The sequence below is a fragment of the Phragmites australis genome, chromosome 6 (genome assembly GCF_958298935.1).
Source record: "Phragmites australis chromosome 6, lpPhrAust1.1, whole genome shotgun sequence".
In the NCBI taxonomy this organism is placed as follows: domain Eukaryota; kingdom Viridiplantae; phylum Streptophyta; class Magnoliopsida; order Poales; family Poaceae; genus Phragmites; species Phragmites australis.
In genome coordinates this window covers 13,717,700-13,778,647 of record NC_084926.1, presented here as the reverse complement: position 1 = coordinate 13,778,647, position 60,948 = coordinate 13,717,700, and the positions used below count along the sequence as shown (strand labels likewise).

At 43.3% G+C, this 60,948-nt stretch overlaps 3 protein-coding genes across 4 annotated transcripts; 1 reads left to right on the top strand and 2 right to left on the bottom strand.

Annotated features, from left to right (window-relative positions):
* The first annotated feature begins 17,155 nt into the window (after positions 1–17,155).
* LOC133921787 (S-adenosylmethionine decarboxylase proenzyme-like) lies at positions 17,156–18,775 on the top strand. Its single transcript, XM_062366814.1, has one exon. The coding sequence runs from the start codon at positions 17,318–17,320 to the stop codon at positions 18,455–18,457; it is 1,140 nt and encodes a 379-aa protein (XP_062222798.1). The 5' UTR covers positions 17,156–17,317; the 3' UTR covers positions 18,458–18,775.
* A 3,484-nt stretch (positions 18,776–22,259) lies between these two features.
* On the bottom strand, positions 22,260–31,658 carry LOC133921786 (histone-lysine N-methyltransferase ASHR3-like). 2 transcript variants are annotated; one of them, XM_062366813.1, is made up of 12 exons: positions 31,097–31,658; positions 29,725–29,871; positions 29,072–29,233; positions 28,017–28,043; positions 27,097–27,214; positions 26,861–26,960; positions 25,739–25,832; positions 24,792–24,870; positions 23,950–24,121; positions 23,797–23,877; positions 23,085–23,198; positions 22,685–22,825 (listed from the first exon to the last, which is right to left on the bottom strand). In XM_062366813.1, exons 1-11 carry the CDS (start codon positions 31,520–31,522, stop codon positions 23,123–23,125), a joined length of 1,482 nt encoding a protein of 493 aa, XP_062222797.1. In that variant the 5' UTR covers positions 31,523–31,658; the 3' UTR covers positions 22,685–22,825; positions 23,085–23,122. The 2 variants fall into 2 exon arrangements, with proteins under 2 accessions (XP_062222796.1, XP_062222797.1); XM_062366812.1 differs by lacking the exon at positions 23,085–23,198 and having other exon boundaries at positions 22,260–22,825; positions 31,097–31,654.
* Positions 31,659–56,674: 25,016 nt separating this feature from the next.
* On the bottom strand, positions 56,675–60,356 carry LOC133921785 (enhancer of rudimentary homolog). Its single transcript, XM_062366811.1, has 4 exons — positions 60,178–60,356; positions 57,795–57,888; positions 57,086–57,206; positions 56,675–56,981 (listed from the first exon to the last, which is right to left on the bottom strand). Exons 1-4 carry the CDS (start codon positions 60,178–60,180, stop codon positions 56,888–56,890), a joined length of 312 nt encoding a protein of 103 aa, XP_062222795.1. The 5' UTR covers positions 60,181–60,356; the 3' UTR covers positions 56,675–56,887.
* Between the last annotated feature and the right edge of the window lie 592 nt (positions 60,357–60,948).

Genomic DNA, 60,948 nt, shown 5'->3' with positions numbered 1-60,948 from the left:
ATAATCTCCGAATCTTTCCGTTACTGCTTAAATCATGAAGTCCTTAGAGCCAACATACTCTTCCCCGACAAGACTGAATCTCGGGATGCAATGCTTTTAGGGGGGGGGGGGGGGTTCATGTCCCAAATCCATAATCATGTGATTAAGCCTAATTATGCATCATTAGCATCGTGCCTAAAATTGAGCAATTTATTTTTGCATACTAGAGCACTTTGTTTGGACTCAATCGGTTGAGAGAAAGAATTTCGGGAGAGAAAAGAATCAAATTTGTTTTGAAAATGTCTTATCTCTGTATCAAATGGGCCCCACATGTGTTGGCTAACCACTCCCTCACCCACTCCCCTCACACTCTGTCCCTCCTCGTGCGCCCACTCCCTCCTAACTAGCAAAGGCAGTAGGAAGCTCCTCTTCCTCTCACTCCCTCTCGAGCTCTCTCACTCTTCACTCGGACTCCTCTCTCTTGAAGCAAAGCCGAGGTACGCATGTGGTATCCATGTGATCATAGGCTCTTAAGATTCCCATCCATCCAATTCATTTGCGTTTTCTCAGAAGATTTGAGCCATTCTTAACATTTCTTGGTGTTCTTGGTTGAAGCGCGAGAAACTATAGATGTCTTCCTCTTCCTGAGCGATTCCTTCGTTTCCTTCGTCACCCAACGGTCACAAACCTCCATAAGCATTGTGAGTAAGTCCCTTTGGCTTGCCTCGGCAAGAATGTGTGAATTGGTTAGTCGATTTTGGATTTGAAGCTACGGTTGAAAATGTCTCAAGTTCTTGAGCTCGAGAGAAATTTAGAAGGACTTGGGGGAGATTTGATTTAGGAATCATATTGCTAGGGTGGCGAGTGAATTCTAGACTCTATGAAATATCTCAAACATGTTTCACTTTTGTTTGGTAAGGCCTGGAAAGCAATTCAATCAAGTTCTCCCCATGAAAATTGCTCTCTGCAGCAACCCGGATAATCCGGATTTCACTTGGAGGTTCCGGGTAGCACGGGGGAAAACCCCCATTGAATTTTGTTTAAAAACCATGATGGTTTAGGGTGCAATTTAAGTCTAGAACCTTTTGTATAGTGCTTATCCATGTTTAGATGGGATAGATTTGGTATGCGAGTTGAATCGGCTGAAGAAAATACATTAGAGCTCAACTCGACTGGAACCCGGAGGTTCTGGGTTAAATTGAGAGATTGTAACTGAGCGCGCTAACTCGGAGCCTCACCTGGATAATCAGCCTAACCCGGAGATTTTGGGTATAGCCTGAAGGTTCCGGGTTAATTTGATTTAGATTTAGTTGAAAACCCCCGTCTAGAGTACAACCCGGAGGTTTCGAAACCCGGATGTTCCGAGTTCAACCTGGAATCTCCGGTCTCCCGTTAGCTTTTCGAAGTTGTTTAGATCACAAAGTTTGCTATTATTTCACATGTTTTGCACTTTTAGCTTATTGTTGTGCATATTATAGCATACGTTGTTCCATTTTATTCATACTACTCATTGCATGTATTTTTCTTTAGTAAACGAGGATCCAGAGCGTGATGCGGGTGTGATTGAAGGTGACACTGAGCCACATGGGTTCTGTGAATTCTATGTGGATAGCATCAGATAACCGTCTGAGCAGCAAGGCAAACATCTAAGCATATTTCTCCTATTAATTTGGACCATATGTGTCTAATGTGATAAAATATGATTTATGTATGTTACATATATTATTGAGTCAATGTCCGGTCTTATATGGATAGAACCTATGTTGATGTGTTACACCCCTGTCTTCAGTTTTTGATGATCCATATCCTTATAACCGGGTTTAACTTGTTATTGTCTAAATTAAAGGTCAATCGAAATACTTAATCATATATAGGTTCTTCGGTAGAAGTCGAGCGGTGGTTCAACCCCGTTGTGTATCGATTGATAAGTATATTTGTTTGAGACATCATGTTCTTATTTTAGATTGAAAATATATATTTAAATAATTTTATTTTATCCTATAAACTTCAAATCTTATATGAATCTCGAAATTAAAATTCTATCAAATATATATTTAAATCACTTTATTTTATTTATAAACTTTAAATCTTATATAGATTAAGACTCTGTCAAATAAGATCTAAAATTTCGCGGAAACTTTAATTAAAATTGTACCGGTAGTTAACCTCCATATCATGGGTTTCAAAATATCAGTGGTTGGCAAGACAGTGAATCACATTAACTTTTTCCTGTCCTGAAATTTGGTTGCGGGCCGGTGCAGTGGAGCGTTTTTCTTTTTCCAGAAAAAGAGAGAACGAGCAGCAGTGCAGGGAGCATTGTTTAACCGGACGCCTGCTTCCTCCCCTTTTGCCCCCTCCCCGGCTATAACTCCTCGATCCAGCACCGCCCTCTCTCGCGCTATATAAAGGGAGGCCAGCCCCTCTTCTCCACCGTGCTTGCCACACCCGTGCCCTCTACTACCCTACTCTGGCCACCAAAATGCCTAACTCCAACCACCATTGCTGCTTCCTCATGGTCTGCTGCCCAAGCTTCTCGGGTGTTGGTGATCCTTCCTCGGCTGCCTCCATGGGGCTCCTCTGGATAACCAGGAAGACGAAGCAGCTGAAGCGCGGTAAGTGCTGCGGTGCTGTTCTGTGATGGCGCTATCCTTGCCGAGCTTCTTTCACCATATCCTCATCATCCTTCTCTTCATGATTGTCCATCCTTTTTTGTTTCTCCTTTTCTTCTTATGAAAAGTTAAATAGGTATCTTCTTGACCTTGCAAGACTTTTCACTAGAAGATGATTTTCTATTTCTCCTTAAATTTCATCTTATACCTATCTCGTATCATCTCGCGCCTATCAATCCTCTTATCTCTTTCATCCGTGTCTATCCCTCTTGAGCTTGTAACACTTGCAGCTAGCTAGCTACTTTCGCATGAGCTTTTACTATTTCTGTGTTATGCGTTACCTTTAAGCATCTACTTTCGCATGAACTTTGCTATTCGGTTTAATCGAAGTTCAGTTTCTGTTGTATTCCACGTGTCATGCATTGCCTTTTGCTTCGTGATTTGTGTGTGCCTCTTCTACTGATGATGTCTTCTTGATCCAACGGGGTAGCTTAGGAGAAGATAACAAATCGAGGCATATATAGCCCAGCTGAGTTTAACTTGTGCTGTTAGTTTATGCGACCATGATAAAATGCAAAACAGCCCGTAAGTACTCTCTCTCTCTCTCTCTATCTCCCGTGTGCGTGAGAGAGCAGAAACCATGAAACTAAGAAAAAAAGACCGACGAATAATGCCGCAGGCCGGCGTTCAAACGGAGCAGAAAAAATGTCACGCTCCCCGGCCAGTTGGGCACACATCATGTGCTACACGTATACTGCGTCCAACGGGAGTGGAACGTAGGTGTCGCCCTCAGAACGCACGCAGACCTCGATCCATCTCGTTTACCGTCCCCAGCTACACGCCCCGAACTAATCCGGCCGCGCGATGAGCCAGCGAACCGGCACGGAACTACGCAACGCAGGCACGTACGTGCGTGGCCGGGACATTACTCCACGATTCGGCCGCACTAAGTAACGCATGCGCGCGCATGCTCCCGAGGCCCGGCCGGCGGGCCACGCGCTGTACGTGTGTGCGTGCGCATGCAACCTCCGTCCTCGCCTCGCCTTGCCATGCAATAACTCGCTCTGAATGCGCCGGATGCTTCAAGCAGTGGCGCGCGCCACTGCACGAACGACGACCGCCGGCCGGCCGTATTCCGAGCTGCTCGGCGTTACTGACTCCGGAGCGCGCGATGGCCCATGCGGCTAGCGAGCGAGCGGATGACCGATACATGGCGCGGTGTGCAGCTGCCGCAAACGGCATAGGCATGGCTGTGCGCTGCGGTGCTGACTGCTCACCGCCTCGATCGGCAGCATGGCGCGGCATGGAGGCATGGAGCTAGCCTACAGCAGGAATTGAATGACCCCTGTGCAATGGCAGCAGGGATGATTGCGGCAAAACGAGCCTTTTGTATGAGACTGCTGAGTGCTCGCCGCCCAGTTGGGATTGAACCCGGCCAGCAGCGTTAGATGGAACTTCACGTCAAGAATGGGGTCAGATGTATTTTCGAACGGTTAGTTTACAAGAAAAATCGGGTCTAAAAATCAAATAGTTATACAGTTAATTAGAGGTAAAACTAACAAAAACCACTGAACAACGTGGCCACGGAAACAACTAAAAGAACAGCTCGCACATCACATAAACCTACCTCAGTAAGATAGATCGTGTTGTAGGTCATCGTTGCCATACTCACCACTTAATCGGCATAACAGCTTCGATTTTCTACTACAGATCACAACTATACTTCTGAACCATCTAAACATGGGCGGACCCACCATGATGCATGGGTATTCAATTGAATACCCAACTTTTTTGCAAAAAAAATAATTATATAGCACATATACTACGTATATATATCTTTGCTGCTTCAATTCATCAGACCACTCAGCAAATTGTAAACTAATTGTTTTAGTAAACTAATAAAAGTGATTTCACTAATTTTGGGGTGTTATGGATTAGTTATGAATTAATCTATCTGCAACATATTTACTCAATCCTGCACGTTACAATAACTATTTTAAGATTTCATGTATTTTTACACGATAGAGGATCATGTAAGAAGACTAAAAAATTTTGTTTCATAATTTTTGGATTAGTAAATAATTAACTATGCATTTAACTCGAATTAATAAATAAGTTGCACGTTTTCTTTTTTTTCAAACTTACTCTCCATGTAATATGATGTAAAGTATATTATTTTTGAAAACAAATTTCACAAAAGGTCTTATAATTGTCTCTAGTTTTTTTTTTAGAATTTTTTGTGATTTTTTTAAATTTTTTAAATTTTTGGACGTGTTTCTGCAACAAAATCAAACTTTTGGGGGTTTTTTTTTGCAACAAAATAATTTTTGGAGGGGAAAGTTAAAATCCAAATGACTTTAGGGGGGTTTGCATTTTTCCCTAACTAAAAAGAGCCCACATAGCAACAAATATCAGGTATTTATGATCTTTATGTTGTGACTGCCCAGTTCGGCAATCAGCAGTTGAGCGTAAATTTTTTGTGCAAGTTAAGGATAGTGACATCATTAAACGCTTCCAAGCCATAAAGGAACACAAAGTTAAATTGTAATTTTGTTTAAATGCTTTGTAATTTCTTTTAATTAGTTGAAACTTCTCTACTATGAACAATTTATACTTTAAAATTTACGCTACTATGGACTTCTCGTATTTTGGATTAAACATTTTTTTTAATACTGAATACCCAATCGCTAAATCCTGGATTCGCCACTGCATCTAAATGTGATCAAGTCACCGCCGAACTGACCAACGCGAACCTGAACTATTGGCTACCCTAACGTGATAGTAGACTTCCATGTCGGGCGGCTCTAAAGCAAGAGATCTCCAAGGCCTCCGAGGCAATGGGGTCAGATGTAAATGCAAGCCAAACGTTCCTGGATGGATATGACAGCACAACTATGTATTATCAGATGGCGGAACTTAAAACTCTGTATTAACTATTCAACAATAGTACATCGCCGAATGCTGACCATGAAGACCGAATGTTTCACACAATCACGCAACACAGACAAAGCAACAAAAGCGTCGGTATCATACACAGTTCTCCAGCGATGAACAGCAGGTTGCATTGGATTTCAAACAATTGGAGCATCTATGGCCAGTAAATGCAGCTCGACAGACAGCAAGTAAAGACCACACAGGAAGTTCACCTGGCGATTGACCCCTTGGCAAAACAGCTGCGTGCCTGTTGTTTTCAGGGCACATCAAAAATTTACTTCAAGGAATAACTTTTCACTGTATCATTCAGCACGGCACAGCTGAACAAACAGGACAGTCAGAAAACTCAGGCAGCAAAGGGCAGCGTTAGATTGAAAGACTACGGTCCTATTTTTCTTAGATTATAAAAGTTAGATTGTAATTAAAATTTAAAAGCTGAAACAAACAGTTGGATTGTAAAAGTTGGATTATGATCACAATCTAAAAGCTAAAACAAACAACTGGTTAGAAAGCTGGATTATTACAATCCAACACCTATATTGTAACACTCCAGCAATCCACCTTCCACCAGATTGTAACAATCCACAATACAGCTTTTACAATTCAGATTTTACAATCCAGCTTCTTACAATCCACAATATACAAATTATTTTTCACAATCTTCAGCTGAAACAAACAAACCTTAAGCTTACAGATACTCTCTAGCCATACAACTTAGCCTAAAGTGAACCTCCAAAATTGACAGCTTTTAAAGACGTCAATGCAGAAGAGGCAGAAGCACAAGGCTAACATTCACGCACTGGTAAAATATAACATCAAGATCCGACGCAAAAGTGAACTGATTATGATCCGAGAAGAACAATCTAAACTCAATGAATAATCATCATAATTTCCCATTGACATTTGCTATACTTCTCCCAAGCAGGTCTATACACTTTCTTGCAGATGATTCTTCCCAAAAACTTGGACCTCAGCAGGGTAAAACCTTTGTTTTCAAAATCTCACCCGGGGAAAGGTACAGCCACATTCATTGGCAATATGTAATCATTGTCCTACCCTGATTCCTAGCAATTACTACAATTCTAGCACATATTGATGACACAAAAGGTGCAGCACAGGACGGAACAATTGCAAGCACCAAAGAATGCAAGTTCCAATTCAGACGTTTATACGAATAAAATGAGGTCCACATGAGGCGGCATGTGAAGTAGCTGTAGCCAATTATTAGACCAACATACAGAAAGCATCACTAAAAATTCATAGTGACTGTTTGAAGAGCAAGGGACAAAGGCATTGACGAACTTGAAAGCAGAATTGCAGAATGGAACAGTGCAACTTGCCAGAGGGGTGACTAGTCCAAGGGGAGGTCTGAAGCAGTAGATCTAGAGAGGTCCTGGAAACGTCCCATTCTCCCTCTGCTTGTTCTATTTCTCAACCTGATTCGGCAAACAGTTAACTGATGATGATATAATAGAAAACAAATATAACAATTCTAATTAACAACAGTATGCAATAATTTAGTAAATACAAGATAGTATTCTGGTTTACAGGGCTATAACGTAGAAGGAACCATTCGAAAATTAATGCTGTAAACGCTTGATCAGAGCTAATATAGCATGTTTGAAGCATTCTAATATTTAGTCATGTCTATATCACTTAATCTGGATTCCTAATATGGGCACTATTAGAGTATTTAGTAAGGAGGCATCTTAACTAATGGGCTCATAAGGGATGTGGGGTCTGGCAGAGGATATTTTCTGAATCCTAGCTCATCAGGTGACCATCTCTTTGCTCGTACGACTAGCGTAAGGATTGCACGACTAGCCTCCTTGCAATATAATATAGTCTCATGACCAGTCCTTTCTGGTCGCAGGATACCCATACCTAACCTGTATAATCATATTTATTGATATTTACTAAAGTGTTTTCCTTCTCGAAGCATCTCATCCAGCGAACAAAGTCGTGGCCAGTGCAGATAGATAATACCCTGTCCCATAGCATTAATTGCTATGAAGTGGGGGTGTTACGGACTGACTTACGCCATGCGACGGATGGGACAAGATATGTAGAATGACCAGACAAGTTGATGATTTTGTAGTTAGACTCGTGAAGCGTAGGGACGGGATGGCTTGGCAGACAAACTTGTAGCGCACAGCGATGGAACAGGCCGAGCGACCGAGGGAGGCAGGTGCGGCGGTGTTCCACGGATGAGACGGGCATGCAGAGCTCTCACGACAAGTTGGGTTCACCCGGTTCTCCATGATGATGATCCAAAAGTAGAATATCTGGCTAGGCATAGATCCAGTTGTAAATTCTCATTCTCTCTAGTATATAAAGAGAGGATGACCCGGTTTGTAAAAGGACGAAAAAAAGTTGTGAAAACTTATCTGTAACTAGTTCACAAACTCTAATAATAAAATATATAGAATATAAGGTTGTTATCATTGGAGAGGTTTGAACCTGAATAACTCTTGTATTCTTTAGTTCATCACAAGCACACGCACATCACAAGTGTTATTCACGCGACTACCTACCGGTATATCCCGGAATCATTATCAAAGATTAACCCTCGACAGACACACTATAATTGATTCAGCATGGTCTCATGGTGGAGCAAATCTATGGTAGCTTCTAAAAGCCAGTTAACATATTTGAAGCACCTAGGCCTGTTCAAATACCAGGCCGGCATGGGCTTGGAAAAGCCCGACATGAAAACCAAAAGCCTGAGCCCGACACTGGTCCGAGTGTCTAGGCGTGAGCCCATCCCAATAGCAAGTTATTTTGGGATGGGTTTGGTTTTTTATTAATTTTTTTAGGCCAATTTTTAAGCTCAAGCCCAGCCCGAAAAACCTATGGGTTGGGAAGTTAAGCCCATGCACTAGCTGGGTCAGACCTGGTTGGGCTTTTTCGGGCCGGGCTGCCTATGAGTAGGTCTAGATGCACCAATTGAAGGCTGGCCAGCAGCAACATAAAGAGTTTAGGTACTTCAGTTGCAGAATGAGTATACCCTCCTTCGTGAACTAAATCTGGAGGTAAATATACATTTAACTCACACAAATATTTTCATTCTCTCTCACCAGGAAACTGTAGATGTTGTGCTATTATGACACTCGACCAAGGCACCGACAACAACTAATTCCACTTTTATTGTTCCAACATTCATTGTCTCCTTGATGCAAGGAAGCAAAGTTAGAATCCTCAAAAATAAAGAAGAGCACCATTTTTGCCCGAGACAAACAGCAACTGTTCATCACCAAGGACACAGACCCTCAGAATGGATCCTTCAAGAACTGCACATATCATAAGTTCTTGCGTGTATCTTTAACTGGCAAAGAACAAAGCAAGAGGAGGGACAAAGTCGATAGTAAAGCACGTCAAGGTAAATTTGTAAACACCTCATGATGTGCATTCGATGGTAAAGTGTCATGGTAAATGTCTAAACATCTCCTCATATGCATTCGATAGTAAAAACAAGTCAAGGTAAATGCGTAAACACCTCTTTGTGATGTGAATTTGCATGCACATGCCACTATTTTCATGTGCAAGCACATTCAATGACTACAAGTAGTACGTATATCCTAGCCAATGGACACTAAAGGCTATAGTCGCTGAGAGGGGAGAATATTATTCAAAAGCTAGTTCATGAAGAGACGGTGATGACTAACAAAATTCGGATTGACTAAAACACTGACAGGGTCACCACGCTGAACGCAGACAACCAACTACACAAGCAAACTAGTTGAATAGGGTTTTATACAAAGATTAATTAAAGACAAGTACATTGACATAGTTAGATCAACCACAAAGGGCAAATTAATAGACTCGTTGTAGCATCTTGCTAAGTTCATGCCTTGAAAATCCAAAAGAAACCACCAAAAAATGGTGGTGACAGATCCAATAGCCATTCTCCTGGAGCATAGTTAACAATAGCAGCTAGTAACAAAATCACTCACCCATCTCTGGGGCAAAGAGACCTATAGTATTTGATAAATTTGTCACAATCACCAGCATCATCCCCTTTGGCATTCAAACACCTGAATTTCATGAAAGTTGGAGTAGTTAATAAAAAAATATGAGCATGCATGTTGCATAGAAAAGTGAAACACAAAATGATGACAAATTATGAAGACACTACTGTTACACAAACTATACGGTTATACCTGTGGCTCAATGTAGCAAGTAAAACAATGCCTGGTTTGGTTTGTTGTAGGGAAGCGGAAGTCAGCAGGTACTGTTTTATTTCAATCTGTCACAAAATAGGAAATAAATGAACTTGTGAGACAAGATAACACCAACAGAGCACTTCTGTGGAGGCTGACGTAAGAAAATAGAAGCAAAGAAAGAAGTGTTTATGTATCATGTATGACAATTGACAGTAAATGATAAAGGATGGACATGAACAAACATAGTGAAATACAAGACTTGTAAGATAAGCCTATTTGGATAGCCAAACTGAAATACCAGATTAGCTCCATAACAACAACTGGATTTCGCTAAGCATGGCCATATAGAGAATATTAGTTTTCCATTTATGCGAAGTGGGCAGGTGCTAAAAGATGAAATGGATACTACAAGTGCCAATCATGATGAAACTAAATCATTCTTAATTACGCATGACAATATCCCACAACCATCCAAAACAACTTCAGAGTTAGAGAACACAGATAGCAATATGTAATACCATATATCCGCAAACACTAGATGAGCCATGGATGAATCCCAAAAAACGAAGTTCCATGATATCACGAATAACAAACAGTAACCAATTGAGGAAATATCATTACTTAATTTTGACATCTACCAAGTAGAAGATTGGATTGTGAAAAGGACGTGCACGCTATGTTTGTCAATCGATTGAAGTGACGATTGGCGATGGGAAGCTGGCATTCTTATGGACGGACAACTAGCTTGACGACACTTCCATCCAGTCGCTAGTGCTAGACCTCTATCGCATTGTTAACTCCAGGGTTGTTCATCGCTATACCGTACATCAAAAGCTACAAAAAATATAGTAGACTTGGGGCATTACCAGCACCCTGTCCGTCCGAGCCATTGCACAATACCTTGAGGTTGTAAGGATAATCCTTGTTTGTTATGCAATAGTAACACAATTACAGTAGCAGAAGTATCTCGGTTGTTGTAGAAACAGTACACCGGCTGCTACAACAATCGGCATACTATAACTACAGTAGGCCGATTGCTAGACTATAAATATGGGGGGACCCAACGTGTGCTCCCAGATGGAAGCTCGGGATTAGAGGCTGCCAGTAGCTATAGGCTTTTGGATGTTGGAATAAACATAGAAGTTGCTGGCAGCAAGAAAAACACCGAAAGTGCTTCGTCGGATGGAAGCACCAAATGTGCTTCATCTAATGTAATCTATTAGAAGCTATAGACTTTTGGGTGTTTGAATAAACATCAGAAGCTATTGGCAGCGTGAAAAATTCATGTGTTTAGTGTGTGCTCACGTGTGTTCTATCAACCCACCTCTGGTAGAATCAGAGTGCAACAATTGGTATCAGAGCAGACCCTTGCGGTTACACGAGCTTGTGCGGGCTAGGGGCACGAGCATAGGGTGCATGGCGCGTGTAGGCCTTGAGTGGTCACATGACACGACATAAGTGCTGGCGGATGTATGGTTGTGTGGTAAGAGGGAACGTTCCTGGTTATTTGCCCAAATATGGGTATGTTCGACCAGAGGCAAGGTTGATCAATCCCAGCGATGTAGGCTCCTACGAGTAGGTGCGGCTCTGAGTCCCAGGTGGTACTTCAACCACTAACGCTCCCCTCGTCGCTGCTACAATGATTGTGACACTGAAACATCAATGGTCGCGATGTGGTCGTCCAATGTGTGGTCAAGGAGGTTGGCGGTGCATCGTACCCCCATCCTCATATGGAAAAACTACACCAACTGGAGTCTGCTCATGAAGATCATGCTGCAGGATTGCTGTCTCTGGGATGCAATGGAGTTTGGCGATGCGGATTTCCAGGAAGACCGCATGGTACTAGAGGCTATTCTCTGAGCTATGCCCCAGGTGATGATCGACACGCTCGTTGTCAAAACAAGTGCTAAGTAGGCTTGGGACGCCATCACATCGATGCGCGTCGACGACAATTGCGCTCGCAAAGCCTCGGCGTAACAACTACAGAAGGAATTCAAGGCAATTTCGTTTCATGGCGGTGGAGGATCATCCTTCCGGTCTCATCACCAACCTCACTCATGCTAAAGGAAGTGATTGGAAGGCTAAAGGCGGTGGAGGATCGTCCCTCTAGCCTTGTCACCAACCTCGCTCACGCTGGAGGAAGTGACTAGAAGGCTAAAGACGGTGGAGGATCGTCCCTTCGGTCTCGTCACCAACCCAGCCACGCTCGAAGAAATGATGGAAGAACAGAAGATGATAGAAAGATAAATGCGAGTAGTCCCCAATAGATTTTCGCAAATTGCTCTATCCATTGAGACTCTTCTCGATCTCTCGTCGCTCATGCTAGAGGAAGTGACTGAGAGGCTAAAGGCGATGGATGATCGTCTCGATCCGTAAGAATCCACTACCATCGGTGGAAAGCTCCTCCTCACTGAGGAGCAATGGTTCGCTGGCTTGGAGTGAAAGCAGGGCCAAGGGTCCTCGGGTAGCGGAAATGCTCATCGTCGTGCGCAGGCACCATAGAAGAAGGGGGGGGGGGGGACAGCTCAAATAGCAAGGAGGTCACGCGCGATCTCTCCCATGACAAGTGCCGCAATTGCAGGCACTTTGGCCCATGGTGAGGATGAAGAAGATGACCCTGCGCTCTTGATGGAACAGGTATGTGCTCTTAGTGATGTGCAGGAGCCTCCGCCGAGCCACGACCACCTCAACGAGCTGCGCGCACAAGTCCACCTTGATGCCAGCGACGACGACGATGACCACCTAGAGGGCTGGTACTTCAACACTGGTGCCACTACATGATGGGTTGCAACTATGTTTGGGCAAAGCTCGATTGATTACTATTCAACCGATGAAGAGCTTGGATGGCATGACATATTTTGAGGTGTGGCACGACCGGAAGATGACGATGAACTTATTGCGCACCTTCTGTTGTCTTGTGTATGTCAGGGAGGTGCGACCGCATATGCGAAAGCTTGATGATAGGAGTACGCCCTTTGTCTTCATCGGCTACGAATGTGGCACGAAGGGCCTCTACGACCTGAGCACTAAGCGCGTCCGCATATCGCGAGATGTGATCTTTGATGAGGATGTTAGATGCAGCTGGGAGGCAGATGCAGCTGGGAGTGTAGCTCCACCAAGCGACTTTGCCATGGAGTTCATGGTGAGTCAAGTCCAACTCCCGGTGGCTGATAGACCCACCTCAGCCGGAGGAGGAACATCCAACGGTTTTGCAATCGCCACCGTGTCCCAGGGTCCGTGACAGTGGCGCCAGTGGAAGTGTCATCGACGATGGCGGCAACATGGTGGTATGACAAGTGGTGAAGGAGATTGGCAAATTGGCTGTGTACGTGACGCTGACGCGGATCAATTACGCTGACTGGTCCCTCATGATGAAGGTCATGTTGCAGGCGCGAGGCATGTGGGACGCAATTGAACATGGCGTTGTCGACATCAAGGAGAATGGGAAATGGATGCTGGTGGAGCTGTCGCGTGGACACCACCCAATTGGGCTTAAATGAGTGTTCAAGCTCAAGAAAGGCTAAGTTGAGGCTGTGATCAAGCACAAAGACCGCCTCGTTGCAAAGGGCTATGTGCATCAGCCGGGCGTGAACTTTGACGAGATATTCACACGTGGAGAAGGCGTTCTACGACCTGCGACAAGCACCACACGCATGGAACACGAAGTTCGATGACACTTTGAGGGCTCTCGACTTTGAGCAAAGCGTGCATGAACTTGCCACTAGAGATGGCAATGGGGCTCTGTTCCCTGGTAACTCGCAGGAAATTCCCCTATTAGAGGATGTGTATATGATCCTCACGAACTTATATGGGGATAGAGACGGGAAGACGCTCCCTGTTATATCCCTGATATCACATATATACATATTTTTCTTAGTAGATAAATGTATAAATATTATTACGTAGGGAAGATAATCAATTACTCTTATTATTTTTGTCTAACTACGATATTTAATCCATCTTGTATTAATTACCTTCGTATGCATCAATAAATTAATTATTTATACTACGGACACATTGTTAATATATAGAAATGATCAACTATGATTCAATTTTGCATCCTTATCATGGATCTAATCCTCGTAAAATTCTCCACGGGGATTGGAATGGAAGAGAAACATTTCCCCGATAGCTAAATGGGGATGGGATGGAAGCCCGTTGCCATCCCTACCTGCAACGTACCGGCACGACCATGATAGCATGTAGCTCCTCCTTGGAGTCCACTGGATGATCTGATTATCACAGGATTGGTGGAGGAGGGACAACCGGTCGACTACACACAAGATTTAGAGGGAGTATTGTTAGGATAATCCGTGTGTTACTGTTGCAGAAGTATCTCAATTACTATAGGAACTGTGCGCTGGTTACTGTAGCAACCAATGTACTGTATCTATAGTAGGCTGGTTGCTGGCCTATAAATATAGGGTGACCATCTGTACGGTGTGTCATGTGTCCTCAGATGGAAGCTCGAGATGAATTTCATCTAATTAGAGGCTGTCAGCAGCTATAGGCTTTTGGATGTTAGAATAAACATCAGAAGCTGTTAGCAACAAGAAAAACACCGAATGTGCTTCGTTGGTAGAAAACACCGAATGTGCTTCATCTGATGTAATCCTTTAGAAACTGTTAGCAGCTATAGATTTTTGGTTGTTTGAATAAATGTTAAAAGCTCTTGGCAGTAAGAAAAATTCATATGTTCAATATGTACTAGTATGTGTTTTATTAACTCACCTCCCACAGGATCCGAGTCCAACAGAGGTATGGCAACGGATCCAAGATGTTCAGCTGCATCCGGGAACAAAGGACACAATTCGCTGGTGCTGGACTGGGTATATGCAGTACACAGCAAAATCAGCCAACAAAATGTTCTTCCGCGGAGCGACTCAGTCCGCAGGGGCGAAGCAGGCCTGGTCTTGGGCTCCCCCAAAGGTAGGCAGAACGTCGGCGTCGCCATGGGTTGCAGGACTCTGATTCTTGTGCACTGTGCGATCAGGCGTCTGAAACTGCCGATCTCCAAGCAGGTCCGGTGGGAGATTCTGAGTTGGATTGGATTGCTGCAGCGTTTACACAAGGACGAGCTCAGCATTACCGATTCGTGGATGCGCCTTCGTTCGGGACTCCTTAGCTTTCCACGCAAAGGAATCGACTCCATGTTCATGCTTGTGTCTTGGCAGCTGTGGAAGGGAAGGAACAGCCGGGTGTCGGGTGTTCAGAACAGCAACCGTTCCTCAACTCGTCGATGGAATCAAACAGGAAGCTGACCTTTGGATCACAGCGGGTGCAAGACACCTAGGTTGTCAGCTTGCGAGAGAATAGTAGTTTGTCACGTGTAATAGCTATAGCTTGGTCGTTCTTTTTCCTGTATAATTAAGCTTGTAAGGCTCAGTCTTGGCAACCGTCTAGTACAGCTCGTGTTGTTGTAAGGTCATCAACCATTTAATTTCCTCTTACTGAAAAGATTTACACAGTTCTCCTGTATATTCTAGAAAACCCAAGTTGAAGATTGGACTTGTATAGCCGTAATGTAAGAAATCTGATGCAAAATAGCGTTTCCTCTACTTTCCTTCTTTATCTAAAACACGTTGTGTTTCCTTCACTGATCCCTGGAATATGTCGAGCAAATGTTTTAGCATTGTTTTGTTTGTTCAAAACTGATACAAGCCATACAATGCATCTCGTGAAGCTGAAAGGAGACACGACAGCAAAATTTCTAGATGACATCCCGAGACGCATCGCCACCCCTACCGCTGAATCTGTAACCGTGCCACCGCGGATCAGGGGATACAGCCTCGCATTTCTCAACCCAACGCGAATAACACCGCAGATGAGGGATCAAAAGCCATCATATTGGAACAGATTGGAATCTACCGGCGGCGACCTAACGGTGAGTACGTAAAGGTAAGGTGGTTCCAAATGGACCATGCGGTCGAAGATCCGACCGATGGAGTGGAAGAGTCTAAAAAGATCGTGAGCTCGCCTCGGCCATCTTGGTGGAGGGGAGTGGAGACGGCGCGGTGGAAGGGAGAAGGAAGTGGCACTTGGCAGCCGGTCGGGTCAGCTTCCATTCGATGGCTTTTGCTTTTGTGGGCCGGAGCTGGAGGAGGAGACGATAAGACCAAGCCCAGGAAAGCCGGAAATGGCGCGATCTTTCGGCCCATCTGAGCCTCCAACACAAGACTGGGCCGTCCACACGTCAGCCCGCGCGGGGTTGCAAGCCCAAGCGCTCGGCTCGCGGCTCGCCAGCGAGACCACGAAGCCGAGCCGCTCTCGAGGCCCAATTTCATCGGCGAGCCTCCGACTCTGAGGCCTGCCGTGCGTCGCGCCGGGTACTTGCTACTGCGAGTAGCGAGTGGGCCCCGGGAACCTAGTGGTCCAGGTCCTTGTTTACGCGACCCGGATCCGATGGGGGGGGGGGGGGGGTGCTATAAATGAACGGCCAAGCCCCGTCCTTCCCTTCTCATCTCAGCTTCACCGCGTTGTTCGTTAGGAATTGATTCGTCCCCCATCTCTTCGGTGCGACAGAGAATCAGGAAGCAAGCCTGCTTTCTTCGGAGAGGGAGAGGGAGAATTTCTTCGTCGCCCGCCCACGGTTCGAGATCTCTCTGACTAGGAGCAGAACCACAGGCCGCTGGTTGAAGAGGGGCTCGAATCTTTGTTGAATTGTAAGTTTCTCTCCGCATCTGCTCTTGTTGTTCGATCTAATTATTCTAATATGATGTTTGCTTGGTCTGATCATTGATGGTGCTGGGTTTTCTTAGAAACTCTTCCTCTTGTAGATGTAGATGGTTAGGAAATCATTTACCTTATGAAAAAGAAATAGATCGTGGGGAATTGGGGGTTTTATTTCTTGTTGTGTTATTAGGGTTGATTAGTTTCTAGCAAACATTCGTTCAAGAATTTCCCTTAGGTTTATATTGGATGTAATTCGAGTAGCCCTCTGGGTTACACAAGGCGTTATTGTTTTGTGTTTTGTGATTGTTTCTCAGTTTTAGATTTCTCGGCCTGTTGCGATTAGTAATTTTATCTCTTTTGCTATGCTCTGTTTTTATTAAGTCTAATAGCGAATCAATAGTTATACAAAGGAATTGGGGGAATCTCTCTCTGATTTATGACCTATGAAACTCTTACGAAGATTAAAATTGCCATACCGCATCTGTTGTATAGCTCGACATTATCTCATCAGTCATTCTGTTCTTCTCTTCAGTGAAAATTTGACGCACTAATGGAGTCCAAGGGTGGCAAGAAGAGTTCTAGCAGTAGTCGTTCCTCCCTGATGTACGAAGCTCCCCTCGGCTACAGCATTGAGGACCTCCGACCTGCCGGTGGCATCAAGAAGTTCCGCTCCGCTGCTTACTCGAACGTATGTATCGAACCAATCTGGCTTTTTTCCATCTTTTTTGCAATTCTTGTGGATGATTGGATGCTCACGATGTCAACTGTTTCATCTCCTGCAGTGCGCGAGGAAGCCATCTTGATAGCCCTCTCGTCGACCCCATCCTAGTAGCTTAGATTTCACCTGCATTTCCATTTTGATCTTCCTGAATCTCTCTGGCTAGCTGCTTTCTGGTGACAAAAATATCTCAAGAAGCTGCTTTCTGTCTTGCTCCTCCGCCTTCTCTTTGCTCTGAAACAATGGCAGTCCTGCATGCTGCTGACCTTCCCCCGGTCTCTGCAATCGGGTTTGAGGGATATGAGAAGCGTCTTGAGATCACCTTCTCGGAGGCATCTGTCTTTGCTGACCCTGAAGGACGGGGCTTGCGTGCACTCTCCCGTGCTCAGATCAACTCGGTTCTTGATCTTGCACGGTGCACCATTGTGTCTGAGCTCTCAAATGAGGACTTTGACTCCTACGTCTTATCTGAGTCGAGCATGTTAGTGTATCCGTACAAGATTGTGATCAAGACCTGTGGAACTACCAAGCTTCTGCTCGCCATTCCTAGGATTCTTGAGCTTGCCGAGGAGCTGTCGCTGCCCCTTGCTGCTGTCAAGTATTCCCGTGGGACATTCATATTCCCTGACGCACAGCCTTCCCCGCACAAGAACTTCGCTGATGAGGTTGCCTTCCTGAACCGATACTTTGGCGGTCTCACGTCCGGTGCCAATGCTTATGTGATTGGAGACCCTGCAAAGCCCGGGCAGAAGTGGCACATCTACTATGCCACCCAGCACCCTGAGAAACCTGTGGTTACTCTTGAGATGTGCATGACTGGGGTGGACAAGAAGAAAGTTTCTGTCTTCTTCAAAACCTCTGCTGATGGCCGCACATCCTGTGCTAAGGAGATGACCAAGCTCTCTGGTATCTCAGACATAATCCCAGAGATGGAGATTTGTGACTTCGATTTCGAGCCCTGCGGCTACTCTATGAATGCCATCCATGGCTCTGCTTTCTCGACCATTCATGTGACCCCTGAGGACGGTTTCAGCTATGCAAGCTATGAGGTGATGGGCTTCAACCCGGCTTCCTTTGCTTATGGTGACCTGGTTAAGAGGGTGCTGAGTTGCTTTGGCCCGTCCGAGTTCTCTGTTGCTGTGACCATCTTTGGTGAGCGGGACAATGCGAAGACCTGGGGGAAGAAACTGGATGTTGAGACCTACGCTTGCAGCAACATAGTTGAGCAGGAGCTGCCTTCTGGCGGCTTGCTCATTTATCAGAGCTTCACTGCTACTGGTGAAGTCACTGTTCAGTCTCCGAGAACTGTAATTCACAGCTTTGTCAGCGACGATGAGGAGACCGGCTTGAAGGATGGCAATTCTGATGCTCTTCTGTGCTGAGAAGAGGATGCTGTGAAGGCAGAGAGGGAGGGAGCGCAAGAAGCTGAAATGCTGATGTTGTGTTATGCTGAAATTGAAGAGCAAACGACCTAAGATTTTTATGCTTTAGAATTGCTGCCCCTGGTGAAGCAGTCGAGCCAGATTCTTCATATGTTATAGTTTATAGTTTTTGTATTGGTGTGCTATGGCGTGTGATTATTCTGAATAAACTGCTCTCGGTGGTCAGCTCTGTCTGCCACAGTGAGCCGATGTACTGATCGTTTGAACCTAAATAAAGTCTCTGTTTGAGGAGCAATATGAACCAAGTCTTTTTGAGTACTCAATTTGCATTGGCACTCCATTATTCCTATTTGTCATGGTTGAGTAGTACCATCAGTCTATTATTTCTCCATGTCGAATATTTAATCCGAAGGTGCCTATTCCATCTGGTCTTTTTTGTGCTGGGTGTTACAATGTGAAGAGAATTTATGGATAGTTTTGTCGTATTTACTTGACGTCTTGGAATTGGATTTGGCCATGGTTAATGTGGTGCCGGTGGTGGTTGAGACGTGGGAGCATGTGCAAAGCATCGCCTCGTGTCCACGGGCTCGTTAGAATCTGATACGATTGAGATGGGCACTTCCCACGGTTGCTGGTAGCAATTGATCCGGCAAAGCTGATTGGATCCTCTCTCCCTGCGAGAATGATATCCCAAATGCGATTTCTCTTCGAGACGCGAGGCAAGTGCTGGTGCCGTCCAAGCTGATCTTTTCTTTGTGCTCCCGCGCGTTCCGGAGACTTAGACAGACGACCTCTGGAATTTTGGATCATGGGTGAGAGGGAACCAACTCAGCATCATGGAGAACCAAAGATCCGGGCTCGGACGTCCGCTTCGCGAATGTTGTGAACTCGATCAACATCCGACCAAAACCGTCGTAGCAACTGCCGACGGTTATTCATGCCTCTTCCGGAATGTTGTGTATTTTTGGAAGAGATGCTTTTCGAATCGGCACCAACTTGCCCTCTCTACCATGTATAAATATGTTAGAGCATCTCCAATCGGATCCTTTTCTCATCTCTTACCCTATTATTTAGCAAAAAAACACTCAAATCCTCCTCCAACCGGTCCCTCAATTGAACCCCTATTTTTGAGGACCCCCTTCTTCATATCGTTCGATCCTCAGATGTAGGGGCTTCATATCTGTCAATGAACGCGTCTTCCCGCCGCCACGGACATCTCCTTCGCGCCATCGCAGGTTCGTTCCCCTCCCCATTGCTCTTCCGTTTTGTTCCCGGATGTGTGAGAGAGAGGGGCGGTAGAGGAGGAGACTACCAAAGGTCATCGCTGGCCCCGGATCCCACGCTCCCTGGCTGTCCGAGCGCAGTGCCCTCCCGCGTCGCCGGCGCGCTCGCGCTTGCAAGGCCGAGCGCCCGCCTACTCGCTTCGTTGCTGCCGCCACAAGGAACTCGCGCCCAAATCGACGTAGCGCTTGGCCGAATCGAGCTCTGCCGCCACTCCAATCAAAGTCGTGCCACCCAAATCGAGCTTTGCCGCCTCCCAAATCGAGCTCTTGCTGCCCAAATTGAGGTCGTCCACCGCCCAAATCAACTCAGCGGTCGATTTCACCCGCCGCCAGCCCAATTTCGTACGGTGCAGACTCGATTTGGCTGACCACCGGCTTGATTTCGTTGGGGGCGTCACTAGCAAGGGAGGAGGACACATCCAGGCTGCCGTATTGTCTCTCACAGCTCAGCTCACTTGGATCGAGCTTTCTTGGATAGAGCTGAGCTCACTTGGATCAAGCTCCAGGCTGCTGTATTGTCTCTCACAGAAATGAAGGGGGAAGAAGGCAGCTGAGCTAGCAAGCTTTTCTAGCCGCAGAACCAAACACACACGCCCTTTCTTGCCCAGCTAGACAGAGAGATGATCCGGCCGGCCACTGTGATGCTCAATTTAATTGTAGAAATTTTACAATACTAGAAATTAGGTAACTGTATATTTTACAATGCTAGAAATTAGTATCATGGTTCAATTTGTGTTATGCATGTGCAGGTTACAACAATGGATGGTTTTTTGAATTGATAAGTGAGCAAAATATTGAAGACAATGGACCATATTGGGATGATAGTCAATTTGTAAACCCACCTGAGGAGCAACAACTGTCACATGTAGAAGCTGGTGCATCCCAAAAAGCAAAAAAGGTCAGATCAAAAACCCTCCCCGACGTCCCGCTATTGAAGTATGAAAGAGAGTCAATAAATGTTGAAATTTTCTATGACTAGGATTTGGTAGTTCTTCGGTAATTTTTAGTTATTCTTCAGTAGTCCTCTTCTTTATTCGGTAGAATGTATAAAACTATTAAAAAAAATTTCTATAACTTGGATACTTAAAAATTATACTAAAAACAATAATTTACTATAACTTGGATCAATAGTTCTTCAGTAGTCCTCTATTTTTCTTCAGTAATACTTCTAAGTCCCAATCCACCTAACCACGCCATTTGCTTCAAGGGATGGGAGGCGGGATGCTGTAGCACGACTGCAGCTCGAAGAAATCCTCGCCGACCGACCCCAAAAACCAGTTACTAATCCTCCCTTCCAAATCCCAGCCGGCCGATTGAAGAAAAATCCCAGCTAACCAATGGGATAGAGCTCCTCCTAGAGGCTGTGCTCACTTTGATTTTGGCAGGATGGACATTCTCGAGGTCGCGCCCACCCCGATTGCGGCGGTATGGAGCTCCTAGAGGCTGTGCCCACTTCGAATTCTGACAGGATGGAGCTCCAGGAGGCCGCCCAAATCCATTCCCACCGCGATGGAGCACCGCGAGCCGGGCTTAGGCTTAGGTCCTGTTTGTTTCCACTTAAGATTATAATAAGCAGTTTATAGATAGTGGATTATAATAAGCTAGATTATGATAAGTTGGAGGAAAATAAGCTGTGAGCTGTTTGACAATTTAGATTATTGGAGTCTGGATTGTTGGCAAAAGTCTGCAATGCCCTCAATAGGGAGCGAGGGATTCGGGTGTGGGGTGGGAGGAGTGGCATTGATGGGTAATTTTTTCTAAATTTAATAGGTAGTATAGTAAAAAGTCAAAATAAGTTGAAATAAGCTTCTCCTCCACAGCTTATGAGATTATTATAATCTGGACTTCAGTTTATAATAATCTGGATAAATAATCTATTTATTTATTTCCACTTTACACAAATAAGCTAGTTTATTATAATCTTAAGTGGAAACAAACAGGGCCTTAGTCGAGCTGAAGTACGCATGCTAGGGTCCAGGGACGTGGGGATCGGGTGCGGGAAAGGATGCGCGAGGAAGGAAGAGTGGAGGAGGCGGACACGCTCGGCTTGCTGGGTTCCATCTGGGAGGCAGGGAGAGGCTCATGGGGCTTGGTTGGTCGGTTTGGTCGCTCGGGTGCGAGATGAGAGGTATGGGAACAACAGGGGTTGGTTGGTTCCACCACCACCACCACGGAGAGTATGGTTGGTTAGATTTGGTGTAGAATAATATTCTACACTCTAGGTGTAGAATAAAGCCTCCGTATATATATATACACGCTATATCATGTTCTCTAATTTGCCCCCTCACCATGTATAAATATGTGATCACAGAAGAAATAAATCAATCTCTTGATTGTTCTCTCGATCTACTGACTCTCTTTACATTCATTCTCAAACAGCGAGCACTCCCAAGTCGTCAGAGACGTGAGGCATCGCTTTCCAGATTCATTAGTCCGGACTACGTCAATTTAGTGGGAGTTGGTTCTGTACACCTACTCGCCACTTGCAATTAAACCTCACCTCACTTGAAAGGTCAACAAAACAAAACCTGAAGCTCAACATGAATTGCATCAGATAATCAGTGTATAGTTTCTGCGTAGTTACAACTGTAAATTGACTGAGTTTCCTCTGAGATCAAATGAACAATATTACATGTTACAACAGAGATTACCAATGTGAAAGAATCGTTTACAATCAATGCATGCAAACAATGTACCGTGACATATTATAAAGAATGAGCTCTAGGGGAAGGTTGACGGAAGAACCGCAGCAGGAGCTTCAGTTACCGATGTCTGCATGCTGGTCGAAGATGGCAAGAGGGACGTTCTCTTCCTCTTGCGCCCCCAGCATAACCGGTCTATTTTTCTTTTGCTTCTCAAGTTAAAAGAGACATCTATACAGCTGGTCCAGGGTAGCAGATGAGTCATTGGTTTTAATCTTGAGGCAGAACTGTCTTGTTGTGTGGGCGAAGAGTCAAGCAACTGTCCTTTCGGTGCAGCAGTTGCAAGAGCATTTTGAATTGGGTTTTTTATTTGGCTGCCCAGGTATCCCTGACAGTTCGATGCCTCGCAATGGCATTTGACCTTCTCCCCAAAATGTACAAACCTGCCAAAACCAAGCAAATTATTGTTGCCCATAGCAAATATGATAAGAAATCCACAATTCAGTTTTAGAAAATATTCTGCTGACGTCTGCTTAGCATATCTCAGATTCTATACAACTACAGTGCCTCTGAATACAATCCAGTCTATCAAAAACAACGAATAAGTCTGCCAGTCAGGATTAGCAAACCCAAGGGTAGTTTTAGTTGAGACCAGAAACAAACTAAATAGTTGACTTGGTTTCAGGGGAAAAAAGTGGATACATCTACCACATTGCAAGGTTGTTTTCCCTTGAAGTTCCTTATCCATTCCACATAAATTGAATGGTATTTTTGGTGAGATGATAAGAACAGCTAGAACAGTCCAGAAGCATTAGGCTGTGGAGACAAAAAAAAAAAAAAAGTTACCACAACAATTTAGCTGCATGAAATGGGCTGTTTATAGCTTCTTTAAAAAGTTTGAAAGCAGTTTGAACTAAAGAAGTCTAATCTCCTATCCTGGCTAATGCTTATAGGCTGCTTTATTCACAATTTCACATGACAAAGCAACTACAAAGGGGGCTTAATGATGCATGCAAATTGCAGGGCGAAATAAGCTCCAGAAAGCTAAGAAAATTAGATATTATGGTCCCTGGTACTAAAGTGCGCACTAGATATTCACTATACGGAAAGGTAAAAGAAATGGTACTAAGACCCTAGATTTTAGATGGGCAAATTATTGATCACACGATAACGATAACAATACAAGGGGACAAAAGCTAGTTTGGTCATTTCGGTGCCAACTGCTCAAATTAGATTGCACAAACTTATAACTTCATGCGTCACATTACAATCAGCTGATTGCAGGGAGGCACTTTTTTTGTACAAGGTATCCGTTGCCTTTCCAAATTACAAGAATGTACATATTACCCTTCTTCAATTAAGAATACATGTCCTCTTTATAACTAGAATAGAACAAAATAATTGTTTGAAATACCTGTAGTCATAAGTTAAGGGTTCTCCAACTTTGACGGAACGAGAGGCGAAAACACCAACTCTTGTCTCACCGTCAACCTGCCTGATAAAGCCATATAAACAGTAAGGAACATGATATAATTTATTCTTTTCTTTTTCAAGAATACAATATTACCATTTTTCTAAATTACAGTTTGGCTCACAACTGTGGTTTAGAAAACGTGAAACGTTTCCTTTAAATGTTGCATCTATTGTAAAATCTTTGCTGATTTCGCACATGTAGAAGTTTTTATCACCGCGCAGTCTTATATCCCAAAGCCTTTGTTCACATGTCGCATCGTCAATGACTGAAACAATGTTTAAAAAAGAGGGGGAAAGAACATACATGAGACAACACTGTAGCTTGACTCAGAAGAAAAGCGGAAAAATTTCAGTACATTGATTTCTCAATAGACCAAATTGTCCAAATATGATGGTGCCATGCAACGACGCAAAGGAAAGCTGAACCAGAAAGGGAGTGATAAAAGAAACAATTGAACACAATGTACAGTATTATACAATAGATTCTGAACAGATTATCTCTAAGCCTCCAATAGATCACAAGTCAAAAGACAATGTGGCACAAATAATAAATAAGTGTCCCTGCTCTTAGTTGTAGCTATGCTCATTCAGGTTAGCTATGATAGCTATGTGTTACCTATATGCTACCTTTTGATACCATTTTAAAACTAGAAAGAATTCAAATGATTTTAGAATATCTTCATACTATTAAGCATAGTACTAACTTACTAAGAGTACATGGACCACTGACAAAGTTGAGTAATTTGTTTGGAGACACAAAACATACAAAAAATTAGGTGAAATTAAGCCAATGGAAATGTGAAATACTCCATATTTGAGCGCATAAGCAAAATATGATTCCACCACAACATATTTTACATAGACAGTCATATACCAAAGAACTTGTTTTTTTCTCTCCAATTCTATTTCACAAAAATAATATGGCAATAACTTTACCTTCACCAACATACTCGATTACAAAATCACCTTTCTCCAATGGCTCCAGTGTAATAGCACCCCACCCACACCACTTTGTCTATAAAGGGAAAATGTTGCTGCGATTATAATCAAAGGAAAACTAATGCCATATTTGAGTAGGTAAAATTGCACAACCAATACCTAACTCTCAGAGAACCAATCACTCTCTAAACCAGGTCACTTCTGTTGCCCATATGGAGGTGCAAGCATGCAGGTGTGTGTGATTTTTTTTTTTGTTTCACCCAATGAGGTAACCTCTATCCTACACACGATGCCTAGTCAACTTCACAGGGCACACTATCATTGTCACATGTTGTTTTGCATCCAAAAACAATACAGGGGAGATATTTGGGTTTACTTTGGCAGCAGTACAGAAAGGTAAGGAACCTAAGGGTCTATTTGGATGAGGGGGGGGGGGGGTTGGACTTGATCCTAAAGGTTTAGATCCACAAACACCTACCAAACATGCCTTAAGAGTGAATTTAACAATGTTCAGAAAAATATGTTAGATGTTTTTGTAAATCGCATTGAATAGAAGTTTGACACTGAGGTAACTGTACCACTGCAGATCATGAGCTTTAAGTTAGCTGTTTCATTCTAATACGACTCATATATAAATCAGTGTTTCAAAAATTGCCTACAAGTAAGCCTAGGCACTAGGCTACACCCTCCCACTTACCGCCCAATCACTGCCTAGACTGCCTAATCAGCGATTAACGATAGGTATCACCCGCCTAACACTTTAATGCAAAGATTCTTGAAGAAAGAAAGACCAAAGGAGCTTGACAAATTTGGAAACTGGAAACAAAATAATATCAAAACATGCAGTACTAATATGTGCTGAAAAGAAAACAGGTAGGAGTGAATAAATTGGTAACATAAGTTCCTTGAAAATCAAGTAAGCACATCATTGACAAGAAAGCTACCTTCACAATTTTAATTTTCTTATCCTTGCGGAACGGCTTGTTGGTACATAGGTCTGAGCAGCGGCAATTCTTGGAACAACTCATTGAAAGACCCCTGATAAGTCGGAGTCAAATTTAAACAAACATCTTGAAGGAAAGAAACGTGTATGGATTCTATACTGAATTTGTACATCATACAGAACTTTGTAAACAATCATGCAAACTTATTCAGCAAATATTAGTAATACGCAAAAGTGCAAACATGCATAATATGCACAAGTGCCAGTGTTACTGTTCAGAAAATATGGCACTGCATTTGCTTAGTTTATGATGCAGAAAACAATAGGAATATATTGCCAAAAAGTAGGAATTCAAATGTTTAAACTTAGGCCATGCAGGAATGAAAAACACAGGAATACTATAGTAATCCAAGTGAAAACCATTGGATTAAAAAGCACTATGAAAATTGAGGCGTGAATGTCCGGGTGGGTCACAGGATATGTTGCCTCAGTCTTATGCGAGCAAGAGAGAGAATGAGGTTGGAGTGGAGGTTTAGATTCCTGTGGAATTCCTCCAAAATCAAGGGAAAGGAATCCCATCCTGTGAAATTCCTTTGGTCATTATGATGTTCCAAATGCTCAAACAGTATGCATCTCTATGGAGCAGAGAATCCAACATTTTTCCAGTGAAATCCTATGTCCCAAAAGGGCCTTAGCATAGTCCAAACAGCACTATGTCACATGGAAGAGAACGTGCTCTAAAGTGCTATCATTTAAACAGTTTATATGTCAAGATTTTCCTCGAAACACAAAGTACCAGATAGCATATGGTGCCAGAAATTTTTATTAGAAGTGACAGATGTGGATTTTATGCAAGATTATCGCAACCTGTAAGCACAAATACCTGAACGATGTAAGTGCACTTTAGGGAAAGACAATGATGCAGACTGCATCTTTAATTAAAATCAGCACCATAACAATTAAATGTTGATACAACCGGATGCACATGTTTATGCCTTCTCTTTTGCTAAAAATAACTCTGTTTACATATTTAGAACACAACAGAACATTTGCAGTTCTGCACAAATAATCAAATATTCACTTACATCTTTTTGGCATGTTTCAACATAGTAAGATAAAATACCTGCATTCACAGTCATCTTTGCAAGTAGAATCAGCTCTGCAGTTTGTGCACCCAGTATCCACACGAACACCAGCGCGTTTCTTCTTGATTAAATATACATCTTTTTTAATTAAGAAAAATAATGATGATATGTAATGGTGTATAAATGAAAAGAAGACAAACAGAAAGTTCATCTCACTAAACAGCTCCAGAATCATAGAAATCTTCATTTAATAACAAGTAATACTTTAGGATACTGCGTCTGATGGGCATATAGGGGGGTGGCTTGTATACAGCCTCAGCAAATTCCCTAATTGTTGAATCGATATTAAAGTCTTCATTAACATATGGAAGAGGTAGCCGGCAAAAAACTTCCTGTCAAATAAGCATGTTAGTGTAGCCATGAATAAATATTTAGTAGGCAAGACACTTCATCTTGCTGAGACAATAGTGCTTGTAATGGACCAAGAAAGACACGTCACTGGACTATTTTTTATCCTGAGGCTTTACATCATTAGAAAATTAATCGTGTTCCTCGTTAAATCTTCACTTTCCCATGCATTCCAGTTGCATTATTAAGTACCAAAACTAGCTTAGTACGAAAAAAAGCCCGTCGATTCTAAAATATCTGGTGCTTTGGACTTTCCAGTCTCCAAGGTGCAACATGACCCTAATTCTTATGAAAACATAATATTAAAGATTGGAATGGAAAATAGTAACAGAACTACTTCCAACAACAGATATACTAATGTCATTTTCATGTGGCCATTCTAACACTTCTACACATATTAGTGGTCAACAATGCAAACAAATGACAGTACATATCCTAAAACATCACTTGCTTTAGAATAACCTTTTTTCTGCTTTAAGAAACTAATAAAAATACCACCCAAAAAATACATTCTGAAACCTATCCAGCACTGTTTTTTTTTTTTTGACGGGGAAAACAGTAGGGGAGACCCCTACTGCATAAAATATATTAAAAAGAGAGAGAACTGTACAACAAAGAAGAAGCACAGTCATCGCAAGGACAAGTTGCTACAGAAATTCTGAAAATGATTTATCTAAGAAAACAACATACACAGTTTACATGAAACAACCATAGAAGAAAAGATAGCATTACAAATATTAACCATAGAAGAAAGGTACAGTTCTGTGATGTCATGTGTTCACTGACCTCTACGCTGTTGGTAAAGTCAGCATTCTGTCACCAGCAAACAAAGTACTCCTGTCAGCCACCTCAACCATTACAAATATTAACAAAAGGGTGTGTGGAATGCATTGTTATAATATTGTCCAAGTATAAAGTGAAAATAAAATTTATTATTGTTCACTATTAATCTTCCAAGGATCTAGAGATGAAACAAAAATAGTTGAAAAGTAATGGAGAAATCAGCAGTGAGCTTGAAGCCATGCAAAAAAAGCTATTTTCTTCTGTTTGAAAGTAAACCGGCAGAAATATTAAATGCTCCTTGTGGCAGAATATATTTTATTAGGATAGAAATGAAGAAAATATAAATTAACTTTTATAGGGAGATGATATAAATTAACAAGAACCGCAGAGTCGCAACCCCTTTGAGGAGATGCAAGGACCGAAAGGTATCAGAATAGCACCAGAATGATACTTTTGAGGTGCGTTGAAGATATGTTTTTAGTATAGAGATTTGCCAAAGCTTCTCCCATGTGTGCAAGATGTATCATACAGATTGTTGTTGCACATGCATCCTTATAAAGTGATTATGGAACAAGATCTTGGGTAAGTATAACTCTTATGATGCTACCTTCCTAGGAACTAAAGTAAACACTTCAATGTTCCGGAAGTGGGAGAGGAAAAGGTATAAATGGATTAAAGTAGATCAACAAATACAAAAAATGCTCTTCTAGAAACTGGTAGTCGGATAATGTACCGGTAAGATCAAAGTAACTGAAATAAGCAAGCAAAGATGAATTCAAAGAGAAGAGATGTGTCCAAATCAAGAAAAAAAAATCATAACATCAATTTATGAAAAGGAAAAAAACGAAACTTGCTACTTCAGCATAGTCACACATATATAAATTAAAAATACAGGATAGCCAAGAAAAGACAGTAACTATATTCATATAAAACTGTTTAATACTGACACTAGAAAAATTTCCTCTTGCCTAAATATCAAATTAGACTGGAGAAGCTGTTATTATTTATTTCATATATGACAACATGAAGTGACCAATTTTAAGGGAAGAAGGATAGACCTCATTTTGCAGGAGCCAATCAGAAGGATGTCTCCAGCAAATTGCACTTCCTTGATCATCTTTTAGATGAATCACTGGCCAAGGTGCACATTTTGTATGTGCTGCAACTGTACAACGTCCACAACGCCAAAAGAACATTTTTTGCTTACAAACCATACAGCCCTAATAGGAGACAAAGTTAAAATGATGTGCCACATGATCAAGTAATGCTACCAGTATAAGGACAAGAGTTGAAATGAAACATAATTTCGAAAAACAAAATTCAGGTTTATGCCAGCAACATTGAATATAACTGTTAATCTATTTTTCATGCCTGCAATATAAATCTCTATATTTTAATGGCAGATGTGCCCATTACTCTATTTATAAATTATAATGCATGCTGTATGCCCTGGCTTCGGACCATCAAATCTTGCCATTGTATATTGAATATAACAAGCATCAATATGAAAAAAGAAATAGCTGGAGAAGAGCATATTAGAATAAAATAGGGACACTAGAGTATGACAATCAGCGAAGTTAATTTTTTTAAAAATTGATGTTCTATTTGTAGCTCTGAATTGTATATTTGGTAAAATCTTACATGGTTCCCATTTCCCCAATGTGAACTAGCACATATTGAAACACACCTCATGTTGTAAAGTTGGACTTACATGTTGAGGGCACTTGAAGCTTTCAGTGGTGAAATTTGAAGTATCTTTCACCGCGCAAGTCAGATGGAACATCTCTCGACAACGACTAACCGAGCATTTTATATCTTCTCCGGCATAGATAATCTTGGAGCATAAACGGCATTCAACCTTTGCACAAGTGAAGAAGGTATGAGTAGATAAAAAAAAACCTAGATCTTAAGTCGGTAAATAAGACTAATTACTTCAGGATTAATGAGCTGCAGTATAAACTTCAAATGATAGACAGACGTAATAAGTGCGATGAGTTTTAAGTTGTGAAACGAAAGAAATAAGCAATTCGCAGGTATAAATCTTGGTGCTCATACTGTATGAAACGAGGCCAGTTTTAAGTTGTAAATCTTGGTTCCAGTGTCCCCATTAAAGTAGTAAATAGGTTGCAATGTTTCAAAATTTGTCAAAAGAATTATGTATGTAGTACACATAGAGTTAACCTTAAAAAAAATTCAATGTCAAATTTATCCTAGATCTAAAGAAACAAAATAGACAAGCAGTCAATCCGGCTTCGTTCACCATGCGCTAACAATACCACATGTTTTTTTAATCCTGGTACCAAAGATGAATTTGAAATTGATTTTTGCAGGTTTGCTTAACTTTATGCGTACTACATACATTGTTTTCTATGGAGTTTTTAAAACATTGCAGCATGTTGGATTAATCGTATTTTCACTGCTGGGAAGCCAGAACCCCTGGTCACCAACCAGTTTTCCTATACAAATTATATCCTCTTTGGCTCCTGTTGGGTTTCATCTTTAGCCTACCACAACTTGCTTGGGACTAAATGCATTGTTAATCCACCATATGTGCTACTCCCTGCTGAAAACTATGTAAATTTTGTGACTTTTCAGAGTCTCTTACTATTGGAGGCAACTTTGAGCAGTATTCATCATGACGATAGAGCTGTAAAGCTATTAAGTACAAAATTAAAAGGATGACATTGTTAGAAGATACAAAAGTTGGTTGGAAGCTGTCTAAAGTGTCTTAACAATATGTGACTAGAGGACTAAATGTACCGAACGAAAAAACACACGCGAGAAGCTTCTATACTAATTACTCAGCATCACGCGAGGTAAAATGATTCAGCACTTCCAGGACTGACTTTACTGCAAGAATTCGAGCTGCATTTTCCAGTTGTTGCAAGCTGTCTAAAGTGTATTAACTATACTAATTACCAACTGAAGCATTCGAACTGCATTTTGCTTGAATGAATCTAGAGGGCCTAGAATACCAATTTTCTCAACCCACCCAGGCATAGAGTCAGAGTTAATGGAATTCTATGCAAGCTGAAACAGACATCGGTCTAACAACGCGAAGCATTACGAGCAATAGTGCGTACCGCCTTTGGCGCGCCGGTGAGGAAGGGGAGCACACAGCGGCGGGCAGGGACGCCAGCCGCCGCCTTCCTCGCCGCCCACTCGCTCACGTGCTCTTCAAGCGTCCGAACCGGCGCCGGGGCCGGCACGCGCGCGGGCGTGGGTGACGGAGCGGAGGACGGCTTCTTCCCGCCGCCGCGGCGCGCCGTGGGGCAGGCGGCCACAGCGCCCTCGGCCTTGCCCGCGCCCGCCACGTCGAAGGTGCGCACGCGGCCACTCCACCGGCATCCCGCTGGGAGAATGGTTGCGCCACCGCCGCCGCCGCCCACGGATGCGGACGAAGACGCGGGCGCCGCGTCGGCGGCTGCGGCATCTCCGGCGTGGTCCCCGGCGGCATCGACGGAGAGCTCGGGGAACGGAGGGAGGTAGACGGTGCTCAGATCTGGCATGGCCGCGTGAGGGAAGGGGATACGAGCTAGGGTTTGGTGGGCATCGGGGTTGGTCGGAGCCGCGGAAATGGACCGAAGACGTGAGCCGGGGGGGAGAAGAGGACCCCCCGTGTCTCGCGAGATTTGGGGGCCATTTTGTGAGAGAATTTCATTCGTCTAGCCCCAGGTTATTTCTTTTTTAACTTTTCCTAAGTCCATCCCTCCATCCTTGGAACAAAATGGTGTGAAAAATCTAAAGGGTCCGAGAATCATCATTTTTTGCAGGATTTTTTTATTCGCTTGTTGTTGATGCCTGGGCTGAATTATCGAAACTGCACGTTACTAACTAAAATGAAGTGCAACTAATATTCAATTTTAGGAAGAGTTTATTAATTTTTAAGGGCACGCCAAGATTTACTTTATTATTTTTACCCAAATAAGGTTTACTTTAGTTGTAGGTTAGGAAAATCCTGTTTCGTACTTTCCAATGAGATAAACTAACAATATTTTTTTCATTTTAGTATTTGTTTCTTTAAAAAAAGACAGCTATAGAGACCGAGTCAAAATAGTTTTCAATGTTTATGTCATATGTGCACATAACACGGAACTCAATACAATATTCCATATGTTGGAAAGTGGTGTCTCATACCTTATGTTACTTAATTAATAATAAAATTATAATCTCTTCAATCACAAGTAAATATTGTTTTAAATAAGATATAGTCTATAATGTATAGTTTTGACTAATATTTTTTAAAATATGTATATTAATTAAATTTGTGATATTATGAAAGTATTTTTTAAAATAAATCTATGTATGATTTCAAAATAAATCTATGTATGTGATTTTAAGTTTTTAAACTAAATATTTTAAAATATATTATTAATTAAAATTTTAAAAGTTTGATCCAATTTTTTTCTAAATGATATATATTTAGGACTAGACGAAATATAAAATAAGAGCAAGAAGGACCCAGTTCGATAAAGATAAATACTTAGCTTCTAATGACTTATATGTACTTGTGCTTAACATTGTGAAACGAGGGGATATCATATTTCCTGTGGGACGAGAATGTTGGATCTCCTATGTGATAGCTGCTATACGTAAACCAGGTTGTTCAAGTATGGCTATTCCTTATTGCATTTTTTTTTTTTTGCCTCGTTCGATACTGTACTGCGACAATCGCGATTAAAAATGTCCGTTGCAGATCACATCGGGGCCTAATGCGAATAGAGAAAAAGTGGAGGACGGGCCTGCATGAGCGCGAGGGCCAAAAGGGAGAAGGCGCGGCGAGCGGGAAAACTAGCTAACCCCCAGCAATTAAGAACGGAGAGGACGTGGGATCTGCGGACCGCTGCAAATGACATCACACATCGGGCGGGAGTAACCTCTTTTTTTTTCTCTCACCCATCGCGGGCATGTGCCGATCTGCGTCGGCGGTCGGCGGGCCCGGCCCACCCAGCTTTCCTGACGATCCGTTGGATTCTTCGCGTTGGGTACGAGGATTCTTTGCGGGCGTAACCTCTTTGCTCCTGCATTGATGGCTCTCGAAACTGTGAAGATGCGGTGGTTTCAGTTTACAGATTATAATTAAAATAAAATAAACATGTTAGATTATAGAAATTAAATTTTGCAATTCGGTAATTTTTCAATCACCAGCTTCTACTGCAGATTATGTAATCCTACTTTTATAATTTAACTTTTTACAATCCATAATCTACAAATTGATTTTCACAATTCACAGCTGAAACAAACATACTCAAAATATACTCCACTCAGCTCAGGTCAGCTGGTTCAGTATTAGGGGTGGACCATAGAGGTACATCAAGGGCACGGGACTACGCTCAAATTCTTGTTTTTTGGTGGGAGCTTCAGTCGATTTAGATCTTTTTTAAAAAAGTTATAAGTATCCTGTCATTGTTATATTCCCGCTCCCGCTCAATTTTTAGGTTGCATCCACCAGTGTCAGTAACTAGGGATAATATACTCCGATATTTGCGTAAGGCCGTCAACGAGAAGCAAAACAAGAAACACATATCTGTCTGGTTTTATATACTGATTGTTTGGTTTTATAAACAAATATATACATACTAATTGTTTGGTTTATCGTCCAAAAGAACTTCAGCGATTACTCAGCAAAAGTTTTTGTTGGCACATGACTAAATACAATGCCAGGACAACAGAACAGCTTACATAGAGCTGTAGTTCATTATGTGTGCACTGTGAAGCTTCTTAGCTTCCTTTTTGCAACCAAAGACCACGAGGTCTTGATCCATAACACAGAAACATCTCTCGATTTGACGCATCCCTGAAAGCATCGGAGGCATGGATCTTGATCTCATTTGACACATCATCCATGGCATGCAGCACATCAAAGCATCTTGATACTGAGAAATCTTTTCCTTGCTTTGCTTCCTGTTCTTTTGCGCTTGCTTGTTCGCATCTGACATCTGGATAAACCGACCCAGTTTCTTCGATGCAGTACCCTTGTGTTTCTTGGATCTTCCACTCTGTGGTCTGCTCCCATATCCTTTTTTCACATGCTCGTCACTTCTTTGGGCTTGTCGACCGGCATCGTAATCTCAAAACACCCAATGGTTCATCGTGGAGATCTTGCAGAAGTTCATGATCCACACCTTGCCTTCCAAATAATCAACCATTCTTGGAGAGGAATTCATATTGCGCCCTTCACCAATGCTTGCAGCATGTTGGGCTCCTGCACCAATGCCTTGCAAGTTGCATCGTGTGGACCTCTTATACGTAGCAACAACTGAAAGTGTGTTGTTATTGTTACTTGCATCGTGTGGACGTCTTATACATAGCAATAACTGAAAGTGTGCTGTTATTGTTAGTTGCATCGTGTGGATCGTGTGGACATTTTAGGTAGTATTTGCTTACAGGATAAGGTGGGATGAAACGACCCTATCTATATATTAAGGATCTAATAATTTAAAATACGTATTTAATAAGAGAGATGGAATGAATCCATAAGATATTGTGTCCACCGTCATACTCACATCCAATTTTTCAAGATCCCCTCGTCCAACATGTAAATAAATATTCTTCTATAGAAGTTATTTTATCTCTTCGTCCTCCAACGAAACGCTTGAAAAAATAGGATGAGATCATCTCACCCAGAGACATCCCACTAACTAAACACTAACTTAGAGCGAGAGGATTTTTTTAGAGGAGGAGAGTGGCTAGGGTTTTCGGATGCGCGAGCATGGCTCATTGGCTTGGAGCCGAAGAAGGAGGCGCGGAGTGCGGCTGGTGTTGATGCAGGGGGAGCTTGACCACGCACGTTGATAGGCGAGGGAGAGCGGTGGGCTCTGGTTGGTGGAGGACGTGGCATGGCTGTCAAGCGCGTGCTTGAGGCGCAGAGGTACATGGGTTCCCGAGGCTCGACTGGGCTATCGTAGAGAGAAGAGAGCGAGCAAGGGGGAGAGATAGGTCTCGGGCCGGTTCGGAGCAGGCAGAGGAGGAGGGAGATGGGCTATGGGCTCGTGCGGGGGGGTGAGAGGAAAGTGCCAAACCCAATTGGTGAGTTGGATTATTTCGGTGGGAAAGAAAAGGAAGAGAGGAGGATGTGGGTCTTCGCATGCTAATTCCATGAATATATTTTTGTAATATTAAAGTGGACAATGACTTGGTGAATAAATCTGCTAGATTTTCACATGAATTCGTTTGCAAGATATTTTGTGGCAATTAGTGCACTTTATACAACATGTATGTATTTAAGTAATGCAAGCAGTATTATCTTGGTAGAAAATTGTGGGATATTTTGATGAATATATATCACATGATTCTGAAATATGATTAATCATTCTGTGAAACAATACACACATATGATGTTGCATATAATATTTAGAATGATCAGTGAAAGCAGCAACTAGAGTTTGCTTTTGATGACTTCCATCATAAAACTTAACTACCATATAGAAAAATAGAACCGGTCGGACAATAGCCACCATCCATATATCCTACCATGAGCCATACAAGAGATATTGAATGCCCATGAAAAAAAAATCACCGCATTATCCATTCGAATGGAGTTTATCCTGCGTATAGGGTATTTAGCTCTTAATTGGATAATTGGAGCAATTGATTTTTGCACAAGCATGATTTATCAGAGAAGATAGATACACATAAGACCATCTTGTAGATGCTTCGTAGAGCATTATAAAGTACCATAAATAGTCCAAATAATGGTTGAATGAGATTAAGTTGCCCATGTTTAATTTTAAGGTAAGAGCTCCTCAAAATTAATTCCTATATAGCACAACATGTGCACACTTATGGCACAGGAGGGCCTCGGTATTAATTTTCATATGGCACAAGAGGGCTTCAAAATTGATTATGGTAATTATTTGTAACATTTTATGTTGTGATCAACAGAATTGATAATAATTTTTCGTCATCATCCATAAACCTTGATGGCTAAGGCAAGCATGCCAAATATTGAATTTATCAAGATTTTGAAAAATTATTGTATACGCAATATGTGTTACAGGATTGAAGTATGTGTAATGCAATCAAGATGGTATGAAAGAAATTTTCTCAAGCGCTTGCTTATCATATCCATTGGATTTGGTGAGAAACAAATATTCATCACCATTCTTAGTTTGGCATACAAAAATCATTTAGATTGATGTCTTTATAACTGAGTAAAGTACAAGTTGAATCAGGATACAAAAGTGATCACTAATAAGTACTCATAGGGATAATAATTGTGACTCGATCCAAATCCACAATTAATATATCACACAGCGATAGCTTTTCCATGTTTCAGAATATGAAAATATTTTTGCTCCCAGAAAATTGCATTAGTGGTACAACTTCCCACTAATCAAATTACTTCTTCCATATGACTGCTTCCCGTAAAATTTCTATATATATATAAAGGAGAAAAATTCAATAGGATTTTAACTCATATATATAATAGTGTTGAATTTCTTAAGTATCATATCTAGATAGACACTATTGTATATAGTGATATACAATATCATATAGTATAATAGTAGGCATATGACATTTAGGAAAATATTAGGAGACTAATTGAGGTCTTCCAACATATCTTGGGAAATAAAGTCAACAAGTATGTTATTTACACTAAGGATATCATCCTTATGCCGAACCAAATCATTATTCTTCATCAGAGGAATAGTTTAAGAACAGTCTGGTAACAGTGTCATCCGGTTGTGTATTGAAGTGAGCTTCAAGCTTATCCCCTTTAACTTACTTGGCTTTACCAATAAATTTTGAGATACAAATATACCCAAAGTTTGGGAATCTGGTATTTGTTTGTACGGTGAATTGTAGATCCACACATGTTGACAAACTAGAGAGTTGTCTGCATTATCATTTCTACTGAAAAAATCATTGCAATATGCAATTCCACTTTTTTGCATGTTGGAAAAACTTCCATTTTCTCTTGGATTTCCTATTGTTCCATTTATGGCCACAAAATATATCTTGAGTATTAACATGTACATCGGGAAGGTGCACTGCACCCGTTGGGTGAATTTTATGATGATATTGTTGTTGCAATGTCTGGAATGATGGATGGAAATCACATAAAGTTTCACAATCATATGTAATTGTTTGATCATAGAATCTCAATGTAGAACATCTTTGTGGACTTGAGAGTAGTAATCTGCAATGGACTGAAAGTCCAGAAACCGAAGTAAAGACCATTCGCGCCGAACTTTGGGTAGGATAACATATTGTTCCTCGTAACACTCCTAGAGGGAGGTCCAAAGAGCGAGTGAATCATCCTCCATTGAATACTCAGATTTGAAATCTGGATAGAGGCGATGTCATAAAAATGCAAAGTTGCATATTTGGAATTCTCAGGAATAGGATCAGTATTCTCTAGTGGTGGAGTTATGATGGCAATGTACTTCCGGGCAGTCAAAGTGAGTTTGACGTCTATGGCCTAGGTTAAGTAATTGTTGCCATCCAATACATGTTTTGAAAATTTTCATTAAGGAAAATGTCAGTCGAGTCCCACATGAAATGGCATGGATTAATTTACTAATAGAGTAAATTAATAACAAATGTTGTAATTGCATATATAAAAATGCTAATCATAAAATATCTGAAATGGCAAGTGATGAAGACCTTGATATGGTACATGCGATGAATTGCTACTATAATGTTAGACTCTATTCTTGATGGAATATGTGATAGTAGTCACTGCCAATATATAGATTCTGTACGAAAATATAGAAGAGACGCGATGAAGGTAGTCACCAATACAGTGTAGATCTCGCAGTATTGGGCGAGATAACTCGCTACTATTGATATGAACTCCATCCAATTAAGACAGATGACGCTACAATCACAGCCAATGTCAAAGTCTCCAATACCTTGTGCTATGCTAACATTATAAAAAGGTAGTCATCAATCTAATAGCATTTAAACAGATTTATGTGAATTATTTAAACTCTCAAATAAATACAAACAAATAAAATATTTATTCCATATAATGAGTTGCAATGAAAATGATTACAAAGAATAAATTAAAATGTGCAATGAACTACATTATATGAAATACCAAGGTATCAATGAAGTAATACAGGTAAAATGTAGTAAAACATTATTTCTGCAATTTCCTGAAGACATGAATGTCTGGAGTGCATATTTACAAGAGGTAGATAAAACATACCACAATCCATGTAAAAGCTGAGGGCTTAAATAGAAATATTACAAGTATGCAATATTTTCATTTGGCATGTTCTGCAATTTTGGAATGTAAGAACACTAATATAGCTAAAGTTATATTTTAGCACAATGCGCAATATATTGAAAACTCGGGGGGTTTTATGCGGTAGGACACATCATTATGCAATTCTCTATGACCTAAGGGTCTAGAATGCAAATTTACATGATGTAAATATAATATATGTAATACATTTAAAACCATAGGGTGTAATTGTAAAAACAAACAAGATCCACTATATTATTTATTGAATACACAAAAAATTAGGGGGCTTTATGTAAAAACACAATAGGCCTTAGCTAGCCGGTTGAATGGGCCAAGCCAACTTGGTATGAGGCCTTGTCGACCTTTGGGCCCATTTGGCCTGGCGATTGGGGGGCATATAAAATGGTAGTGCTAGGGTTACCGCCCCCACCCACCCTTATGGTGTCGCTGCCCCTTAACAGGAGGCCGATGTGCTGTCATGCTCAGCAGGCAAACACGCTGTCATTCGCCTGGGCAGACCGGTCCTTCGCTTGGCAGGTCGAGGCCGCTGCCTTGGGGAGAACCGCCAGCCACATTTGTCTATGTTGCCGATGTGCGTGCCACCATGGTTGATGCTTGCCGCCAGCTTCGGTCCGTACGACAGGCACTGGCGCAAGATCTAGCCGGACGTGGAAGTGGTCTATGCAGGTCTAGGACTGGACGCCCCAAGGGGTGCCGCAACTAGCAACTGGTGCCATCACCCTGAAGCCACTAGCTGCCTCTCGAGCAGGCCAGGGCTACCGTTGGCTAGGCATGCTGGCCCATCGCTGGTGCATCTGGGTAGACCGACGCCCCCTTGGAATTCTAGCCTGGAGTTGGTCAATGTCCCCTAGGTAGGGTGCCCTCAGTAGGCCACAATTGGATTTGGCCGGCACGGGGATAGGGGTTTTGGGGCAGGCCTTGCGCATTGCCAGGCCGGTCACCAGTCATTGGCCGACACACATGTATGCCATTGGCTGCCATGCCGCTGTGCCAAGGCAGCCGACGTGCTGCAAGAGAGGGCAACCCGTGAAGGAACGTCGCTGTAAACTACCGCTAGGGGCTGCCACCAGAGGAGGCTCGATGTGAGGCTGTGGGCCAACTTGAGGAGAGATGCGTCACTGCAGGCCAACGCTGGGAGGAAAGGCATCGTCATTGGACATGCCACAAGGTGCATCGGAGGATGCATTGATCAAAGGTATGTGAGAATGCAATAGATCTGATTGCTGTTGCGGACATCAGTGTAGGCGACGGCCTTCGTTGGTGCTTGATCATCCGTTCTCATTCTCGCGCACATCACAGTCTTTGGTAGCTTGGTTGCCACCGCCGAGATCCTGCAGCAATAGCGATGTGTTCTTCTGATCTCCTTTTGTGCTTCTCTTCTTGTCCGATGCCTTTGTGGCTGATTAACTCGAGCGTGCTGATAACGTGTTAAAGTAAAAGAGAGATCAAGAGATTGAAAGCATTAGATAGTGTAGAGAATGATTACATTGCTTGATTCATTTGATTTTGTGTTACATATATACAGGATGTACATGTGACTGTTGGAGAGGCATCTCTCCCCAATGGGTGGTGAAACAGTAACTGCCCATGGCAGTTGGCGATGAAGAGATCAATCTCAACACTACCAACCCTCCTGGTAACGCACTACCTGATCTACCATGAAAATTTCCATCAAGTCCAACATGTTGCTTATATTCCTTAATTTGGAGTTAGGCTATAAGAAAGCAATTCATAGGGAATTTTCCTTTCATTCCCCGTTATTCAAAGGACCATATAGTTAAAAATACTTAGGAATTTGAAACTCCCCCATTCTAAAGGGGGCCTAAGTATTAGGACATTGACTAAGTTTCAAACAATGTGTCAGCTCTCTTGAGATCATTTTGAGAAAGGTATAACTTTAACTTCCCACATGAGATCCATTGACTCAAACAACGGGGAGCTGTAATTTTCATACCTCCTTAGAGGCCAGTACAATTTAATGAGTGATAAAAGTTATCAAGCTAATGAAACTCTTAAATAATGAACAAACTCTTGAAAAAAATGTAGGGAACTAGGATAAATAATATCAAGATTAAATTTTGCAACTCCATCGATGATGTATGATCTTAGGGACTTAGACAAGTAGGAATTGTAACTAAAATTTCAAAAAGACAAATAAGAGCATCTTCAACAATATAGATAGCTGTTATTTATAAATAGATATTAAAATAGTCAAATTCTCCAATAGCATACTTATAGCATTGTCTACAAAATTAATATAGGCCTACATGCTATAGGCTACAATATCATTGTATTTAATTAGTAGACTATCTACTTATCTATAGCTAGCGTTTCTCTCTCTTAGTTTATTATCTCTTCCACATAGGCAAAAATCTGATGTGGCTTTCCCAGTTTCCAATAGTTAACTAACATGGATTATCTGAGACGCACTAAGAACGTCATTCGCAAGAGTCTGACACTTCATTCATTCTCTCATTCACATAGGCAAAAATCTGATGTGACTTCCCCTACAGCTAGCTAATATAGATTGTTGGAGACACGCTAAGAAAGTCGTTTGCAAAAGTCTGATAGGTGTAACTTTCCTTTTTCTTGTCGACCCAAAACCCGTTGAGACCTAAAAACATGCTTCCAACTAATATCTAGTTTATTTTTTTCTAACTAGTAACTGCACATACGTTTCACATACATAGAATCAATCCAAGATATGACAATCCGAGGAAGTAAAAGAATATATAGCATAACAAAAGATATATTTGTATAAATGAAATTCACAACATGATCATGTGATATTAGAATTTTAGAGAATGGCGAGTACCTGGACAGGAGAGTGAAGGGGACCGTATCGTCTAGACTTGGTTGTCTGTAGCAACAGTGTGAGCAAGGCCAAGATAGCGACCGATTCGTGAGGGGATAAAAATAATTCTCGTATAGTACGTTGGTGTAAAGATAGCGTGATGGATGCGACCTCCGTGGTAGACAGCGGTGGAGGCGACTTGCAAGCGGCGACACACCCTCTCCAGAAGCCGGCAATATATGCTAAGTGTGGGAGGCGACACACCCTTTGGAGAAACCTAACAGTGAATGTATGGAAGATAAATATTGGACGTCTAGGAATAGAAGGTAAATAATTGGAGATTTAATGTATTTCGGAATATATGAAAGACAAATATTGTGCATCTATATATGGAAGGCAAAAAAATGGGAGATTAAATGCATTTTTGGAAGTAGGAATATGATCCAACTTTGCGACCGTTTGATCAACACGGATGGATGGTGGAGATCGATCGAATCTGCCACAATTGTTACATTTCATATGAGTATATATATAGATGACTATTTGATCAACACGGGTGGACGCTGGAGATCAATCAGATGTGTCACAACGCGTGTTTTTATAGAAGTATAGATATAGATTAATTAAGAGACAAATGAGCTAAATTGGGGATCCAAAATGAGTACCCAGTTGTAGCCTAAACGTTGTAGGTCCATATGAAAATGAAATACCAAGTTGGGGCATGTTTGGTAGAGCTCTTCCTGATTCAAATTTTCTGCGAGAGTGATCATTTGGAGAAAGTAATTCTGTGGCTGAAAGTGATTCTCTAGTGTAAACTATATGGAGGAAGTGATTCTGTGCGGAAAGTGATTATGTGCGAAAAGTGAATCAAGGGAAGCTATTTTTTTTTCAGCTCCCCAGCTTCTAGTTCATTTCAGAGAATCACTCCCACGGATTCGACTCAGGGAGCTAAAAGCTGAAAGCTGCTGTTTGGCAGAGCTCCTCCTGATTCCAGTTAGGAAGTTGCTCTAGGAGCTCTGCCAAACAAGCGCTTCACGCTGAGTCTATGAACACAGCAAGGGGCAACATGCAATGACCATCAGATCAGGAGATCAACGGTGCAAACCGAGGTGTCTCTCCCTCCATAGTCCTCATCCCCCCTCGTCGTAGGGTTTTTCTCCTGACCTTTTTCACCACAACCTCCTCCCCCGTAGTCGCACCATGGTGACGTCCACCATGAGAGCCCTCCTCTCCCTCTCCCAGCTCACTCGCCTTCTTCCCTCCACTCTTGCCACCGTCCGGTCCCTGCCTCCTCTTCTCCTTCACCTTCACGCTGACTCCCCGTTGTTGCCACTTCAAGCACTACCACCCTTCGTCTCATGCATCCTCGAATCAGATCTCAGCCTGAGCCCGGGCACTGAGTTAGAGCCGTCCAAGCCTAACTTGGACCCGGCCCTCAACGAGTTCCTCGCGTGCCTCATCGTTGCCTTCTGCCCGTTCCTTGCGGTGGCTGTTGATAGCAACAAATGGCATGGCCAGATTTTTTTGTATACACCGGATAGTCCGGTGATCAATGTTGTGTCATTGCCGGACTATCCGGTGCTTATAATTCGAATTTGGTGCAGTAAAATATGCTCTTTATATAAAATAGTCCGGTGAATGATATGGTGAAAACGCCGGACTATCCGGTGCGTAGAAGGTCAATTTGCGTCGAAAACTTGCTCTCTGGAAGAAATGGTCCGGTGGAGATTCCAGGGTATCACCGGACTCTCTGGTGAGAAGAAGAAAGTTGTTAGCCAAAAAAATGTTCTCTGGTGAAAACAGTCAGGTGAGATCTTTGATGATCGTCGGATCATCCGGTGCATTCAAAAGGAAAACTTTGCAAGAAATTTGCTCTCTGCAAATATTGGTCCGGTGACATGCTCCGGTGAGTATAAACGTGTCGTCGGAATATTCGGTGTGTGTAAGACCGAGTCTTAGAGTTTTGGCTGAGTGAACTCGCCAGATGGTTCGGTGTTCTGGAGTTTGTTCTCACCAAACCATCTGGTGTTCAGTCTGAAACTGAATCGAAGTGGATTCGTGGATTTGTTCGGATCTCTTTCGCGATTTTGGCCGAACAGAGCGTGTTTAGGGTAGGAATAGAGTCCTAAAATAGTGTTGATCTCTTCTGTGATGAAGTTTATTTTTCTTCATGTTATTGTACTCACATCCTTCTAGTTTCTCTCTATTGATTCCTTTGCAAGTTTTTCGGTTTCCAGATTTGATTTTCATTTTGATTTTTGGGTTAAAATTTCAGCACCGTGTGAGGTCATTCTTCTTGTTGCTATAGGCATAAAATTCACATACACACGCTTATGCGATAAAGTTTTCAAGGCTCTTGCCTCTAGACAATCAACTTGGAGAGCTTCGTTGCTCGGTGTTCATCTTTTCTTGTTTCTTTGTAAGTTATGATCTTTCAAGTGCTAAGACACATGGATTGATATTAAATGGAACTTAAAGTTCATATACCATTCATGGAGTCATGTTGTCTCGATTTTCTCTTGTTAAAACTTCTCTCTATTTTTTGCTTTCGCTTGAGTTTTGAGATGCGTTGGGTGATCCAAATAGGAGAAGGTAATCGATTTTGCAAGAAATTTATTCAGGCACCTATTCACCCCACTCTAGTCGCCAATCTCGTTTCTACAATAATCATACAGAATGCTCTTGCACATCCCACGTATGATTGAAAAAAGAGAAGGTTATACTGATTTTGCCTGAAACCAGATCAATGGCTGATTTTACATGGAAATGGAACTTTTGGTAGTAATTGACAATGCTCATAACAGGTTAATTGCAGTCAATGGTAATTACGCCAGCTTTAATCTCTTCATTTTACCTTTGTTTTTGTGCAAATCATTGTTTGAATTAAGCATTTAAACATGTGGTACATTTATCCCAAGATTCTTATTTTTGTTACATATGTTACATCAGTTGACCAGTTACCTTAAAAATTTATAAACCCTACATTCATTTTCACACCTCTTGAAACTTTCTTCTTTTTTAGTTTAACATATACTCTGTATTTGAATTTACAGGTTGTTGAAACCCTGTTAGCTGAGGAATCCTTTGATGCTAACATCCGAGGTTAGTCTAAGGTAGTGTTTGGTTGCTCGCATGTAAGATGATCGCGTATGAGATTATTCAGCTGGATGAATTGAACCTAGATGGGCTGGTACAAGTCTGATGTTTGGTTGACTGTATAAGATGATACATATTTATGTTTGGTTGGTTGTATAAAATGGAACGACCTCGTACATATTTATGTTTAGTTGCCTGAATAGTGATACGATCACCTTCTCTCTTACATGGTAAGTTTACCTCCTATGTACCTCTTCTTTTTTCCTACATGCATAACTCCAGCCTTGTGCAATGCGTACATGAGTAGTATGCAATGCTTGGCAATGTGATCATTTTCTCCTAGGCAATGATCAAGTAGTGATCTCCCATGTGAATTTTGGATTACAAGCTTCATTTGTATACGGATGTTGTTTGAATTGGATGACAATATGATACATCAATCATAGATGGTGTTTGGTTGGCGAGCGCAAATGCAAACAATAATGGAATCAAAATACACTGTGACTGTAAACGAAGTATCAGAATACATACATTGTTTGGTTTTGCTCCATAATGTAATCGGGAATACTTTGTCCATGAGTGGCCCTCTCATTCTCGGCGGCAGTGGGGCGCGGAATGAGCGGCTTGTTCTGCACAGCCTACGCCCACACGAAGCTTGGGAACCCCAGCGCGTTACTTCACAACATGTACCTCACTATCCCATCCAAGCCATGGTCTCGGTGCTCGATCCACGACACTCATTGGCATCAACTGGTGACCGACCCTCGCTCCACGAATTGCATCAATCAATCAGCGCGCATCCAGATTCTGCTGGATCAAAGCACACGTGAGGACCAGCATGGTGGGGAGGGGAATAGATGATGTGGTGGGTGGCCATCAACACGGGACTGCATGAGGGCTCGGGCTCGATGGTGAGATGTCAAGTGGAGATGACGATGTATCGTCGTATCAGCTCCCATGGCGATGACCTGGCTGGCCACCGCTGCCACTACACGGATCTGTACCAGGGAGGATGACATTGATGGAGACAAAAATCCTAATAAGACGCTGGGGTGGACATGGTAGAGGATGGTGATGGAGACGAAGTCGATGAAGGAGGGGACGGGGATGGAGCTTAGCAAGAGGAGCGATGGCCATCGCCATACCTGTGTGTAGGAGGAGGCATTGAAAGTAGAAGAGGAATAGAACTCGAGCCACATGTTGCGAGTATGGTATCACATTACGCTTTAATTGCCGCGGGATCAACTCTGTATTGCGTTGGTTTTACATACCATAGTATTCGATTATAGTTCACCGTTATCACACACGAACTAATGGAATCAGATAACACTGTAACATGAATACATTACATTTTACTAAACCAAACACTACCATAGTTCATTTCTTCATATTGGTTCTCAATAACCACATATCAAACTGCCCGATAATAACATGCATCAAACAAACATCAGTCACAATTAACATAAATATGCTATGAAAATAATGACAATGGATGAAAATAAATTGCATCAATGAAGAAAGTCGCAATCAACATGCATAAGACCAAAAAAAATAGCAAAAACGTTTGTGCTTTCTGTACTTTTTCTTCCCATTAACAGGATCTAGAATAATGTAGAAATGCAAGAAAGAAAAGCAGTTTGGAGAGTTGTTCGGAGGCCAGATGCTTCACTCTGACCGAAAATTATGGGCAAAAAATAACACTTTTAAGCAAGAACATGCTGGTTTTTGCACTCCAGCAGAACAAACTTTACACCACTATTAGGATAAACTGTGAAAAGGGACCTCTGTTACCACTACCAATCACCAGCAATGTGGTAAAAAAAAAAGGTTCTGCCAATGCAAGTGCAACATACATGCCCAAATGACCTATCACAACCAAGGTTGTCAAGCAATCAACACTTGAGAACTCCAGGTAGGATAAGATCAAAACTCTCATGATCATTGCATCAACTGAGAGAATGCAGGAGCAATTGAACATAGCAAATGCAACTATGATACTAGTTCTACTTCATTAATCACAATGGTGTTGTTGGGGGAAATGTCCTAGCTGTAGATGCTGTATGGAGTCGCCACTAAGGACTCCTCTGGAGCCCTGGGGCCCCGGACCCCCTATGGCAACCAGGTCCTCCGGAGCCCGTCAGTCTCCTCCTCAGGTCACCGACTCTCAGAACCTGGGGGAGCTAGCTGACCCCCGACACCCCTTGGTTCAGCCAATCTAGGTCCAAAGACACTCTGGCTCATGACCCCTCTGAATCCCTAACTTCGGAGCGGTCCCAAAGACCCAAGCCTAGGAGTTCCCTAGAGACCTATAGACCCCTGGCATCCGGAGGCCACAGACTCCCAGAGGCTGGAGGAAAGATGCAGAGTCCCTAGTAAAGATCAATGGAAACAAGCTCGTCGGCCACGTGATGTCTTTCATGAGATGATCGACATTTAATGCCAGTCATGTGGTGACCACCCTGACACACCAGGAGCAAGTGGTGATCGACCTGACACGCTGGACAGTGTGGCACTGCAATGAATGACTAAGCTTGCCATCACTTGCTACCACGGTTAGAAAATATCCTTTAGTAGGGTTATAGTATTTTTTTCCCTAGGCCTGGCCATGTTACCTGGTCGGCTCTATGTCCCTGTTACATAGGGGAAACATGTATCATTATCCCGATTGGAACATGATTGTATACTCACACCTCGTATAACACTATAAATATAGACCTATAGCTATCAGGCCAGGACATAGATTTTTATCATCACCGCTTTAGGCATTCCTTTCATCTCTACTTATTCTCCAAGCCTAGACACTTCTATGAGTGAGCTCTCGCCGCACTTTGTTCGTGGAAGACATTTTCTTTCACCAACAGCTGGTGCCATCTGTGGAGAGGAACATAGAAGTATTAAGAGAGGTAGGATGTCATCATAGAAGGAGGCCACCTAGGCGCTGGCCCAGACAACCAACTCCACCGTCACACCTGCACGAAGGTCGAAGCAGCAGTTGCAGCCAAGCACTCGATGTGCCATGGAACGGGGGCCCGACGATTACCGCTGATCCAGTCATGACCCCGGTGGTGGTTGGCACGGGGGCCAGAGTCAGCTCGAAGGCTGTCAAGCAGCAATACAACGAAGAGCTCTTTGTACCCCAAGGGCTACAGCTGAGGCCGCGGCTGTGCAGGCCACCCTCCGATGGTTCTCAGCACTAAAATCTAGGGATAGTTGTGCCTGGGCCCAGCCCCGAGATGACTTCTATGATGACGTCCAAGGCACTTTCATAGAACCATTATCCTTTGAAAGCCTATTCGCTCGGCAGCCTCCTTGGCCTCCCTCAGTGAAAAGGGGCACCGAGGAGGCCATGGGCTCTGGAGTGCACATATGCTACCAATGATGTAGGCGGCACGGCTGAGGGCGCTCTAGCTCCTCCCCTGAATGACGATGCGCCCTCGGTCAATTGCCAGCGAAGGGGCACTGGTGCACTCTACACGGGGCTAGATGTGCCAATAATACCGAGGACTGTTGGACAATTGTAACATTCTGGTAAGGGTACATCGATAGATGGGTGACACACCCAATAGGGAAAGGAACTGACGTCGGGCGACCAGAGGATCAGAGGCCTACAGCGGGTCATCAAGCCCCTTGGCTAGCTCTGGTGACTCAAACTCCACCACCAATGGTGGAGCACCCTAGTGGTGAAGAATCCCCGATGGCCCCTTGGAACGGCGTCGGTGAAACTACACACGTGGGTGCAACCGTGTCAGGGCAACCAGGCATGAGCCCTTGCGACCTCTGCCTCCAACAAACATCGTGGGGGGGGGGGATCCTCCCCCTCACTGACGCTCTAAATAGTTGCATCTAGCATTGCCAAACATCAAAACCCTCTGCTCTAAAAGCCCAGGCAGGGCCCCCTTTGGCAGAGGCATATTGGGCCCCAACGGACAAGCTTCGGTAGCCCTAGAGGTTTAGGCAGCCTTCCCCTTTGGCAGACAACCCACGTGGGAGGCACCTGTCCACCGCCTCGATAGCTATGGAGGCTTTCGAGCCTCTAGTCTTGCTATAAAGGCCCAGTTTAGGCCAAGGTACGCCTCACTATAGACCTTTCCATTTCAGCCTTGTCGTCTACTTTTGACCTTTACATAGCTATATAAAAGCCTCAGTTTGACGTATGATAAGAATAGCCGTCCGAGCTCGTGACATTCCTGATTGCAATTAGCTGTTCACCCATAACAGTACATACAAAACTTAAGTTATATCTTTGCTCAAATAGTGCCACATAGTGCACAACAATCAAAACCCTTCACTCCTCGGAGGTACGCAAAACCCTCCGCTCCTCGGAGGTATCAAAACTTTCTGCTCCTCAGAGGTACGCAAAACCCTCTGCTCCTCGGAGCTATCAAACCCTTCACACCTCAAAGGGATAGCCTCGGTCACGTAGAGGTCCAAACCCTCCACCATGAGCGTCGAGGTCCAAACCCTCCGCACCTCAAAGGCGTAGCCTCGGTCGTGTCAAGGTCAAAACCCTCTGCCATGAGCTTCGAGGTCCAAACCCTCCGCCATGCGCCTCGAGGTCCAAACCATCCTCACCTTGAAGGCATAGCCTCAATCGTGTCAAGGTCCAAATCCTCTGCCAAGAACGTCAAGGTCCAAAACCCTCCGCCTAGAGCATCGAGGTCAAAACCCTCCGCTCCTCGAAGGCATTGCCTCGGTCGCGTCGAGGTCCAAACCCTCCGCACCTTGAAGGCATAGCCTCGGTCGCGTTAAGGTCCAAACACTTCGCACCTCGAAGGCATAGCCTCAGTCTCATCGAGGTACAAATCCCATCGGTCTTCCGGCAAATAGACGATGGCTTAGGGACGGTGAGGGCCCCCTGGTGCTCCTCAGCAGCATGTCCATGGTGGATTGGCGACGGCGAGGTCGCAATGACAGGAATGGCGTTGGAGGCGGCGCTATGGTGGTGGCAACTTGGGTAAACAAGGGAGACAGGGGCCGGCCTGCTCTATTTATAGAGGGAGGCGGGGCAGTGAGGCGGTGCAGCGTGTGACATCGTGCGGTCGTCGGCGACGAGGTGTTAGGATAAGCTTGCCACATTTCCCATGGCATGGGCGCCTGCGCCATCCACGCGAGTGCGTGGGCGCAGAAATCACGCGGCATAGAGGCATGGGCGACACGAGCATGGGCGAAGAGAGAAGAGAGAGAGCGAGGGAGTGAGAAAAGCGGAGGCTGGTCGATGCACAGGATAGTTCCTAGAGCGGAGGAACGGCGACCGGCGAGCGCGTCATGTTGGGAAGGGGAAGGAGGCCGACGGTGGCTAATCGACGTGCAACGCGTGAACGACAGAGCTGTGTGCGGGCGATCGTGCGGGAGCGAGCTGACACGGCACGCGGGTGAGCTAGGCCGGGAGATCGCGCGGGAGGAAGAAAGGAGAGGGAGGTGGGCCGAGCGCGCGCGGGAGGGAGAAAGGAGCTGGGTCGGCGCTTGGGCCAAAACAAAGAAGGAGATAGGAATCCGGCCTGGGGAGGAAACAGAAAAAGAAATAGAAAATTGGTTTTGGAATTGAATTCAAATGAGAGATTTGAAATTGAATTTGACTTTGGATTTGGATAATTTAAATAAATATATTTGAATTGTGATTTGAACTTGAATCTTGAGTTTCCTAAGATGATTTGAATCAAGGAATTTGAATTTGAATCATATTTGAAACAAATAGAATCTAAGAGTATATTTGAATTTGAGAGACATTCAAATTCTAATCTTCACACAAAGAACCATAAAGATCACAAACCAAAGCATATGAACCAAATTTAATGCAAGGACTACTTTGAAGTTGACTCTAGTGCATCTTGGGACTCCTAGTCAACTTAACATACTTAATACACATATGAATGTATATATACTGGTGTATATACATTCATATGCCTATTTTTCTAACCTTAGCTAGCTAATAAATCATAAAAAATTAATTTGTAGTGAAATTTGTAATTAATTAACACGCTTAAAACTCAGGATGCTACAATCTGGCTGGGCTGAGTACTCGTCGATGGAGGGAGCTCGATCAACCCCCTCTTCACCGACACACTGGACATCGTATAGATTCTGAGGAGCTCGTTGAGGCCATCTCCACCCTTCTTCGGTGTCACCTCGGGCTCCTCAACTAATCCTCTAAGGCAAATGGAGCTACCCATTACCTTCGGCTCGCCGGACAACTTTAGAACCGAGAGGGTCCTGTTTGAGGTGGCCGAATTCGGGGCCGTGTAGAATGCAATCCTCCGACGACCAACGATGGCACAATTCATGGACATTTCCAACTACGCATACCAAGCAATCAAAATTCCTGGGTCAACAGGGGCCATCACCATCGTGGGCCACGCCAAAATGGCCCTGCACTGCGACAAGAGGAGCCTCGACATGGTCGAGCAGACTCCCGATCACGTGACCATTGAACCCAGAAGGCGACCGGTAAAGGTCCATGTCATCGCTAGCCCAGACGATCGGCTCAAGGTAGTGAGCCTGGACGATACCGACACGACCAAGTCAGTCTAGATAGGGGTCGTACTGGACCCCAAATAGGGACTCGCACTCATCACCTTCCAATGGGCGAACACGGACGTCTTTTCATGGAGTTTGTTTGATATGCCCGGAGTCCCCAGGGATGTGATGAAGCACAAGTCGTTTGTGCGACCAAATGTGTGACCAGTAAAGAAAAAAGCACGTTGATTCGTAGCCAACAGGAAGGAAGCGCTTTGTTAGGAGATCGACAAGCTCCTAGAAGCAGGATTCATCCAGGAGGTGTAGTACCCAGAATGGCTGGCTGACCCAGTCATGGTTCGGAAGCACAATGGCAAGTAGGGAATGTGTGTCGACTTAACCGACTTAACAAGGCGAGCCCAAAGGACCTTTTCCCTCTTCCCTGAATCGACCAGCCAGTTGACTCAATGGCCGACAACGATCTGTTATGTTTCTTATATGCTCGATCAGGGTACCATCAGATTAGTATGTTTAGGGAAGATGAGGAAAAGACATCTTTTGTTACACCCTTTGGGGTCTTTTGCTATGTAAAAATATCTTTTAGCTTAAAAAGCATTGGTGCCACTTACCAACGATGTATTCAACTCATTCTCTGACCACAGCTCGGAAGAAACGTCAAGGCATACGTGGACGATGTGGTCGTCAAAAGAAAGACCTGGTTGCGGAACTTCAAGAAACGTTCGACAATCTCCGAAAGTACCGCATGAAGCTGAACCCAGAGAAGTGTATGTTCGGGGTTCCGTCAGGGAAGTTACTCGAATTCCTCGTGTCTCATCGAGGGATATAGGCGAATCCTGACAAGATCAGGGCCATCGACCAGATGAGATCCCTGACCAAGTTAAAGGAGGTTTAGAAATTAATAGGATGCATTGCTGCTCTGAGCAGGTTCATCTCAAGTCTATGGGAGAAGGGACTGCCACTCTTCAAACTCCTGAAGAAAAATGACCACTTCCAGTGGACACCGGAGGCAGAGGCGGCATTCCAAGAGCTCAAAAGGTACCTCTCCTCCCCTCCCGTACTGACCGTGCCTCGACCCGACGAGGAGCTTTTGCTCTATGTTGCCTCAACACCACAGATCGCGAGCGTGGTCCTGGTCATCGAGCGGGAAGGTCTCCAGCGACCAGTGTATTACGTCAGTGAGGTCCTGCACGATGCAAAGGCTCGGTACCCACAGGCTCAGAAACTGCTATACGCCACCCTAATGGCCTCTCGCAAGCTCAAACACTATTTTCATGCTCACAGAAGTAAGGTGATTTTCTCGTTCCCAATTAGGGAAATTCTCCATAACAGAGATGCAATAGGAAGAATAGTAAAGTGGGAAATAGAATCCAGGGGATTCGATCTCCAGTTCATCCCCCAAACATCTATCAAGTCCCAGGCATTGGCCGATTTTGTAGCTAAGTGGTTGTCCTTCGAGCCTGAGCAGGTGCCGCGACCAGAGGCAGACGAACATTAGACCATATACTTTGACGGATCGTTCACACTAAAGGGAGTCAGGGCTGGAGTGGTTCTAACCTCACCTGCCAGTGACATCCGTAGGTATGTAGTTCAATTATATTTTCCAGCCACTAATAACACTACTGAATATAAGGGCCTCTTGTTCGGAATGCGAGCAACCTCCACACTTAGGATTAAACGACTATTGGCGATAGGGGACTTGATACTAGTAATGAACCAAGTGCAAAAGGAGTTTCAGTACTCTGACTCAACAATGGCGGCATACCTCGCCGAAGTGAGAAGACTAGAGCGACGCTTCGTTGGCTTTGAGGTCAAGCACGTCCCTCAAAAGGATAACTTCCTAGTCAATGAGCTGGCTCGTCTAGTTTCTTCTTGTAAATCTGTCCCAATCCGAGTCTTTGAAGAAAGACTCTCACGACCATCCACCGCGGTCTCGGGCCAAGGTGAAGGGGATGCTCTGCTCGAAAATGGAGCATCCGAGGCAACACCTTTGGAGGCAATGCCTCCTTCATTGTTGTCGACCTCGGGCGGCCATCATATGGGCACCCTGCTCGATTCGGGTATGACCTGGATGGATCAGATCTCAGACTACCTTCAGAATCGAGCAGTCCCTGATAATAATGTGTCAGAAGAAAAGGTCTCACGGCAAGCCCGCAGATACTCCCTGGTAGAAGGATGTCTCTACCGCTGAGGGAGCAACGACCTTTTACTGAAAGGCATCACTCAAGAAGAGGGGAGCACAGTGCTCTCTGGTATCCACAGAGGCAAATGTGGTAGCCATGCTTCATACCGCACCCTGGTCAAAAAAGCTTTCTAGCAAGGATTCTATTGGCCCACTGCCCTCTAGGATGCCTACGAGCTGGTGAAACAGTGCGAGTCATGTCAGTACCATGACCGAAATACCAACTTACCATCCCAGGCAGTGAAAACCATACCACTCTATTGGCCTTTCGTTATTTGGGGGCTCGATATCATGGGGCCAGTCCCTAAAGCCCCAGGCAATTTTGAGTTCTTATTCATGACAGTCGACAAATTCACAAAGTGGATCGAGACCGAGCCAGTCAGGAAGATCACCGCCACAGTCGTGATTAAGTTCATACGAGGGCTGGTAGTGCGGTTTGGAAGTCCGAACCACATAATCATGGACAACGGAACTCAGTTCACCAGTAGTGCTTTCTAAGACTATTGCGAAGAGATCAGAACCAAGGTTTGCTATGCGTCTGTGGCTCAACCCTAAAGTAACGGATAGGTCAAAAGGGTGAATGAGATGATATTATAAGGGATCAAAACTCGGGTCTTTGACTGGCTTAACAGCTATTCAACACGCTGGGTGGACGAACTCCCTATAGTACTATGGTCGTTTTGAACGACCCCCAGCCGGGTCACCGCCAGAACCCCTTTCTTCCTGGTTTTTGGCGTCAAAGCAATGCTTCCCTCTGAAATCGCCCTTCAATCGCCCCGAGTCAACAATTGTTGGGATAACGACCAGGTGGCACGATGGGAGGATGACCTAAACCTGATCAAAGAGTTCCACGATCACGCTCTAATTCGAGCCGCCCGTTATCAGTAGAGCCTTAGACACTACCACGATCGAAAGGTGCGGAAGTGAACACTGATCGTAGGCAATCTCGTCCTTAGGCAAATCCAGAATAAGGCCGGTCGGAATAAATTCTCCCCCAAGTGAAAGGAACCCTACAAAGTGGTCGCCATCACTCGACCTGACGCGGTCAAGCTAGCCATAGAGGACGGTCGTGAATTACACAACTCCTGAAACATCGTCTTGTTACGTAGGTTCTATATGTAGGGTCGCTCGAAGACAGACTGGACTTTCTATTTTGTATGACCTTTCAGACAAGCCTAGAATACAACTTGTAAGTTCTTAAATTAAAAAACCAGACTCTCTGTTTTGTAGGACTTCACAATCAAGCCACGGGTTCCCGACATATTGATTCTCCAACCACAGCACACGATCACGCTCAATGCCCACTGCGGAACTTAGTGGCCAAGATGCCAAATGACCAGGAGGTCAGAGACAACGACCATCAGGCCACAAGTCCTCACTAGGGCCGAGCGCTACTCGCCCCCGACGAACTTGCTGAGTCGTGTCTTGTTCCGTGCACCAAGAACCTGACTAGTGCGTGGATAGAAAAACATGCGTTCAACACTCATGCTTTTTCATTCATGGAAAGGTTAGGTTACATGCCGACTAGTTGCATTCGAACAGACTAACTATCCTATTACATGTCTGCCCTATCCTCCCTGGCTCAAACGGCTAACGCAAAGTTGACATAAAAGGTCCGCAAAACTCTCACCTCTATTTGCCCTTGAATGAATCAAGGAACCTCTTGCATTCCTCCTTGGAGCGGCAGCTCACCACTCCGGGGATCGGACGACGACCGCCATAAGGTTCAGGGAAGGTGGCCGAAGCAAAGACCCTGCTATGGCTATTGACCAGCACCGACGCACCCTGCAAACCTCCCTTCCACTTCATCTCTGACTCTTCCTCTTTGTCGATCTCCTTCTCAAGAAGGTCTCAATCGACCCCCTCCTCGTCATCAGAGATATCGATGACCTCGGCCGAGGGATTCGCCCGGGCAAGAGATCGAGACAGACCGGAGAGGGGAGACCTTCTTTGGAAGGGTGTGAGCTCGATGGTCGCCGTCTTCAACCTCGCAAGCATACCCGTGGCAACCACTGCCTCCGGAAGCACCACGGTGAGCGGATCCGGAGTTGGAGCCGACTCTACCCCCGTCGAGCCGTCCGAGGTCATCGACCTCTCCGGCAATGAGGGGGGGGGGATACACCATGGCCTCAGGGCCTGTAGACACTACGAGGCATAATACAGAATTAGAGGTGAATGGACTCTAGGCACAAAGCTTGAAGGTGAAAAGGAAGGTGAGAGGGTGGTTCGAAAGGCCATCAAGCACTCCTCCTTTTTAAACCACAGTGACACCCCAACCGGCGCGGCCTTCAAACCGCTCGAAACCCGAGAGGGCGCACAGAAGTAACCGAGACATAATACAGAAGTAACCGAGACATAATACATGAGAGAGCGCGGCCTGTAGACACTACGAGGCATAATACAGAAGTAACAGAGAGTCCTTCAGGTCTAGCGGCAATCAATACCTCTCTCTCATACCCTCTTTTTTCCAATTTAAACCTCTCCATGTGACACGAAGTTCAAAGTTGCACTCTGTGGACTCACAGCGTCAATAACCACTCTCTAGGCAGACTACGTCCGCCTGGGCCCCAAGTGGTATGACCAGGCCAGGCCACGGTCACGAGGAAACTCGTGGACTACTGTCGGTGTATTGGGTAAAGAGTTACCCTGGCAAACGGGTCCCGTGAGAGATATAACGGCTAGAGGCGTATATTTCCTAAAACTAGTCGGTCGCGTGACCAAAGTATGGTTCCCACAATCAGTACAAGGCATACACGACCAGTCTCCCTACACCATCACATAAACCCACGATCGACCTCACTAGTCGCAGGGTCGGATCTGACACAACATGTTCAATCGCATTTATTGGCATCCACTCAAGTGTTTTCCTTCCCTAGACGTCAAATCCAGTGGACAAAGTCGTGAACGGCGCAGATGGGTCTTGTCCCGTCTCGTAGCATTAAATGCTACGGAGTGGGACTTTTGCAGGTAGACGCGGCATCGCACGACAGACAGGACGTTGTCACTAGGCCGATCAAGCAAGTGATTGGGGACGATCCTCCGTAGTGATGGCTTGAGTTAGATATTAGGATGAGCACGATCTTCTGTTTGGGTCCACACGTAAATTCTCCTCTTTCCTACTATATAAAGGGATGAGGATCCCATTTGTAAAAGAAGGAAGATCAAGTCTGACAAACAGCTAGAACTACTTTTGTAACTAATTAAGATCCTCCATAACACAACACGTATGACGTAGGACTATTATCCTCCGGAAAGCTTGAACTTGAATAACTCTCTGTGTCCCTGAGTCCATTGTACATGCACACATCGATTCTTGAAACGCCGTCCACACACCCACTATCCAGCATATCTAAAATCATTGTCAGAAAATTATCAATAGCTGAAGGGTTCTCTGATTCACAACACTAAAACACTAAACAAGAAATCTATTATATATATTAAAAGGCCAAGAAGCATAGGTAAACAGAGGATAAGTTATTGTAGATATTGTTTAGGTTTGTTTCACATATTATATGCATATACGTATAAGTATACATATATGTATAATATATTTGTTGTTTTCAAGAAATTCTAAAAAAATATCAAAATAAATATTAGTTATATTAATAAATCGGCTAAAATAATCTAATATATAAAAAAATATCTAAAACTTAAAAAAAATATGACACAAATTTTGTAAAGTTCGTATTGCTATCGTCTACATGCATACATAAAAATACTATTATTTTCTTTATAATTAAATGAATATGTTAAATATAAATATTGAGATGTCCAAAATTAATTAATCTAATTTTTTCAACCTTCTTTTGTCATGCTATGTGCGAAAAAAAAAACAGATACGGTATAGACACGCTAATCTGCCTAGTTCTTTCTGAACAGCAGTAGAAGGTAGAAATCATCAATGACTGAAGGGTTCTCTGATTCACAACACTTAACACCAGACAAGTTTATCCGGTATATAGGGTGCCACAAGCAAACCACCAATGAAATCTGAGTCCAACTTCCAGAATACAAGGGTGCAATGTAACATTTCATAATTTTACAAGAAACACCTCCCAATACACTGATTGGACACCCATTACCACGCATGCTTGGTATCAAACCAACAACAGTCGCTACCGCTGAGCCAGCTTCTTCAGGTGTTGAAACAACTTTTGCTTTATCCACTGTCGATCATATGGCAGAAATGCCTGAATCGAGTGATCATAACTGCAAGTGAAAAATGAACAGTTGTTAAGTGTTTAACTTAGAACACAAACATGTACAAATACTTCACATGACTTCGAAGATCTTAAAAATGTTCCTGTACTCACACTAGTGCACTTATGTCAGCTAGGCCGTCAATGAAGTTATACAAGTCACTGATATCATAGGTTATATTAGGGACCATTGGGTTGATATCCCTGATTTTCCTTTCATAAAGCCCACAGATTCCTGCCATTCCGGTAGACAGTGATATTTAGTAATTAGAGAACTTATAAAAGTTGAATGAACCAAGAAGCATAACTGAACAATGGCACAATTGTGATTTTAGTGGGGAATAGGACGGATCCATGTCAAAAAAGCCCATTGGTGGATGGTACATTGGGGAAAACAAAAGAAATCAGTTCTGCTGAATAAAAAATTACTACTGTGATGGTGCAGTTAGAGAATCATTGTTTCCTTTTCTGGAACTTCAGCCGCCAACAAGCTGAATGCAAGAATAGTATATCCTCATATGTTGGACAAGTCTCTAAGCAGCATAGGATAGCTATGCGCCAATCAGTACATTGTTGTCCATTTACTACTGAAATCTCAAGCCAGTTGTTCTTCTGGTTGTAGCAAATACATGAGTGCTTGAAGGGAAAGCCCAGTATTAACATATATAAATGATGCTGCTGATGCAAAACATAAATAGCAAGCAAAACATGAATAGCAACTTCATGAAGTTTTACAGATGCATGAAAATCACTAGAATCACGCTAATAATGTAAGGGTTACTATTTGAAGATTGCTGCAGATATCTTTTTAAACCATACGTACCATCCAATGCATGGTTAATTGAATTATAGTCCATAAATGTTCTAGAAGCCCTGTTCTGGGATGGTTGCATCAGAATAATGGTGTGCCTCCCAGCCTGCAAGATGCAAGAAATCAGATCCACACATCAACACCAAGTGCGATAAGCATCAGTGCATAACTGCAACTTGTTCAAGATAGCACAGTGTCGAACATTGGAAATTCATGAATGCTAAAGAAATTACCAACATGCTCCTGTTCAAATAGGTTCTCAAAAGATCATAACGAGAGCAGTCAGAATGAAAGCGAAGAATCGGTACAGATATACTCGAGTGTATCAGACAAACTACACACTTTTTTTATCCCTTAGAATGATTCCTATCGATTTCGTCACCATGTCGGTTCAGACAGGATCACAATTATGGCATCCAAAAACCTCTAATTTTAAACACAGTAATACTCAGGGAATAAAGCAACTCAACATATCAACCCAACACAGTGCATTGAAATAAGTGATATTATCAACAGCATTCTTGTAGTGTTGCATGGAAACAACAAATGATTTCTTTCTATTTGAAAGGGAGTAAAACTTTGTAACAGTCAACACATTATGCTTCTCTGAGTACAGTATTGTCATTTTTTAAAGTTTTACAATAATTTATTTATGTTACAGAAATCCTTGAAACATAGCAACTTACAACAGAAACTGTGAGTAAAAGTAAAAAGCTCAATTTCTTGAATGAAAATACGTCACAAACAGACTTAACTAGCTGAAAAATGCAGGAAAAGTACAATGGAACATATCATTCATTAACCTCAAATTGTGAGAGAACTTTCTGGAAAAGAATAAAACATGCTGCTAAAGACTCTAGATGGAACAGGGATTTTCTTGGTATCCCGAGTCCCACCAAATATTCCTAAAAGACAGTGATTACAAATTTACAATAACATTTGCTGTATTTCCTATCCAATACAGGAACATAGCCAAGGCAATATTCGAAACCTAGTGGTGTTGCCACTTGCCAGCAATTAATTATTACCAACCAAGTTGTGGACTGTGAGTTGACATTTTAGCAAAGGGTGAATAATAAACACACATAAAAGCTAGGGTAAGAGTAATATACTCAAGTCAGTTCACGTGGGCACAGGGTTGGTAGGGGCAAGCGGGTATTAAGCATCGGTCACGTAAGGTTTTTAGGTCGTCAAGACACTGTAGATTTCTCCATATGACATATTCCCCAATTAGTGAGAAATCTTTGTTTTTCAGGCCTGTTATCTTCTAGTCAAAATTGCTATTGCTATTTCTAAGATGTTCTAAAGTATGAGCTTCAGCAACATTAAAGTGGTTTTTAACTAATATCTCAATAACGAAGAACTCCCAAAGCTTTTAAAGTAAAACACTACTCCCTCTGGTTGCAAATGTAGGTCGTTTTAGTCTCCTCAACTATTCTCTAAATATAAGTCATTCTCGAACTTCTATGCATTTTTTTCTCTTTTGTTCCTGTCTTACCCTTATTTAATAAATGCTACCACTCTCACAAATGAATGAGTTATCTTTTCCAATGTAGAATAAATGAAGGGCAACAAGATCATTTGATCTACTTTCTTAATCTTTGTGCACAAATTTAAAACGACCTACATTTGCAATCGGAGGGAGTATCATTTAATTAAAACAATTAACAAAAAATATATATTATAAACAAGCTGAACATCATAGTCTAGTAGCCTGCTTAATGTCATGTTTCCAAATGAAAGTTGAGTTTGACATACAAAGTCTAGTTAGCAGCACATTGTAACATGTTCCCACGAAATGTACAAGTCTATAACATGTCACCTAAACTACCACAACATAGAGTCGAATTCAGAAGAGAGTTAGCTCATCTTAGAACATCCTAACTCCTAAGCTCAGTATATCTTTCCCGATAGAAGGAACAAGGCATCAGTCTGATAAAATATGCTGGGTCTGAGTGTTCATACCGCACTAAATAGATGTCAAACATTGTCAACCCACTCAAAAAACCACTGCCCAAACAAATCACCAAAGAAACAAATAGCAGATCACTCGACCAACCTATCCAGGCCATGCACAAAGGAACACAACAAGCTACTCCAATTCAGCTAACCATCCGACTACCCGCACAGCCGCACCCTACGAAGCAAAGTAAGCAACACAACCTAATGGCACCGCATGCCGCCCGCTTAATTCCATCGATCGATGGTACCAAACCTACCGCCAATCGTAAAAAGCACAAAAGAAGGTCGCCGGATTCTCCAGGCGCTAGGTCTGAAGCAGGCACGCCACGAGGTACCAAAGCCTCTCCTCGCCTATCGTGTCCCCCCCACCCCCGCCCCCCCCCCAAAAAAAGTCAAACCCTAGAGTCGAAGAGGATGGCGCAGCGAATCTCACCATGGAGCGGAGTGGAACCGGCGGCGAGGTCGAGGATGGGAGGAGCCGAGGCGAGGAGAGCGAAGAGGAGGCGGCGATTTGGGACGGAGAAAACAGGGGTTTGCGTTTGTGCGGGGGAAGGGGTGGGCCCGTGGGAAAGCAGCGACCCGTGGTTTGCGTTTGTGCTTGAAAGAAAAAAACAGAAATCAGGTTGCAGTTTTAGTTTGGTATACTTGGATGGGTGGATGCCAATTCGGATTCTTGTTGTGGATATTTGTAGTGAGCATATATAAAATATTATATTTAATCTAATTATATTATGATCATGTTATCTCTAGATGTCGCATCGGACGACGTGAAAGGTTGTCTTAAACCTAATTAAAAACGCATATCGTCCTACCTTTACTTGCTGCTGCCACCGCCTGACGGCTTACCCAATGGCGGCGGCCGATGCCGATGCCAAGCATCGTTTGTTGCCATCCCCTTCCACTTTTCTCTCTCTCATCTCTTCTACTCCGTGATATTGCTCTACCTGCCTTTCCCAGCAATAGTCCCTATGCAGCAATAGTCCAACGCAGCCATAGCTAAGCTCACCAAGGGCAGTTTCTATGTGTGCATGATGTGGATGGTGGCGTCCAAGCAAGTCACCCCACGTCCTCCCACGTTGGTGGCCCTTTACCGGCCTAATATGGTGTCTCCCCATCCAGATCTAAGCTCGCGGGACGTGACGATGTGGGCATGACGTGGGCGTGGCGACTGCGGAGTGGTAGGGCCCCCACGCGTAGTCCAATT

What these genes read in the sequence shown, in the direction of transcription:
- LOC133921787 (XM_062366814.1), top strand. Translation starts at nt 17,318, where the DNA reads ATGGCAGTCCTGCATGCTGCTGACCTTCCCCCGGTCTCTGCAATCGGG.
- LOC133921786 (XM_062366812.1), bottom strand. Translation starts at nt 31,522, where the DNA reads ATGCCAGATCTGAGCACCGTCTACCTCCCTCCGTTCCCCGAGCTCTCC. An exon ending in ACTTTACCAACAGCGTAGAG is followed by an intron (nt 27,215 to 28,016) that starts GTCAGTGAACAC and finishes CTTATTTGACAG; the next exon opens with GAAGTTTTTTGCCGGCTACC. An exon ending in AAAGATGACTGTGAATGCAG is followed by an intron (nt 25,833 to 26,860) that starts GTATTTTATCTT and finishes CCGACTTATCAG; the next exon opens with GGGTCTTTCAATGAGTTGTT.
- LOC133921785 (XM_062366811.1), bottom strand. An exon ending in AATTAACCATGCATTGGATG is followed by an intron (nt 57,207 to 57,794) that starts GTACGTATGGTT and finishes CCGGAATGGCAG; the next exon opens with GAATCTGTGGGCTTTATGAA. An exon ending in GCTGACATAAGTGCACTAGT is followed by an intron (nt 56,982 to 57,085) that starts GTGAGTACAGGA and finishes TTTCACTTGCAG; the next exon opens with TTATGATCACTCGATTCAGG.